We start from the raw sequence: 72,089 nt of genomic DNA on the forward strand, positions 1-72,089 counted from the left end.
GTTTAATTTCATTTTTCTGCATATGGTTAGCCAGTTCTCCCAGCACCATTTATTAAATAGGTCATACTTTCCCTGTTGCTTGCTTCTGTCAGGTTTGTTGAAGATCAGATGGTTGTAGATGTGTGGTTTTATTTCTGAGTGCTCTATTCTGCCCCATTGGTCTATATGTCTTTTTTTGTACCGCTATCATGTTGTTTTGGTTACTGTCGCCTTGTAGTATAGTTTGATGTTGAGTAGTGTGATTGCTCTAACTTTGTTCTTTTTGCTTAGGATTGTCCTGGCTACACAACCTCTTCTTTTGGCTCCTTATGAATTTTAAAATTGTTTTTTCTAATTCTGCAAAGAATTTCATAGTAGTTTATTGGGAATAACATTGAATCTATAAATTGCTTTGGGCAGTATGGTCATTTTTGCAATATTGATTCTTCCTATCCATGAGCATGAAATGTTTTTCTATCTGTTTGTGTCCTCTCTAATTTCCTTGAACAGTAGTTTGTAATTCTCCTTGAAGAGGTCTTTCACTTTCGTTCTTAGTTATCCTAGGTATTTTGTGCTCTTTGTGGCAATTGTGAATGGGAGTTCATTCATGATTTGGCTTTCTATTTGTCTGTTGTTGGTGTATAGGAATGCTTGCCATTTCTGCACATTGTTTTTGTAGCCAGAGACTTTGCTGAAGTTGCTTATAGCTTAAGAAGCTTTTGGGCTGAGTCAAGGGGTTTTCTAGATATAGGATCATGTCATCTGCAAACAAAGACAATTGGACTTTCTCTCTTCTTTCTGAATACCCTTTATTTCTTTCTTTTGCCTGATTGTCCTGGCCAGAACTTCCAATACTATGTTGAATAAGAGTGGTGAGAGAGGGCATCCTTGTCTTGCGTCAGTTTTCAAGGGGAATGCTTCCAGCTTTTGCCCATTTAGTATGATACTAGCTGTGGGTTTGTAATAAATGGCTCTTATTATTTTAAGGTGTAGGTTTTCAATACCTAGGTTATTGAAAGTTTTAACAAGAACGATGTTGAATTTTATCAAAGGCCTTTTATCCATCTATTGAGATATTCATGTGTTTTTTGTCTTTAGTTTTGTTTATGTGATGAATTATGTGTATTGATTTGTGTATGTTGAACCAGGCTTGCATCCCGGGGATAAAGACGATTTGATCGTGGTGGGTAAGTTTTTTTTGAGACAGACTGTCACTCTGTCATCCAGGCTGGAGTGCAATGGCACAGTCTTGGCTCACTGCAACCTCCGCCTCCCGGGTTCAAGTGGTTCTCCTGCCTCAGCCTCCCAACTAGCTGAGACTACAGGCACGTGCCACCACGTCGGGCTAATTTATGTACTTTTAGTGGAAACGGGGTTTCACTATGTTGGCCAGACTGGCCTTGAACTCCTGACTTCGTGATCCACCCACCTCAGCCTCCCAAAGTGCTGGGATTACAGGCGTGAGCCACCGCGCCCAGCCAGATAAGCTTTTTGATGTGCGGCTGGATTCACTTTGCTAGTATTTTATTGAGGATTTTTGCATCATTGTTCATCAGGGATATTGGCCTGAAGTTTTCTTTTTTTGTTGTATCTCTGCCAGGTTTTGGTATCAGGATGATTCTGGGCTCATAAAATAAGTTAGAGAGGAGCCTCTCCTTTTCAATTGTTTGGAATATTTTCAGAAGGAGTGGTACCAGTTCCTCTTTGTACCTCTGGTAGAGTTCAGCTGTGAATCCATCCGGTCCTGGGTTTTTTTTCTGGTTGATAGGCTATTTATTACTGCCTTGACTTCAGAACTTGTTATTGGTCTATTCAGGGATTCAACTTCTTCCTGGTTCAGTCTTGAATGTCCCCATTTTTTAGGTAGGAATGGTTGTGCTGTTATTTGCAAAGAAAGTGTTTGCAATATGTTAGGTATTAACACAATGCTCTTAATGTGTGAAAAAGGAGTTCAAGTATGGGAAAGTGTGTATTGGTGATGTCAAGTCACAAGGGTGGATGGAGATAGAAAAAGACATGAGCCATAAAAGCAATGAATCTGACATGAGCCATAAAAGCAATGAATCTGAAAGAGACTGAATTTACGGATATAATCAACACAGGAAGAGCTGCAAAATAAGGAGTTGGATCTCTGGCAGCTGCCGACAAGGATGCTGTACTTGTGGGACAGTAATGAGAGGAACCGGAGGCTTCCTGAATACGGAGTCTTCACTGCAGCAGGTAACCTGAATATGGAGTCTCAGGCAATAAGGACTCCTCTGCAGCCTAAATCAGCAGTGCAGTTTTCGAGATTGTTCCAGAGGCTTTGCCCAAAGCCTGTTCTTAAGGCTTCCCAACAATTTTTGAGCTATTTAATATCCCATAATAAATCCCTTTATGCTTAGTGCAGTTGACATTTATAACCAATACCAATGACCAGCCCACATTGAGGGCATGATTGCCTCCCTTTTTTTCCTGTTAAATATAATGCTTTCCAGGTGAAACTACTAGAGAAGACCAACATGAATAACCTTCATGTCATCAAAAGTGCATGACAAATAAGCTCAGGGGAGCCACCAGCTTCTCAGTCAGCTGCAGTGTCTCTTGGCACAAAAAGAGGAGGCTGGGAATCTTCCTGTAATCCTTCAGCCAGTCTTTCTGCAGCCTTAAGTAGGGTCTCCACGTGCATGTACTCATCAGTGCTCTGTGAAATACTGCGGGAGGCATCTGGGAATAGCCTGGGTTCCCTCTCTGTGGAACTCCCTCCTCTGTTTCTCTGTCTTTCTGGACCACCAGTTCCTTTTCCTCTATTCAGGGACACTCCCGGGCACCTTATGGATTTCCTTTTCTCGCACAATGTTCTGGAAATGCTCCTAGGGTCTCAGAGGGATCAATCCAAATTTCATCTCCTTTGAAATTTCTGGGATCAATATCCTTAATTTCTTGTGTTCAATTTCTTGAAAATAATTCATTCATGTATTTTGTGCTGTGTTTTAGTTAATCCAGGCAGGAGTGTAAATCTAGACCATGCTAATCTATTTTGGCTGCAAGTTGAATTTCTGGAAGGTCATGTTTGACTTCAGAAATTCTGTGCTCCTCAAAGTTCTTCACCAGCACCTGGTAGTGTGGGGATAGCAGGTCGAGCTTCAGGGTTGCAATTGGGACTTCACTGCCATTTCCTCATCTCTTGCTTTTCCCACACCACACAAGGTCTCCTGAACACATATACAAACAGTTCACACATTCACATGCCATCCCTCCTCCCAGCAGCAGAAACCTGGCCTCACATTGGGCCTGAGCGGGAACGCCTACTGCGTAGCTACTCTCAGGAGAAGGAGCCCAGAGAAAGGGCCAACTCCCTGGAAGTTAGGGTTAGAGCATTTGAATTTGTAATTTCAGGGCCCCAAGTACCAGGGTGTGATGTAGAAGAAAATTGGCTCTATATTACCATAGTCTCTCTGTGGGAAAGACTGGAGGAGAGCCAGGTGAGGGACCTTCACTTCTGGGGCCCAGAGCAAGAAGTTGTTGGGTGTGCATGTAGCTTTGATTGATGCGTTATTACTGAGACACTCGATAGCTCCATTGAAACACAAGATTGGAGACCTCCAACCATGATGCTCTGACAGTGTCCACAGGGCCCCCGTGTGATCCAGCAGGTTGTTGAGATCTCCCTGGCCTTGATGAGTTCGCAGCAGAGCTAGTTTGTCTCCAGCCTCATCCTCCCTTCCTCCACGTCTTCCCTGAAACTCAGCAATTCCCCAGGTGATGTGATCTTGTCTTCCTCCTACTTTGAAGAGAATTGATCCTCAGTGATTCTAGGGTATTCAGGGTTAAACATTTATCCTAATTCAGGCTTCAGTTTCACAGCCATCCTATTTGGTTGATGAAAGAAGCTGTATTTTATTTGATTCTTATATTTTGATAATCAAGTTTGGCATCCTTATTCAGAACTTTCACACTGATGAGCTGAGAGACATAAAGTTACATGGGACTAGGCACAGTGGCTAACACCTATAGCCCCCGCATTTGAAAGGCTAAGACTGATTCCAAGTCTTTGCTATTGTGAATAGTGCTGCAATAAACATACGTGTGCGTGTGTCTTTATAGCAGTATAATTTATAATCCTTTGGGTGGAATCAACCCAAATGTCCATCAGTGACAGATTGGATTAAGAAAATGTGGCACATATACACCATGGAATACTATGCAGCCATAAAAAAGGATGAGTTTGTGTCCTTTGTAGGGACATGGATGCAGCTGGAAACCATCATTCTTAGCAAACTATCACAAGAACAGAAAACCAAACACCGCATGTTCTCACTCATAGGTGGGAACTGAACAATGAGATCACTTGGACTCAGGAAGGGGAACATCACACACCGGGGCCTATCATGCGGAGGGGGGAGAGGGGAGGGATTGCATTGGGAGTTATACCTGATGTAAATGACGAGTTGATGGGTGCAGCACACCAACATGGCACAATTATACATATGTAACAAATCTGCACGTTATGCACATGTACCCTACAACTTAAAGTATAATAATAATAAATAAATTTAAAAAAAAAAGAAAGAAAGGCTAAGACTGGAGGATTACTTGAGCCCAGGAATTTGAGACTAGCTTAGACAACATAGAGAGATCCCATCTCCACAAGAAATGAAAAAATCAGCCAGGCATGGTGGCACACACCTGTGGTTCTAGCTACTGGGGAGGCTGAGACAAGAAGATTGTTTAAGCCCAAGGGGTTGAGGTTGGAGTAAGCTGTGATCTTACCACTGCACTCCAGTGTAGGGGACAGAGAAGGACCCAGTCTCAAACAAAACAAAACAAACAAGTTACACTGCTAGTGAGGGGTAGACCACGTAGGTGCCCAAACCAAGAATAGGATGTCCACTTAGTTGATGGATACTAAAGAGACTTGTGTCTTCAGATAATAATTTATCTGTAAACTACACACCTTTGAGAAAGCACAGTGTTATCTTTGTGCGTCTACAGTAAATTTCCATGTCTTATGATTGTAACAGGTATGGCTCAGTGCCATTACAAAATGCTTTAGAATACCTTGGGCACTGTCTTAAGAGCTGCCACTTTTATTTGTAAAATATTGAAACAATTTCACATTTAAAGAAAATTTGTAAGTATAGTACAAAGTAACACTTTATCCCCCCAGACCATTGAGAGTAACTTGATGACCTCATAGCCCCACCCTTTAAGACTTTGCTATGTATTTCCTTCAGACAAGACATTTTCCTACATAAACCAACACATTTGTGGAATCAGGGTATCATTCTTGGTGCGTCACTCCATCTAATCCTCAGGTTTATTTCAACTTTTGTTAATTGTTTCAATAATGTCTTTTGTAACAAAATGATTTATGGGTTGCCTTTGCTGGCCTGTATCTCTGCAGTTTTCTTCCTGCTAGAAGAGTCCCACAGTCCTTGCATGGACTTTAAGAACACACTGCTTTTGAAGATTACACACCAGTTACCGTGTAGATTGTCGATTTAAATTTGGTTGAATTTTCTACAAGATTCAGCTCTGTTTAGTGTGCCTGTTGCAGAAAGATCCAGAAGCAATACCGTGCTCTCACTGAATCCTATTGGAATGTGCATGATTTCCATCTGCCCCGTGACTGACGAGGTTCAGTTTAACTCCTGCTGAAGTGGGTGTGTGCCAGGCTTCTCCCTGTACCTTCACTCTTGTTCTCTTTGAAAGATACAAGAATTTGTGGATGTGTTCTGCTACTTCATGAATATCCCTCTCCTAATCGAAATATAGACATGGATCCATATTTTCTTCAATGGGTTACACTCTGCTACCATCATCATTTACTTTCATAGTCAACACTCCTCTGATTTGTCCAATGGGAGCCTCATTCACACTGGCTCTGAATACCTGCTGTTTTTACCCCATCATTCTCTGAGTACTTTGTTAGTTTCTGGCACTAGACGATACAGGCTCATCTTCCATTTCCCCTGTTTTAGACCTGACATCAACCATTTCTCCAAAGATTACTGATTCCTTTTAGTAGAAATTGGTATTCAGAAAAGTAAGATCTACACACTAAATGTGCTCAGTGGGGCTGATGTGTCATTGCTTCTAGAGAAAATGAGCTATTATCTGTCTATCATCTATCTATCATCATCATCTATTCATCTATTTTTTACCTATATCTACATAAACCATGAATTGGCACTGATATAGCTACAATCCAGAGTCATAGAGTTGATTCTAGTATGCTCTTATAAATATTTCTAACATTCCTCCCTGGGTATCTTGGCTCTAATTATCCTTACTACACTGACTTATGGGATCAACATATCTGTGCAACATTAATCTCCTGCTGCCATTGCCACCTACACTCTCCTTGCAGACAGCTTCCCTCATCTACCTCACAACCTGCATTAGCCCTGATGTCCTTTGCCAGCTCACTGTTAACTTTGACTCCTGCATGGGTGACCTTCTCAATCTATATGGGCACTGATGCTAGTACCACTGACTTTACCCCTTGTGAAGGACCCTGCTCATCCTGCTTCAGCTGTGACATCTGCGCTAGTGGGAGGATGGTGCCCCACATCCTGCACCTACGTGGGAATACCCTCCTCCCTCCGCTATAGCTTCAACACCTCTGGTAGGCTTCCCTCTCTTCCGCACAAGTGCCCTTTCCATACTTGTGTGGGTTTCACATCCTGTGCAATATTTTGCTGCATGGTTTTCTTTCTGAACCTGCTTTGGTCAAATGCTCTAAACCCAGTCATTAAGAACTGCTTTCTCTTAAAAACTGGAAGAGATTGGTCACATAGAGATATTCAGTTTATGGAACAGAGTAGATTCAAGACTAGACGTGAGCACGGGGTCTAGATAACATCTCAGATTCTGGAAGAAATTAGCTTAAGAATGATGGAAGGCACACATATGAATCCAAGTTGCTCAAGAAACATCTAGCATGGGAATGCATGATGGCACACAGAGCTAGAAAGTAGCTGTGACTTTTCAGAAGTGGATGGAGAAAATTTCTGATGTTGGCCTAGATGAAAGAAGTAGGAAATAAAATGTAGAAACAGAGGAAGGCAATCACATGTCTGAGATCAGAGGTTAACCATGCCATTTACCCAGTGGCTGGACCCTTCCTTGCAAGGCGGTACACTTCTTTCACATATTATGTGTTAACATTTTCCTTTCTCTTGTTTCTAATACATAAATCTGTCCTTCTATCCATCCATCTATGAATCCATCCGTCTTTCTTGTACCTCATTGCATCTCTGGCTGATAGTGCTGATGATTGACAACATCAAGGGCTCTAGAGGATCAGCACAAAGAAGAAGTCTCTCTGGCCTCAGAAATATTCATTAGCACCGAATGCAGGACACTTTTACAATTTATTGCAGATTCTGGAGATGTGCTTCTCCAACGGGCCAGGTCTTGGACGGGAAGCTAGCAAGAAAAGAAGGTCTTCTACTTACAAAGTAGAAGAGTCATCTCTTTGCAAGACAGTAGACAGATTCTGTTCTGTGGCCCCCAGAGAGAAACATGTTCTCTGCTGACAAGTGTATGCAGGCATGATCAATCTGATGACCCCTGGGAGACACTAGGCCTGTGCAATATTATGGAGATAAAGTCATTCTTGCAACTGTTGAAATTTTCATGTTCAAAAAGGGCACAGCCAACTTCCTGAAGACTTATATACAGACTGGTCAACACCCTTTGCAAGAGTCAGTCCCAATCAAGACACAGCATGGACATGAGAGTCCCAGCTCAACTCCTAGGGCTCCTGCTGCTCTGACTCCCAAATAAGTAAGGAAAACACTAGGAACTTACTCAGCTGGTGTGGTCACTACTGCCTGGCTATTCAGGAAAGTCCTCTCATAACATGGTTAATAGTGTTAATAGTTTTGTTTCCCATCTCGGGTGCCAGATGTGACATCAAGATGACCCAGTCTCCATCCTCGCTGTCTTCATCTCTAGGTGAGAGTCACCATCACATGACAGGCAAGTCAGGCAGGGCATTAGCCATGTTTTAGCCTGATACTAAGAGAAGCCAGGAAAAGCTTCTGAGCTCCTGATCTATGACACATCTAATTTGCAAACCTGGGTCTCATTGCAGTTATGTGGCCGTGGATCCAGGACAGATTTTATTCTCACCATCAGCAGCCTGCAGCCTGAAGTTGCTGCAACTTTTAACTATTGGTCAACAGTATAAAGATGACCCTCTCACAGTGTTACAAACCCAATAAGCTCCCCCAAGGAAGCAGATATGTGAGGCTGGGCTGTCCCAACTGCTTCTCCTGCTGCCTCCATCTGCTGAGAGTGTTTCTCAGACACAACCACACTCTGAAGGTCGCTGAATAGTTTTCATAGAAGGGGTAAGGGAGGTGTCTCTACATCCTTAGTTTCTTTTATCCTCCTCAGCCGCAGCAGCAGACATACAATGCCTCTCCTAATTTCACAAAAGACTCATTACCTATGAGGACTCTGGGTTACAGCATTGGTCCAGGTTCACACAACAAAAGAGAAGCCATTGTAGGGTAACCCAAATAGAAAGTTTTTCTAATATGGGAAACTGATGTCTAAATTACAACTTTTCAAAGACCAGAGGATATAATGGTTAGGAAACCAGAAAGGCAAAAGGAGTGTTGGGAAATCTACTTCAAGAAGCAATGGTGGCCAGGCAAGGTGGCTCAAGCCTATAATCCCAGCACGTTGGGAGGCCGAGGCAGGCAGATCACCTGAGATCAGGAGTTCAAGACCAGCCCGGCCAACACAGGGAAGCCCTGTCTCTACTAAAAATACAACAATTAGCTGGGCATAGTGGTGGGTGCCTGTAATCCCAGCTACTCAGAAGGCTGAGGCAGGAGAATCGCTTGAACCAGGGAGGTGGAAGTTGCAGTGAACAGAGATCATGCTATTGTACTCCAGCCTGGGCAACAAAAACAAGGCTCCATCTGAAAAAAAAAAAGAAAAGAAAAGAAAAGGAAAGGAAAGGAAAGGAAAGAAAAGAAGAAAGAAAGAAAAGAAAAGAAAAGAAAAGAAAAGAAAAGAAAAGAAAAGAAGAGAAGCAATGATAATAATGAAGAGTTAACTACAGACAGTCCAGTATGGTCACTCGCTCCCCAGCTCTCAAAATTAGTTCACTTAGAGGACGGCCCCAGGATAGGTTGAGATATGCTTCTAAGTATCATCAGCAAGTTGGGATCATAGGAAGAAAACTTCATTAGGTCACGGAGTCAACAGAAAAACGAAGAGTTTTTTTTGTTTGTTTTATTTCATTTTATTGCATAAAATGTATAACTATCATTTGAGAAACAAAAGAAACAAATGCAAGTAAGTAAATACAATTTAAAAAATAAAAACATGCAAAATTGCGGCACCACCTTAGATGAACACAATGAAAACCTACATTTTAGGAAGCTAACAAGTGACTCATGCAAAGTTCAAGAACTACGCTTTAAGAAATATTTACTTTAGATGAAGAGATTGTTCCACCATATGAGGAGATTTATGGAAATTTCTATTTCCACATATTGAAAAAATACATCCATCTTTACTTCCTAATTAATGAAAAGTTAAAATTGAAAGCATTTGAGAGATTGTGAAGGATAAGAAACATAATTATTTATCAATATCATTATCAAATATTTGCCTGTGCATGTTGCTTTGGGGATTTTGTTCAGTCCTGTCACTTAACATGGTAATGTGTACTGTGTCATCATTGCCCTTCAGGCTTGAGCTCAAATGAAACACAATTCACACACTGGAGATAAGCTCAGTGCAGCTCAGATAAGTGGCAGTAGAAACACCCAGGTGAGCTCTGCTTGGATCAGCTAAAATCACTGACATGAAAATCTATGAACATGAAAATAAACGCTTGATATTATAAGCTACTGAGTTTTGAGTGGTTAGTTACCAACCATTATTGTGCAAATACTCACTATTACAATATTTCCACATCTGCCCATATAGATATATGTATTTTATTAAAATGTATGGACTTTGTCTAAATTTTAGCAGTGTATTCATAAAGATTAAAAAGAATTAAAAGAGTAATATTTGAGTAAAAATAGTAACATCACAAATATCATTTGAGTAAAAATAGTTACATCATTTATAGAAATCTCCACATGTGTTTCTAATATACATGTAGGTATATAGGCAGTGTATTTTTTAGTATATCATTAGCTGCACATATTTATAATTGTATGTATTCATGTGAAAATAAGGTTACAATTACAGGTTAATCAAGGTGTTTCTGTATGTTTCTGAATTATTTCTGCATTTGGAGATACAATTTTGCCTTCATATTTGTGAGATTTGTACTTGACTGATATCATACCACTGCCAGATCAAGGATGTCCTGGCAGAGTGGAAAACACAACACTGGGTAAAATTCAAGAGTTACATGTCATGGTCACTTTGCAAAGAGCGATTGGCAATTCGATGACATTGACTGCTGGTTTTGACAGCTTATCAGATCTTACAAGAAACATAGCTGAAGGATTACAGACAAAATTACTTTACAAAAGCTATGGCTAAACCTTTCAAAATGAACCCAGATTGAAGTCAATGGTTTTCCAAGTTAATACCCATCTAAAGGCCACTACTGAGCAGGAGGCTACCAATAATTAAGATGTTCCAACACATGAACGTTGGCCAGTCACCTTCCCAGCTTTCACACTGAGGTCCACACAAGGGCTCAGCAATATGTATTTCAACTAAGGAGGCTCACATGACTACTGGCACTTGTTAAGTATCCAACTTTCCAAGAACTACAACCTTTCCTGAACACCTAACATTGTAACACACATCAGAGATCAGACTAACCACCGTGGTGAAGATGATTACAATGGGCCAGCAGGACCACACAGTCTCTCCCATAGTGGTAAAACCCTAAGCATAAGCCTTCATCCTAGGCTGATTTTGTAGTGAGGGTTGGTAGTGCCAGCGGCTACACTCTCCTCTGTGGTCTGTTATGTGTGAAGTGCAGTCTATTTCCAGGAAACTTTTGCAGGGCTGGAGTCCTGCATGGGACTTCAGTCCTTTGAAAACTTTTCTTCACGACACAAATCTCTCAATCCTTAAATTCATTCTGAAATGCTATTTCTAGCTCAAGCCTGTAAAGGACTTTATCCAGAGTATAATCTTTGAATCTATTCTCTACAGGAGGTGTTTTTAAAGGTAGAGAACTAAGCAAATAAAAAAGAACCCATATCCAAGGAAATAATAATAACAGTAACAGGGACAACAGAAACATAATCTACAATACCAATTGCCATCTACTGAAGTCTTGAAGACTTCTTGTGTGTTGAATGCTGCACTAAGGGCTGGACCAACGGCATTTTCTAACCTGACCACCTTGGCATGGGCTGCTTAGTGCACGGAGGAGGAGGCTGGTGGTCTCTGCAGTTCCGAAGCCCAGCGCCTTCCGCGGCTGTTATGCATGTCTCTCCCAGGCACCCTGCTGTCCAGAGTTCATATCACTGCGTGGGGTAGGTCTGTGAAAGAGCAGCTCAGTTAGGACCCAGAGGGAACCATGGAAGCTGCAGCTCAGCTGCTCTGATTCTTGTTACTCTGGTTCCCAGGTGCAGGAAACACTGGATGGTTCTGCATGTCAGTGAAACTCTGTCAACCTTGTTGAGTCCTGTTACCTGGCACCACCTGCTGGGAAGGCACAATGATTAAAGCCCAATGTAGATCAATGGTCCTGGATGCACTGGGAAGACAATAGGTATGATCTAGTGTTCGTGTGTGACATGTCTGTTTTATTCCAATTTCAGATACCACCAGGGAAATAGTGATAACGCAGTCTCCAGCCTCCTTGTGTTTATCCCTAGGGCAAAAAGCCACCATCACCTGCAGAGCCAATTAGAGTATTAACAGCTCCTTAGCAGGGTATCAGTGGAAACCTGGGCAGGCTCTCAGGTTCCTCATCCACGGTGCATCCACCAGGACCACCAATGTCCCAGCCTGGTGGAGAGGCAGTGGGTTTGGGGCAAACTTTAGTCTCATTATGAGCAGGCTGGTGCATGCAGATTTTGCACTTTAACACTGTTATCAGCATAGTAGTGGGTATTCCACAGTGATTCCACAGGAAACCAAACGTCCACAAGACTGCTGGTGTTTTTTTCTCAAGCCTTCTGTTTACTGAGAGAAAACAATGGAGACTTCAATAAATAGAAGTTTATACCACATTCATGCATTATAAAACTTAATATTGTGAGTAACATAATTCTCCCTTAATTAATTCAATACAGTGACAAAATTAAAATCCCAGAGGACTTTTGTGAAATTGAAATTACATTTCACATGTATATATAATATATACACACACATATGCACAGACTATATATATACATACTGTATACATACACACTATATATATGTGTATATATATAGTGATGTGTGTGTATATATATAGTGTGTATATATCTATATATATAGATACATATATATCACACATGCATTTAAAAAGGCCAAAAATGGCCATTGGAGTCTTGCATAAGAATAACAGGCCGGTCTGGGTGCCTTGGCTCACTCCTGTAATCCCAGCAATTTGGGAGTCCGAAGAGGGCAGATCACCTGAGGTCAGGAGTTTGAGACTAGCCTGACTGACATGGAGAAACCCTGTCTCTACTACAATACAAAATTAGTCAGGCGTGGTGGCCCATCCCTGTAATCCTAGCTCCTCAGGAGGCTGAGGCAGGAGAATTGTTTGAACCCAGGTGGTGGAGGTTGCAGTGAGTCGAGATCGCATCATTGCACTCCAGCCTGGGGAACAGAGCCAGACTCTATCTCAAAAAAAAAAAAAAAAAAAAAAAAAAAAGAGAGAGAAAAACAGGGCAGGCGTGATGGTTCATGGCTGTAATGCCAGCACTTTGGGAGGCCGAGGCAAACATATCGCTTGAGGTCAGGAGTTAGACCACCATGGCCAACATGGTGAAACCATGACTCTACTAAAAAAATACAAAAAATTAGCCAGATTCCTGTAGTCCCAGCTGCTCAGGAGGCTGAGGCAGGAGAATCACTTGAACCCAGGGGGCGGAGTTTTCAATGAGCCAAGATCATAGCCCTGAACTCCAGCCTGGGAAACATAATAAGACTGTCTCAAAACAAAACAAAACAAAACAAAAAAACAAAAAAGGAACAAAATTGAAGGAATAACACCAGGCAATAACAAACCCTGCTACAAATAACACTAATTAAAATATTTTGATTTGGTGAAGGGTGAGGACTTTAACCCTGTGCAATGGGTTAGATAATCCAAATACAGATCTGCGTATATGTAGTTACCCAATTTACAGTAAAAGTGTTACCACGGGCCAGGCACAGTGGCTCATACCTGTAATCCCAGCACTTTGGGAGGCCGAGGTGGGCAGATCACGAGATCAGGAGTTCGAGACCAGCCTGACAAACATGGTGAAACCACATCTCTACTAAAAGTACAAAAATTAGCAAGGCATGGGGGCACATGCCTGTAATCCCAGCTACTGAGGAGGCTGAGGCAGGGGAATCACTTGAACCTGGGAGGTACAGGTTGCAGTGAGCCAAGATTGCACCACTGCATTCCAGCCTGGGTGACAGAGACTCTGTCTCAATAAAAAAGTGTTACCATAGACCATTCCTACTGAAAGAGAAAAATATCTTGGTCAGGTAATTTAAAACAAGAGACATGTACTTTCTCACAATTCTGAAGGCTGGGAAGTCCAAGGTAAAGGCATTGGCAATCTTTTCATCCCATGAGGGCTGCTCCAGCTTCCAAGATAGTGGCTTGTGGTTGTGTCCTCACATGGTGGAGGTGGAAGGGCAAAAGAGACAAACTCTGTGTGAAGCTACTTTTATTGCGTGTTCATCCCATTTACAGGAGTGGAACCATCATGAATAATCAGCTCCAAAAAGCCCCACTTTCTAATATTGTGGCATAGGGTAAACAGGAATCTTGGATGAGATGCAGATATTCAGACCAGAGCAGTAATCAGTAGAGAAATATATAATAAGTAATGGTATTGGATCAATAATATATCTATATTACATAAAAATGAATCTTGACCTTTACATTTCACCTCTATATTATATAAATATCAACTCTAAATGAATCATAAACTATAATATAAGGGCAAAATCATAAAGTTTGTAGTAAAGAGCATAAAAACATACATCAAAAACAGGTGCAGAAAGAAATTTCTTAAAGAGGACACAAAGCACCAGGCACAAAGACAAAGATTCATAAATTAGGTTTTATTTGTATGAATTGCCTTTTACAGGGTTTTAAGCAAATAAATTAACAATATTATTTGATGAATACATATAGAAGAAATTAACTACAGAGAGGAAAATCCAATTATAAAGAATATGAGATTCAGAATTCTGATTAACTGGAGGGAGATAGGCATATGGCATCATGGAAACCTCATTGAGAGATACCCTTTTAGAGGAACCTGTAGGATGGTAGGTGTTGTGACAGTCATCTTGAAGGCCATAACTGGCATCAGTCATCCTTGTCGCCCAAACAACTCATATCCCACTTACATGTTAAATGCTCTAATTCTCACCCCATCAAGCCTAAGTATTATTCCATGATAGTGTCAGGGTAAAGTTCAAAATATCATCATCAAAATGATGTCCTGGGGAACTGATGTCAGCAAGATACCAGAGTAAGGGTTACCAGGCTTCACCCCTCACAAAACTCAGCAATTTGACAGTTATCCAAGAAGGCTAATATCCTGGGAGGGGCGAAGAGTTCAATTCCAAACATGCAGCAACAGGATAGAGTAAAAAGCTAAGAATAAGCACATGCAAAGGATGGCTGGAAGCTGATGGCACACCTGGGAGCCCTCCTACCTCTAGGAACAAAGAAAGGGGAAGCAATTGCTATCAGCCAGCGGTGGTGCCACTGTGGGCCCCATAGCCTGTGCTGTGGGAGGACCCTGCAGCCTTTGCTGCTGATAACCTCAGCAGCCACCCGGGCAATCCCCCACCATTCAACTTTCCAAGTGGAGGCCCTTGAATGTTTCTTGTCCAGGATCACAGCAGCCTGCTCCACAGGGGCCACTGGTGCTTTTGCCTGGGTGGTAACCTGCAGCCATAGTCGCGCACACCCCAGAGAGGGAGATGTTGCTATACGCACTCTCCAGTAAGGAGCCATTGTTGTGTCTCCTGTGACAGGGCTACTTCCCAGCCCCTTGGCAACAACCTTACCCTCTGCGCTGCCCCAGACCCAGGCCTCAGGGTCTCACCCCGCACTGGCAACTCCAACACTATGTCACCTCTATATGGACTATCCCATGTCCAGCTCCAGACCCACTGTCACTGCAAGGGTACCCTCGCTCCAGACCTCGTCACTGTGGCTGCTCTGGAAATTGCCAAAGACATCAAATAAATTGAGATGTGGTTATGGGCACACCTCAGAGATGTTGCTGGTCTAGTTTCCAATCACTTCAATAAAATGAATATCATCATAAAGGGAGTGACACGCATTTATGGTTTTCCAGTGCCTGTAAAAGTTACGTTGACACTATCCTGTAGTCAATGAAATATATAGTAGTAGTATGCCTAAAAAGTGCACATACCTTAATATTTTTAAAACATTGTTGAATAATACTGTCATAGAGACAGGAAGTAAGCACCTACCACTGGAAAAATGGCACCAAAAGACTTGCCAGAGGCAGAGTTGCCACAAACCTTCAATTAGTAAAAATCACAGTATCTATAAAGCACAATAAAGCAAAACACAATGAAAGGAGATATGGCTGTATCTTGAAAAAGGATGAGAGCTTTGGGTAAAGACAGTGTTAGGTTTTGAAGGGAAGGAATGGGTTAAAGAAAGACAGAGAGAGAGTTGGCGGCTCTACAGCAAAGCAGGTTTTATGTCCAGCACAAGACTGTGGAGGTGGGGGACTAGCTTAATACCCACTGCCGCTTAGGGGCTGGGGTACTTACAGGTATGGGTGTGAGGGTTCTGGGCAGTACGACTTGCTGCCCCACAGGACGTTAATAAGATATTCCTGTGATCAGGCAGTTATGCCAAGGATGTTCTTTGGACCCTTTGCCGAGCAGGGTGTGACAAGAATGTTTCTTGGGCAAACTGTCCAGCAGAAGACGAGAGGGATGTCCCTGTAGTCAGGTGGTTAGGCAGGATGCCTCTCACAGTCCCAACCCCCGTGGAATGTCTCACTTTGACCAAGGTCTACAAAATGGCGAGTGGCTTACAAAATGGTGCACTTCAGGCTAACAGATAGGAAAAGTCTATGGCCTTTTGCCTGGAACAGCTTTTTTTCACCCTAGCTTCATCCACAGGAATTTTAGAAGTCTAGCTTTACTAACTGAAATGGCAGCAACAACTGGAAGCTTGTTGCCCAAGGGGATTGACTTGAGCTGGGATGGAGAGTAGAACAAAAGCCTTCAGTGTTTTCAGCTAATGGTGCTGAACTCTGCAGGAAATGCCCAGAAAAAGCCCGGAGTTTAGCAAGTCCAAGGTGATGTCCCTGGTTGGGGAGAGTGGTACACCAGTTAAAACTTGATAATGGATTACTGGAAACCATGCAGTCATAGAATTGTGGAGATCATCCCTGCACGCATTCTTAGAATGAGCAGATGTGACTGAGCAATTGCATATTTGAGTGAAGAGACCCAAGTGGGCCCAGTGAATAAAAAGGAAGGAAGTGTCTTTTATGTTCACGCTTCAAGCCGCACACATACACATTGGTAGAAAGTAGATGATTGAGCTCAAGGAGTTTGAGCAACACAAATGCCCAAGTTACTGGTGAGTACTAAACTATGCAGACACAGGTACGGCTAAAACTTCAAAGGAAGAAAAGTAGAAATATCAATGGTCAAACAACTAGTAAGGTATAGATTCTGCAGCATAAGTCTAGGCAAGCTATTGAAAGGAAATTCAACACTCTTAGAAAAATAAAACAGAATCCAGAATTATGTATTAGTTGAGACATGTACAAAAATATATTATCTACAATGCTCATTTTTCCATAAAAATTCCTGAAAAGAAAGAGAAAGTCATAAACCATATTGAGATAAATCAGTCAGTGGAAGCTGACTCTGACTGTTCCTAAATACTGGATTTTGCTAAGAGTTTCAAGTGGTTGCCACATAAATGCTTCAAAGAACATTTAAAACCCTGATCAAGGACTGAAAAAGGAAAATATAAAGACAATGACTCAAAGAATGGGGTCTCTCAATAGAGAAAGGGAAACTATGGAAAAGGACCAAATAAGAATTCTAGTTGAAAAATATAAAAACAGTATGGAAAATTCACTGGATAGGGCAACAGGAGTTTAAGTTGGCAGAAGCATCAATGAAACTGAAGATAATTTAGTAGAAATTATCTAATCTGAAAAAAAAGAAAATAAAGAAAAATAATCATGACTTTAGAGGTTTATCAGTCAATGTGAAGAACACCAGCAAATGTGCAATGAGTCAGAAAGGAGAAGACAGAGAGAAAGTGGCCAAAAATATTTGGAGGGGTGACAAAAGCTTGCAAGAATCAATGAAACACATTCATCTATAGAGAAAAAAAAAATCGAAAGAACTTATTCCGGACAAACACAATGATACACATAACTATACATATTATAATGAAAATGCTGAACCAATGACAAGGAGAAAATCTCAAATGTATCAAACATAAAACGACTCTCTGTATACAGAAATACAGTGATAAAATCATCAGCTAACTTTTCATCATGCCCAAAGGAGGCTAGAAAACAGTGGAATGATATGTTTAAATGCTGGAAAACAAAAAACAAAACACACAAAAAAAAACCCAAGGATTCAATATCCACTGAAAGTATGCATTCAAAATAAAGGTAAAGGAAAAATATTTCGTGATAAACAAAAATGAAGAGAAATGATTACTTAAAGACGTGTTCTTTAGAAATTCTCTAGGAAATTCTTCAGATTCACAAAAAATAACAGCAGACAGTAACTTGAATCCATAGGGAGGAAGGAAGGTCTCAAAAGTACTAGGGGAACAAAAACAAAAAAAGAGCTAGACCAAAGAAACATGTTTACTTCCATTCATATGAGGTTTCACGTAGAGAAATCCAATCTATCTGGATAGACGTCAGAATGCCAGTTTCCTTCACTGGGATTGGGAAACGGCTGTTCCCTGAAAGGTAGGTACATGAGGGAAGAATCTGGAGATTCTAAAGTATTCTACAGTTTAATCTGGGTGGAGAATATATGTAAAACTTTATTCAGTTGCATTATTTAACATTTCTGTCCTTTACTTTGTGTGTGTTTTATTTCAATTTTTAAAAAATTGAAAGGCCAAATCTGAACTCTTTTAAACAAAAATGAACGAAAGCATAAGAATTAGTAAATTTTTGTGGAAACTCAGCCTTATTAACAAGAAGTATAAAATGTACCTGGGAAAGTGCTATGAAACAAGAAATCTGTTAGAGAAGACAGAAGGAAATGCTTCAATTTCTCCCACATGGGCAGCATAGATTTTACGCCTATTGGTTTCCCTCTGAAGAGAGAGATATTTTGAACAGAGAAGTCATTTTGTTCACAAGAGAGGCTCCCACCCTCCCCTTGGCTCTTTCCACCCCACTGCACCCACCAGGTGATTTGCATATTGTGCCCTAGGGAGGACCTTCCCTTGGGAGTCTGAGATAAAAGCCCAGCTCTAAGCTTGTCTTGACTGATCAGGACTCCTCAGTTCACCATGAGGCTCCCTGCTCAGCTCCTGGGGCTGCTATTGCTCTGCGTCCCCGGTAAGCGCAGAAGGGAGATGAGGGAGGAGAATGGGGTGTAAAGGTGAGCTCTGGGGTTCCCACTGCCTCCTATGAGCAGTGAGCTGTGGGGGCCTCACTACACTCCTATGTGTGTTCCTTTCATGTATTGCACGTGCACATCTTGTCCTCCAGGATGGGGCTTGTGATGTTCAGATCTGTGAGAATGAGGAAGATACAAGAAGAAGCAAGGATCTGTGCTCTGGGGAAGACTGACACAGAAAGAGGGGATGGTGTGGGGTCTTCTGGAGACCACTTTGCGCCATGGATTCCTAGAGTTTCATTTTGAAATGTTATATTCTTGAAATATGAACAAATAAATATATGGCCTGCAACAAACAACAAATCAAAATTTATGAAAATGATGCATAAAGTATCTACATAAGCTTGCTCTCTTTGTATTTATTTCAGGATCCAGTGGGGATGTTGTGATGACTCAGTCTCCACTCTCCCTGCCCATCACCCCTGGACAGCCGGCCTCCATCTCCTGCAGGTCTAGTCAAAGCCTTGTACACAGTAATGGAAACACCTACTTGAGTTGGTATCAGCAGAAGCCAGGCCAACCTCCAAGGCTCCTGATTTATCAGGTTTCTAACCGGTACTCTGGGGTCCCAGACAGATTCAGCGGCAGTGGGGCAGGGACAGATTTCACACTGAAAATCAGCAGAGTGGAGGCTGAGGATGTTGGGGTTTATTACTGCGGGCAAGGTGCACACCTTCCTCCCACAGTGGTACAGCCCTAAACAAAAACCTCCCTATGGGGTGGCCCAGCTGCCCACATGTGGTACTTGACTGGGGTGCAGCTCAGCAGGGTCTCAGAATCTGCGTAAGAGGAAGATGCTGGAGAAGCAGGGGACAATTCACAGCTGAGGACTCTGGACTTTGAGAGCCCAGCCACACCGCAAGCACCACTCCTTTATGCCCTGGCAGTTGCCACAACCTTGACTGTCATAAGCAGCAGGAGAATGAGGGGTCCAGGTGCCCTGGGAGTAAGCAAGCAAGATGGAAGGGAGAGAAGAATGAAAGCTCACCCTAACGCTCCCTGCCTTGTGTACATTTGCCAATTAAATGTAATCAGCAGAGCAGACAGACCATTGACACAGATTGTGACTATCCATGTTGGATACATCTTCGGGTTTAGCAGTTGAGGACATTTGATAATATTTAATATTGGTATTTTGCCAGTTTTCTAACTTTCTGCTTCCCCTATTGTCCCACTCCCAAAAGGCAGTAGAGACAACAATCTATACTAGTTACCGTAAGGGGAAGCTGGCTGAGGATAGTCAGTGAAAACCTTGATTTTGGAGTATCAAATAGATTTTTGTAAATTCATGGAAGATACAAGATCCTAATGCTAAAACTGTTTAATTAGCCTTAGTTACCTTTTAATGATAGAAAAAATGCAGGGATGAAAGCTTGAAGGAAACATAGGAGAGGTCAGCTTCAGTTAAACTGCCCTTGGCCTTTGGTAGGTAGGGATATGGATGGTGGTGGAGTTGGCAGTTCATGATGTGGACCCAGGAGGCCTGATATGTTTTTTGTGAAGAATCACAGAGTTGAAGGCACCACTACCTGGCTTCCTGGGTGGAGCCTGCATCACTGTGAATTTCCTGGGAAAATAGTGCTTTAGGAAGCGTTTTAGATCTGCAACCACCAAAGGGTTACTGAAATCCCTGTGGAAAGACACCTGAGGTCATGTTGCTCATATCTTGTCAACCCAACACAGCCAAACAGAGCATCTGAAACTCATTCTGGCCCTAGAGACTGCTGGTTGGGTCTGGAGATGTCACAAGCACTGACATGCTGAGCAGAAGGCCTAGCAGGGTCTACACCAGCAGGGGGCGGGCAGTGGGGGTGGAGACCGGTGTCCGTGACTCAGACATGTATTCGGGATGCTCTGTGCAGCCTTGGGGATTGGGGGAGCACATTGTATCTGTGGGAGTTTTATGTCTTCCTCACCCAGCACCTTCATCCCTGGCTGCTGACTCAGACCTCAACACGTGTCCCATAGAAAGCACGGGGCACATGTAGAGGCTGCCCTGTGCAACCCCCAAGGCTCAGCTGGATTCTCCTTTCCCAGGAGAGCTCCTCTGCCTGTGCCAAGTCAGAGCTTGTGTCCATAGGCAAACTTGGCGGCTGTGGCATCCACTCCTCATTCCTTCCACTACTTTCTAACGTCATTAAAGTCTAACTTTGGTATTCCGTTATTTTAAATGGTTTGTACTTTTTGCAGTGGTTGTTTTGGCCTTTCCACTTTTATCTACTTCACTGTACCTGAGAATGAAGATTCCTTCCATTGTTTTAACACAAGTAAATTTTAGAAGTCACTACGTTGGTACTATTTGGTCAAAAAAAAAAGGAAAATATTTTCAAACAATAAATGGAATGTATTATTTTCACTGTATCTGGTCAGTACTTGGACATAACCCTGATTCCCACATTCTTGTAATAGTGATATAAAAAATATACGCTTTACAGAGAGTCAGTTTAAAATAGTGCTCTATGAATATCTGTGAATTAATAATGAGCCTGTCATTTGCCTGCTGTGGCATGGTATGACTAAAGTAAAACGATGTTACAATCAACGGGATAAAGTAATCCAGATTTAAAGAAGTGTGTTATATTAGAGACGATTTTCTATTAAAGATAATGGATTCCATGAAAAGTATAATTAAATCTGTAGCTTTAACCGGACAGACCAAACAGACAGTAAAAATTATGTTTATCGCAAGTGGTGTATAAGACCAAATTTGTGACAAGTCTCCAGAGCATATTTTTACACATACCAACAAGTAAGGACACGCATACAATCAAAATTTTATTCATTTCTTCATCACAGGCACCAGTTTGCAGCCTGGAGATGCTGCATGTTCTCCTGTGAGCGGAACAATCACCAGCACCCTGCACAGCCTGAGGACCTCAAACATAGCCTCCCTAGGATGCTCAGCCTCTCAGTGCAGCACCAGTAACTGCAGTGCCCCGAGATGGAGCCCACAGCTTCGCCTGAAGAGTCTTTGAAAAAGAGGCCATGAGTCCTCACTTACAGGCATGGGCTCCTCTTCTGTGCGAACAGGGTCAGGGCCCTCCGGGAAGCCTCCCAGAGCCTCTTCTTTCCTCCAAATATTGGGTGCTCAGGCCCCACAGATTCTCCAGGGAGTGGCTGCCATGTCCTCTCTGGAGCCGCCATGAAGTTCCCTGCTGTCCTCATGGCTTCAGGGATGCTCGTTCACGTCACTGGGAGGGGATCCTAGTGGGTCGTCATCTCACCTGCTGCCTCTGATGACCTTCAGGGTACTTCCTCCTCCTTTTGCCAAATGACCCCACTCTCACCAACCCTCTGGAGGAAGGAAAGCTGTCCGCACTGCACGATTTTTGCTTTTGAGCAAGTCAAGGCTCACAGGGGTCTCACACTTGCACAGCCCATATTAATATTACATGATTCCTATTTTCACTTTTCCTATCTTCCAGTTTTCTCTGCACACTTACTCGCCCTGCCCGTCCACTTTCTCTTGTGAAGCTGCTAATGTGGGTTTTTATTTCCAGGCTGATGTGACTTCTTTGCTGCAATACTAGACATGTGCTCATCACATGCCCACATTTTTAAGAATAAAATATTTTGAGCACAATTTGCTCTTGTTGTACTCGTATGTCAGGGTGGCAACTCAGGGGATTGGTCTGAAAATGTATTTGCTAAAATGCATGAACATTTCTAGAAATTCAAGGTTATAAATTCAATGCCTTCTTGCATTCCACAAATTTTGATATGTGTTTTCTTTCACTTCAAATTTTTTGCAATGTCCATGGGATCTCAGGCAGTAAGCGCTGCTCCACAGACTGAATCGGCAGTGCAGTTTTTGTGACTGTTCCAGACGCTCTGCCTGGGGCCTGTTCTTAAGGCTTCCCAACAATTTTTGAGCTATTTAATATCCCATAATGAATCCCTTTATGCTTAGTGCAGTTGACATTTGTAACCAATACTAATGACCACTCTACACCGAGGGCATTGTTGCCTCCTTTTTTCCAGCTCTATATAATGCTTTCCAGGTGAACCTACTAGAGGAGGCCAACATGAATAACCTTCATGTCATCAAAAGTGTGTGACAAATTAGCTCAGAGGAGCCACCAGGTTTTCAGTCAGCTGCAGTATCTCATGACGCGAAAAGAGGAGACTGAGGAATCCACCTGTAATCCTTTAGTCAGTCTTTCTGCACCCTTAGGTAGGGTCTCCACATGCATGTACTCATCAGTGCTCTGAGGAATACTGAGGGAAGCATCCGGGGATAGCTTGGGCTTTCTCTGAACTCCCTCCTCTGTTTCTCTGTCTTTCTGGACCACCAATTCCTTTTCCTCTATTCAGGGACACTCCCAGGTACCTCATGGATTTCCTTTTCCTGCACAATGCTCTAGAAACTCTCCTCAGGGTCTCAGAGGGATCAATCCAAATTTCATCCCCTTTCATTTAAAACCTTCTGGGCTCAATATCCTTAATTTCTAATATCCAATTTCTTGAAAAGAATAGTTTCATGTATTTTGTGCTGTGTTTTAGTTAATCCAGGGAAGAGTGTAAATCTAGACCATTCTAATCTATTTTGGCTACAGGTTGAATATCTGGAAGCCCAAGTCTGAAGTTAGAAATTTGTTGCTCCTCAAGGTTCTTCACCAGCACCTGGCAGTGTGGGGATAGCAGGTCATGCTTTAGGGTTGCAATTGGGACTTTACTGCCATTCCCTTATCTCTTGCTTTTCCCACACCACACAAGGTCTCCTGAACACATATACAGACAGTTCCCACACATTCACATGCCATCCTGCTTTCCAGCAGCAGTAACCTGGCCTCACTTTGTGCCTGTGGGGGAATGGCTACTGCACAGCTACTCTCAGGAGAATGAGCCCAGAGAAAGGGCCAACTCCCTGGAAGTTAGGGTTAGAGCATTTGAATTTGTAATTTCAGGGCCCCAAGTACCAGGGTGTGATGTAGAAGAAAATTGGCTCTATATTAGCACAATCTTTCTGTGGGAAAGACTGGAGGAGAGCCAGGTGAGGGGCCTTCACTTCTGGGGCCCAGAGCAAGAGACCCCTCTTGTTGGGTGTGCATGTAGCTTTGAATGATGCGTTATTACTAAGACACTCGATAGCTCCATTGAAATCCAAGATTGGAGACCTCCAACCACCATGCTCTGTCAGTGTCCACAGGGCCCCTGTGTGATCCAGCAGGTTGTTGAGGACTCCCCGGCCTTGATGAGTTGGCAGCAGAGCTAGTTTGTCTCCAGCCTCATCCTCCCTTCCTCCACTTCTTCCCTGAAACTCAGCAATTCCCTAGGCGAATTGATCTTGTCTTCCTCCTACTTTGAAGAGAATTGATCCTTAGTGATTCTGGGGTATTCAGGGTTAAACATTTATCGTAATTCAGGGTTCAGTTTCATGACCATCCTATTTGGTTGATGAAAGAAACTATTTGATTTGATTTTTATTTTTTGATAATCAAGTTTGGCATCCTTAGTCAGAACTTTCATGCTGATGAGCTGAGAGAAATAAAGTTACTAGGCACTAGGCAAAGTGGCTAACACCTATAATCCCAGCATTTGAAAGGCTAAGACTGTAGAATTACTTGAGCCCAGCACTTTGAGCCTAGCTTAGACAACACAGCGAGACCCCATCTCCACAACAAATGAAAAAATTAGCCAGGAGTGGTGACATACACCTGTGCTTCTGGCTACTGGGGAGGCTGAGACAAGAGGTTTGTTTAAGCCCAAGAGGTTGAGGTTGGAGTAAGCTGTGATATTGCCACTGCACTCCAGTATAGGGGACAGAGCAGGACCCAGTCTCAAACAAACCAAAGCCAACAAGTTACATTGGTAGCAAGGGGGTAGACCATTGAGGTCCCCAAACCAAGAATAGGATGGCCGCTTAGTTGATGGATACTAAAGAGACCTGTATCTTCAGATAATAATTTGTCTGTGAACTACGCACTTTTGAGAAAGCATAGAGTTATCTTTGTGCATCTAGAGTAAATTTCCATGTCTTATCACTGTAACAGGTATGGCTCAGTGCCATTACAAAATACTTTAGAATAGTTTGGGTATGCTCTTAACAGCTGCCATTTTTATTTTTAAAATATTGAAACAATTTCACATATACAGAAAGTTTGTAAGTATAGTACAAAGTAACACTTTTTTCCCCAAAACCATTGAGAGTAACTTGATGACCTCATAGCCCCACCCTTTAAGACTTTGCTATGTATTTCCTTTAGACAAGACATTTTCCTACATAAACCAACACATTTGTGGAATCGGGGTATCATTATCTGTGCGTCACTCCATCTAATCCTCAGGTTTATTTCAACTTTTCTTAAGTGTTCTGATAATGTCTTTTGTAACAAAATGATTCATGGGCTGCCTTTGGTGGCTTGTACCTCTCTAGTTGTCTTCCATCTAGAACAGTTTCACAGTCCTTGTTTGGACTTTATAAATTTACTGCTTTTGAAGAGTACACACCAGTTACCATGTAGATTGTCAATTAAATTTGGTTGAATTTTCTACAAGATTCAACTCTGTTTAGCGTGCCTGTTGCAGGAAGATCCAGAAGCGATACTGTGCTCTCACTGCATCCTACTGGGTGTGTGTGATTTCCATCTGCCCCGTGACTGACGAGGTTCAGTTTGACTCCTGCTGAAGGGAGTGTGTGCCAGGCTTCTCCCTGCACCTTCACTCTTGTTTTCCTTGAAAGAGATAAGAATTTGTGGATATGTTCTTGATGCTTCATGAATATCCCCCTCCTAATTGAAATATAGACATGGATCTGTGTTTTCTTAGATGGGTTATAATCTGCTACCATCATCATTTACTTTCATAGTCAACACTCTTCTGATTTGTCCAACGGGAGCCTCATTCACACTGGCTCTGACTACCTGCTGCTTTTACCCCATCATTCTCTGAGCACTTTTTTAGTTTCTGGCAGTACATGGTACAGGCTTATCTTCCACTTCCCCTATTTTAGACCTGACATCACCCATTTCTCCAAAGATTACTGATTCCTTTTAGTAGAAATTGGTATTCAGAAAAATAAGATCTACACACTAAATGTATTCTGTGGAACTGATGTGTCATTGCTTCTAGAGAAGATGATCTATCAATTGTCTATCTATCATCTATCTATCATCATCATCTATTCATCTATGTTTTTACCTATATCTACATAAACCATGAATTGTCACTGATACAGCTACAGTCAAGAATCATAGAGTTGATTCTAGTATGCTCTTTTAAAATATTTCTAACATTTCTCCCTGGGTATCTTGGCTCTAATTATCCTTACTACACTGACTTATGGGATCAACGTCTCTGTGCAACACTAATCTCCTGCTGCCATTGCCACCTACACTCTCCTGGCAGACAACTTCCCTCTTCTGCCTCACAACCTGCATTAGCTCTGATATCCTTTGCCAGTTCACTGTTAATTTTGACTCCTGCATGGGTGACCTTCTCAATCTACATGGGCACTGATGCTAGTACCAATGGCTTTACCCCTTTTGAAGGGCCCTGCTCATCCTGCTTCAGCTGTGACATCTGCGCTAGTGGGAGGATGATGCCCCACATCCTGCACCTACGTGAGGATATCCTCTTCCCTCTGCTAGAGCTTCAACACGTCTGGTGGGATTCCCTCTCCACTGTACAACATGTGTCCTTTCCATACTGTGTGGGTTTCACACCCTGTGCAATATTTTGGTTTCCCCTTCATTTTGGTGCACGGTTTTCTTTCTGAACCTGCTTTGGTTAAATGCCTAAATCCAGACATTAAGAACTGCTTTCTCTTAAAAACTGGAAAAGATTGGTAATACAGAGATATACAGTTTACTGAACAGAGTAGATTCAAGAGTAGATGTGAGCACTGGGTCTAGATAACATCTCAGCTTCCAGAAGAAATTAGCTTAAGAATGGTGGAAGGCACACATATTAATCCAAGGTGCTCAGGAAATGGAAATGCATGATGGCACACAGAGCTAGAAAGTAGCTGAGACTTTTCAGAAGTGGAGGTAGAAAATTTCTGATGTTGGCCTAGATGAAAGAAGAAAGAAAGAAAATGTAGAAATAGAGGAAGACAATCACATGTTTGAGATAAGAGGTTAGCCATGCCATTTACCCAGTGGCTGGACCTTTCCTTGCAAAGCATTACACTATTTTCACATATTATATGTTAACATTTTCCTTTTTCTTACTTTTTAATAAATAAATCTTTCCCTCTATCCGTCCATCTGTGAATCCATCCGTCTTTCTTGTACCTCATTGCATCTCTGGCTGATAGTGCTGATGATTTACAGCATCAAGGGCTCTAGAGGATCAGAGAAAAGAAGTCCCTCTGGCCTCAATAATATTCATCAATGCCAAATGCAGGACACTTCCAAAATTTATTGCAGATTCTGGAGATGTGCTTCTCCAACAAGCCAGGTCGTCTTAGACGGGAAGCTAGTGAGAAAAGTAGGTCATGAACTATGAATAGAGAAGAGTAATCTCTTTACAAGACAGTAGACAGATTCTGTTCTGTGGCCCCCAGAGAGAAACATGTTCTCTGCTGACAAGTGTATGCAGGCCTGATCAATCTTATGATGCCTGGGAGACACTAGGCCTGTGCAATATTATGGAGATAAAGTCATTCTTGCAGCTGTGCAAATTTTTATCTTCAAAAAAGCACAGCCAACTTCCTGAAGACTTGTACACAGGCTGGTCACACCCTTTGCCAGAGTCAGCACCAGTCAAGACACAGCATGGACATGAGAGTCCCTGCTCAGCTCCTAGGGCTCCTGCTGCTCTGGCTCCCAAATAAGTAGGGAGAACACTAGGAATTTACTCAGCTGGTGTGGTCACTACTGCCTGGCTATTCAGAAAAGTCCTCTCATAACATGGTTAATAGTGTTAATAGTTTTATATTTTCCATCACAGGTGCCATATGTGACATCCAGATGACCCAGTCTCCATCCTCGCTGTCTTCATCTCTAGGTGAGAGTCACCATCACATGACAGGCAAGTCAGGCAGGGCATTAGCCATGTTTTAACCTGATACTAAGAGAAGCCAGAAAAAACACCCAATTTGCAAACCTGGGTCCCATTGCAGTTACGTGGCAGTGGATCCAGGACAGATTTTATTCTCATCTTCAGCAGCCTGCAGCCTGAAGTTGCTGCAACTTCTTATTATTGATCAGTACAAAAGTTACCCTCTTAGAGTGTTACAAACCCTATAAGCTCCCCAAGGAAGCAGATATGTGAGGCTGGGCTGCCCCAACTGCTTTTCCTGGTGCCTCCATCTGCTGAGAGTGTTTCTCAGACACAGCCACACTCTGAAGGTCGCTGAGCAGTTTTCATAGAAGGGGTAAGGGAGGTGTCTCTACACCTTAGTTTCTTTTATCCTCCTCAGCCGCAGCAGCAGACATGGCAATGCCTCTCCTAATTTCATAAAAGAGTCATTACATATGAGGACTCTGGGTTACAGCATTGGTCCAGGTTCATGCAACAAAAGAGAAGCTATTGTAGGTAACCCAAATAGAAAGTTTTTCCTAATATGGGAAATCCATGTCTAAATTACATCTTTTCAAAGACCAGAAGATATAATGGTTTAGGAAACCAGAAAGGCAAAAGAAGTGCTATGAAATCTACTTCAAGAAGCAATGGTGGCCAGGCATGGTGGCTCAGACCAGTAATCCCAGCACTATAAAATACATATATACATACACACACACTATATATATACACACACACACACATATACACACACACACTATATATACATACACTATATGTATATTGTATATATATAGTGGTATATATATGTATTTTTTATATATACACACACTATATATTTATATATTATATACAAATTATATATTAATTATATATAATTAATATATATAAATTACATATATTTATAGTGTGTGTGTGTTTGTATACATATAGATATATACATATCACACATGCATTTAAAAAGGCCAAAAATAGCCATTGGAATCTTGCATAAGAATAACAAGCCGGGCTGGGCACAGTGGCTCACTCCTGTAATCCTAGAAATTTGGGAGGCCGAGGTGGGCAGATCACCTGAGGTCAGGAGTTTGAGACTAGCCTGACCAACATGGAGAAACCCCTTCTCTACTAAAAATACAGAATTAATCAGGCATGGCGGTGCATGCCTGTAATCCCAGCTACTCAGGAAGCTGAGGCAGGAGAATTGTTTGAACCCAGGTGGTGGATGTTGCATTGAGCCAAGATTGCACCATTGCACTACAGCCTGGGGAACAGCACCAGACTCTACCTCAAAAAAAAAAAAAAAAAAAAAGGAATAACAGATCAGGCATGGTGACTCATGCCTGTAATCCCAGCACTTTGGGAGGCAAGCATATCGCTTCAGGTCAGGAGTTAGACCACCCTGGGCAACATGGTGAAACCTTGATTCTACTAAAAAAATACAAAAAATTAGCCAGGCAGGCATGATGGCACATTCCCGTAGTCCCAGCTGCTCAGGAGGCTGAGGCAAGAGAATCACTTGAACCCAGGGGGTGTAGGTTGCAATGAGCCAAGATCATAGCACTGAACTCCAGACTGGGCAACCTAAGACTATCTCAAAACAAAACAAAACAAAACAAAACAAAACAAAACAAAAAAGGAACAAAATGGAAGGAATAACACCAGGCAATATCAAACCCTGCTACAAATAACACTAATTAAAGTATTTTGATTTGGTGAAGGGTGTGGACTTTAACCCTGTGCAATGGGTTAGATAATCCAAATACAGATCTGCACATATGCAGTCACCCAATTTACAATAAAAGTGTTACCACGGGCCAGGCACAGTGGCTCATACCTGTAATCCCAGCACTTTGGGAGGCTGAGGTGGGCAGATCACGAGATCAGGAGTTAGAGACCAGCCTGACAAACATGGCGAAACCCCATCTCTACTAAAAGTACAAAAATTAGCAAGGCATGGTGGCACATGCCCGTAATCCCAGCTACTGAGGAGGTTGAGGCAGGGGAATCACTTGATTACACAACTTGCAGTGAGCCAAGATCGTACCACTGCACTCCAGCCTGGGTGACAGAGACTCTGTCTCAAAAAAAAAAAAAGGAGTTACCATAGACCATTCCTACTGAAAGAGAAAAATATCTTGGTCAGGTAATTTAAAACAAGAGACATGTACTTTCTCACAGTTCTGAAGGCTGGGAAGTCCAAGGTAAAGGCATTGGCAATCTTTTCATCCCATGAGGTTCCAAGATGGTGGCTTGTGGCTGCGTCCTCACATGGTGGAGGTGGAAGGGCAAAAGAGACAAACTCTGTGTGAAGCTACTTTTATTGCGTGTTCATCCCATTCACAGGGGTGGAACCATCATGAATAATCAGCTCCCAAAAGCCCCACTTTCTAATATTGTGGCATGGGGTAAACAGGAATCTTGGATGAGACACAGACGTTCAGACCAAAGCAGTAATCAGTAGAGAAATATATAATAAGTAACGGTATTGGATCAATAAGATATCTATATTACATAAAAATGAATCTTGACCTTTACATTTCACCTCTATATTATATAAATATCAACTCTAAATGAATCATAAACTAGAATATAAAGGCAAAGTCATAAAGCTTTTAGTAAAGAGCATAAAAACATATATAAAAAACAGGTGCAGAAAGAAATTTATTAAAGAGGACACACAAAGCACCAGGCACAAAGACAAAGATTCATAAATTAGGTTTTATTTGTATGAATTACCTTTTATAGGGTTTTAAGCAAATAAATTAAAAATATTATTTGAGGAATACATATAGAAGAAATTAACTACAGAGAGGAAAATCAAATTATAAAGAATATGAGATTCAGAATTCTGATTAACTGGGGGGAGATAGGCATATGGCATCATGGAAACCTCATTCAGAGATACCCTTTTAGAGGAACCTGTTGGATGGTAGGTGTTGTGACAGTCATCTTGAAGGATATAACTGGCATCAGTCACCCTTGTGGCCCAAACAACTCATATCCCTCTTACAGGTTAAATGCTCTAATTCTCACCCCATCAAGCCTAAGTATTATTCCATAATAGTGTCAGGGCAAAGTTCAAAATATCATCATCAAAATGATGTCCTGGGGAACTGATGTCAGCAAGATAGGAGAGTAAGTGTTGCCAGGCTTCACCCCTCACAAAACCCAGCAATTCGACAGTTATCCAAGAAGGCCAATATCCTGGGAGGGCTGAACAGTTCAATTCCAAACATGCAGCAACAGGATAGAGTAAAAAGCTAAGAATAAGCACATGCAAAGGATGGCTGGAAGCTGATGGCACACCTGGGAGCCCTGATACCTCTAGGAACAAAGAAAGGGGAAGCAATTGCTATCAGCCAGTGGTGGTGCCACTGTGGGCCCCATAGCCTGTGCTGTGGGAGGATCCCGCAGCCTTTGCCGCTGATCACCTCAGCAGCCACCCGGGCAATCCCCCACCATTCAATTTTCCAAGTGGAGGCCTTTGAAGGTTTCTTGTCCAGGATCATAGCAGCCTGCTCCACAGGGGCCACTGGTGCTTTTGCCTGGGTAGTAACCTGCAGCCATAGTCGCGCACACCCCAGAGAGGGAGATGCTCCTAACTGGGAGCCCCAGTTAGGAGCCATTGTTTTGTCTCCTGTGACAGGGCTACCTCCCAGCCCCTTGGCACCAACCTTACCCTCTGCGCTGCCCCAGACCCAGGCCTCAGGGTCTCACCCCGCACTGGCAACTCAGACACTAAGCCACTTCTATGTGCACTAGCCCATGCCTAGCCCCAGACCCACTGTCACTGCAAGGGTACCCTCCAGACCTCGTCACTGTGGCTGCTCTGGAAATTGCCAAAGACATCAAATAAATTGAGACGTGGTTATGGGCACACCTCAGAGATATTGCTGGTCTCGTTTCCAATCACTACAATAACATGAATATCATCATAAAGGGAGTGACAGGCATTTATGGTTTTCCAGTGTGTATAAAAGTTATGTTGACACTATCTTGTAGTCCACGAAAAGTACAATATTATTATGCCTAAAAAATGCACATACCTTAGTTTTTTTAAAACGCTGCTGAACAATACTGACATAGAGACAGGAAGTAACCACTACCGCTTGAAAAATGGCACCAAGAGACTTGCCTGGGGTAGAGTTGCCACAAACCTTCAATTAGTAAAAATCACAGTATCTATACAGCACAATAAAGCAAAACACAATGAAAGGAGATATGGCTGTATCTGGAAAAAGGATGAGAGCTTTGGGTAAGGACAGTGTTAGGTTTTGAAGGGAAGGAATGGGTTAAAGAAAGACAGCGAGAGAGTTGGCGGCTCTACAGCAAAGCAGGTTTTATGTCCAGCACAAGACTGTGGAGGTGGGGGACTAGCTTAATACCCACTGCCGCTTACAGGCTGGGGTACTTACAGGTATGGGTGGGAGGGGTCTGGGCAGTACGAGTTGTTACCCGACAGGACGTTAATAAGATAATCCTGTGGTCAGGCGGTTATGCCAAGGATGTTCTTTGGCCCTTTGCCCAGCGGGGTGTGACAAGAATGTTTCTTGGGCAAACTGTCCAGCAGAAGATGAGAGGGATGTCCCTGTAGTCAGGTGGTTAGGCAGGATGCCTCTCACAGTCCCAACCCCCGTGGAATGTCTCACTTTGACCGAGGTCTACAAAATGGCGGGTGGCTAACAAAATTGTGCACTTTGGACTAACAGATAGGAAAAGTCTATGGCCTTTTGCCTGGGACTGCTTTTTTTCACCCTAGCTTCATCAACAGGAATTTTAGAAGTCTAATTTTACCAACTGAAATGGCATCAACAACTGGAAGCTTGTTGCCCAAGGGGATTGACTTGAGCTGGGATGGAGAGTAGGACAAGATCCTTCAGTGTTTTCAGCTAATGGTGCTGAACTCTGCAGGAAATGCCCAGAAAAAGCCCAGAGTTTTGCAAGTCCGAGGTGATGACCCTGGTTCGGGGGAGTGGTACACCAGTTAAAACTTGATAATGGATTACTGGAAACCATGCAGTCATAGAATTATAGAGATCAACCCTGCACGCATTCTTAGAATGAGCAGATGTGACTTAGCAATTGCATATTTGAGTGAAGAGACTCAAGTGGACCCATTGAATAAAAATGAAGGAGGTGTCTTTTATGTTCCCGCTTCAAGCCACACACATACACATTGGCAGAAAGTAGATGATTGAGCTCAAGGAGTTTGAGCAACACAAATGCCCAAGTTACTGGTGATTACTAAACTATGCAGACACAGGTACGGCTAAAACTTAAAAGGAAACAAAGTAGAAATATCAATGGCCAAACAGCTAGTAAGGTATAGATTCTGCAGCATAAGTCCAGGCAAGCTGTTAGAAGGAAATTCAACACTCTTAGAAAAATAAAACAGAATCCAGAATTATGTATTAGTTGAGACATGTATAAAATATATATTATCTACAATGCTCATTTTTCCACAAAAATTCCTGAAAAGAAAGAGAAAGTCATAAACCATATTGAGATAAATCAGTCAGTGGAAGCTGACTCTGACTGTTCCTAAATACTGGATTTTCCTAAGAGTTTCAAGTGGTTGTCACATAAATGCCTCAAAGAATATTTAGAAGTATGATCAAGGACTGAAAAAAGAAAACATAAAGACAATGACTGAAAGAATGGGGTCTCTCAATAGAGAAAGGGAAAGTATGGAAAAGGACCAAATAAGAATTCTAGTTGAAAAATATAAAACAGTAGGGAAAATTCACTGGAAAGGGCAATAGGAGTTTAAGTTGGCAGAAGCATCAATGAAACTGAAGATAGTTTAGTAGAAATTATCAAATCTGAAAAAGAAAGAAAATAATTAAAGAAAAATAATCATGACCTTAGAAGTTTATCAGTCAATGTGAAGAACACCAGCAAATGTGCAGTGAGTCAGAAAGGAGAAGACAGAGAGAAAGTGGTCAAAAATATTTGGAGGGATGACAAAAGCTTTCAAGAAGCAATGAAACACATTCATCTATAGAGGAAAAAATTGAAAGAACTTATTTCGGACAAACACAATGATACACATAACTATACATATTATAATTAAAATGCTGAACCAATGACAAGGAGAAAATCTCAAGTGTATCAAACATAAAACGACTCTCTACATACAGAAATACAGTGATAAAGCCATCAGATAACTTTTCATCATGCCCAAAGGAGGCTAGAAAACAGTGGAATGACATATTTAAATGCTGGAATAAAAAAAAACACAAAACAAAAAAACCCCCAAAAAACCAAGGATTCAGTATCCACTGAAAGTATGCATTCAAAATAAAGGTAAAGGAAAAGCATTTCTTGATAAACAAAAATGAAGAGAAATGATTACTTAAAGACATGCTCTTTAAAATTCTCCAGGAGATTCTTCAGATTCACAAAAAATGACAGCAGACAGTAACTTGAATCCATAGGGAGGAAGGAAGGTCTCAAAAGTACTAAGGGAACCACAACAAGAAAAAAAGAGCTTGACCAAAAAATTGTGTTTACTTCCATTCATATGAGATTTCATGTAGAGAAATCCAATCTATCTGGATAGACTTCAGAATGTCAGTTTCCTTCATTGGAATCGGGGAACGGCTGTTTCCTGAAAGGCAGGTACATGAGGGAAGAATCTGGAGATTCTGAAGTATTCTACAGTTTAATCTGGGTGGAGAATATATGTAAAACTTTATTCAATTGTATTATTTACCATTTCTGTCCTTTACTTTGTGTGTGTTTTATTTCAATTTTTAAAAATTGAAAGGGCCAAATGTGAACTCTTTTAAACAAAAATGAAAAAAACATAAGAATTAGTAAATATTTGTGAAAACTCGGCCTTATTAACAAGAAGTATAAAATGTGCCTGGGAAAGTGCTATGAAACATGAAATATGTTAGAGAAAACAAGGAAATACTTCAATTTCTCCCACATGGGCAGCATAGATTTTACGCCTGTTGGTTTCCCTCTGAACAGAGAAGATATTGTGAACAGAGAAGTCATTTTGTTCACAAGAGAGGCTCCCACCCTCCCCTTGGCTCTTTCCACCCCACTGCACCCACCAGGTGATTTGCATATTGTGCCCTAGGGAGGATCTTCCCTTGGGAGTCTGAGATAAAAGCTCAGCTCTAAGCTTGTCTTGACTGATCAGGACTCCTCAGTTCACCATGAGGCTCCCTGCTCAGCTCCTGGGGCTGCTAATGCTCTGCGTCCCCGGTAAGGGCAAAAGGGAGATGGGGGAGGAGAATGGGGTGCAATGGTGAGCTCTGGGGGTCCCACTGCCTCCTATGAGCAGTGAGCTGTGGGGGCCTCACTATACTCCTGTGTGTGTTCCTTTCATGTATTGCACGTGCACATCTTGTCCTCCAGGATGGGGCTTGTGATGTTCAGATCTGTGAGAGTGAGGAATATTCAAGAAGAAACAAGGATCTGTGCACTGGGGAAGACTGACACAGAAAGAGGGGGTGGTGTGGGGTCTTCTGAAGACCACTTTGAGCCATGGATTCCTAGAGTTTCATTTTGAAATTTTATATTCTTGAAATATGAACAAATAAATATAAGGCCTGCAACAAACAACAAATCGAAATTTATGAAAATGATGCATAAAGTATCTACATAACCTTGCTCTCTTTGTATTTATTTCAGGATCCAGTGGGGATGTTGTGATGACTCAGTCTCCACTCTCCCTGCCCATCACCCCTGGACAGCCGGCCTCCATCTCCTGCAGGTCTAGTCAAAGCCTTGTACACAGTAATGGAAACACCTACTTGAGTTGGTATCAGCAGAAGCCAGGCCAACCTCCAAGGCGCCTAATTTATCAGGTTTCTAACCGGGACTCTGGGGTCCCAGACAGATTCAGCGGCAGTGGGGCAGGGACAGATTTCACACTGAAAATCAGCAGAGTGGAGGCTGAGGATGTTGGGGTTTATTACTGCGGGCAAGGTACAAACGTTCCTCCCACAGTGGTACAGCCCTGAACAAAAACCTCCCTATGGGGTGGCCCAGCTGCCCACATGTGGTGCTTGACTGGGGAGCAGCTCAGCAGAGTCTCGGAATCTGTGTAAGACGAAGATGCTGGAGAAGCAGGGGACAATTCACAGCTGAGGACTCTGGACTTTCAGAGCCCAGCCACACCGCAGGCACCACTCCTTTATGCCCTGGCAGTTGCCACAACCTTTACTGTCATAAGAAGCAGGAGAATGAGGGGTCCAGGTGCCCTGAGAGTAAACAAGCAAGATGGAAGGGAGAGGAGAATGAAAGCTCACCCTAATGCTCCCTGCCTTGTGTACATTTGCCAATTAAATGTAATCAGCGGAGCAGACAGACCATTGACACAGATTGTGACTATCCATGTTGGATACATCTTCAGGTTTAGCAGTTGAGGACATTTGATAATATTTAATATTGGTATTTTGCCAGTTTTCTAACTTTCTGCTTCCCCTGTTCTCCCACTCCCAAAAGACAGTAGAGAGAACAATCTACACTAGTTACCCTAAGGGGAAGCTGGCTGAGGACAGTCAGTGAAAACCTTGATTTTGGAGTATCAAATAGATTTTTGTAAATTCATGGAAGATACAAGATCCTAATGCTAAAACTGTTTAATTAGCCTTAGTTACCTTTTAATGATAGAAAAAATGAGTCCCTGAATTTCCAAAAGTTGTTTTCAAAAATAAACAGCACATACTGGAAAATGTAGAGTATGTAATTTTTCCCATAGAAAACTGGAAAAGTACAGAATAATGTGAACATTTTTACCTCAAAATGTTAAGAATTTCAGACTGGGCAGACTGCAGGGATGAAAGCATGAAGGAAACATAGGAGAGGTCAGCTTCAGTTAAACTGCCCTTGGCCTTTGATAGGTAGGGATGTGGATGGTGGTGGAGTTGGCAGTTCATGATGTGGACTCAGGAGGCCTGATATGTTTCTTGTGAAGAATCGCAGAGTTGAAGGCACCACTACCTGGCTTCCTGGGTGGAGCCTGCATCACTGCGAATTTCCTGGGAAAATAGTGCTTTGGGAAGAGTTTTAGATCTGTAACCACCAAAGGCTTAGTGAAATCGCTGTGGAAAGAGACCTGAGTTCATGTTGCTCATATCTTGTCAACCCAACACAGCCAAACAGAGCATCTGAAACTCATTCTGCCCCTAGAGACTGCTGGTTGGGTCTGGAGATGTCACAAGCACTGACATGCTGAGCAGAAGGCCCAGCAGGGTCTACACCAGCAGGGGGCGGGCAGTGCGGGTGGAGACCAGTGTCCATGACTCAGACATGTGTTCGTGATGCTCTGTGCAGCCTTGGGGATTGGGGGAGCACATTGTATCTGTGGGAGTTTTATGTCCTTCTAACCCAGCACCTCCATCCCTGGCTGCTGACTCAGACCTCAACACGTGTCCCATGGAAAGCATGGGGCACATATAGAGGCTGCCCTGTGCAACCCCCAAGGCTCAGCTGGATTATCCTTTCCCAGGAGAGTTCCTCTGCCTGTGCCAAGTCAGAGCTTGTGTCTGTAGGCAAACTTGGTGGCTATGGCAGGAGGACAAAAAGTCAGGTGTGTCAACTCAACAATGAAAGGTTCTTTTTAGTATGGAATTTCAGAACATCCATTCCTCATTCCTTCCACTACTTTCTTACGTCATTAAAGTCTAACTTTGTTATTGCGTTATTTTAAATGGTTTGTACTTTTTGCAGTGGTTATTTTGACCTTTCCACTTTAATCTACTTCACTGTACCTGAGAATGAAGATTCTTTCCATTGTTTTAACACAAGTAAATTTTAGAAGTGACTACATTGGTACTATTTGGTCAAAAAAAGGAAAATATTTTCAAACAATAAATGGAATGTATTATTTTCACTGTATCTGGTCAGTACTTGGACATAAAGCTGATTCCCACATTCTTATAATAGTGATATTAAAAAACACACTTTCCACAGAGTCAGTTTAAAATAGTGCTCTATGGATATCTGTGAATTAGTAATGAGCCTGTCATTTGCCTGCTGTGGCATGGTATGACTAAAGTAAAACAATGTTACAATCAACCGGATAAAGTAATCCAGATTTAAAGAAGTGTGTTATATTAGACATGATTTTCTATTAAAGATAATGGATTCCATGACAAGTATAATTAAATCTGCAGCTTTAACCGGACAGACCATACAGACAGTAAAAATTAGGTTTATGGCAAGTGGTGTATAAGACCAAATTTGTGACAAGTCTCCAGAGTATATTTTCACACATACCAACAAGTAAGGACACACATACAATCAAAATTTTATTCATTTCTTCATCACAGGCACCAGTTTGCAGCCTGGAGATGCTACCTGTTCTCCTGTGAGTGGAACAATCACCAGCACCCTGCACAGACTGAGGACCTCAAACACAGCCTCCCTAGGATGCTCAGCCTCTCAGTGCAGCACCAGTAACTGCAGCGCCCAGAGATGGAGCCCACAGCAGTTGGGCTGGAGAAGATGGTGAAGACGGCTGGAGAACCTTTGAGGAGGAGGCCATGAGTCCTCACTTACAGGCATGGGCTCCACTTCTGTGTGAACAGGGCCAGGGCCCCCAGGAAGCCTCCCAGAGCCTCTCCCTTCCTCCCAACTTAGGGTGCTCTCCCCACATATTCTCCAGGGAGTGGCTGCCATGTCCTCTCTGGAGCAGCCATGAAGTTCCCTGCTGTCCTCATGGCTTCAGGGATGCTACTTCACGTCACTGGGAGGGGGGATCCTAGTGGGTCGTGATCTCACCTGCTGCCTCTGATGACCTTCGGGGCACTTTCTCCTCCCTTTGTCAAATGACCCCACTCTCACCAACCCTCTGTAGGATGGAAAGTTATCTGCACTGCATGATTTTTGCTTTTGAGCAAGTCAAACCTCACAGGGGTCTCAAACATATACAGCCCATATTAATATTACATATGATTTTTATTTCCACTATTCCTATCTTCCAATTTTCTCTGCACACTTACACACCCTGCCCATCCACTTTCTCTTGTGAAGCGGCTAATGTGGGTTTTCATTTCCAGGCTAACGTGATTTCTTTGCTGCAATACTATACATGTGCTCATCACATGCCCACATTTTTAAGAATAAAATATTTTGAGCATAATTTGCTCTTCTTGTACTTGTATGTCAGGGTGGCAACTCAGTGGATTGGTCTGAAAATTTATTTGCTAAAATGCATGAATATTTCTAGAAATTCAGGGTTATAAATTCGATGTCTTCTTGCATCCCAGAAATTTTGATACGTGTTTTCTTTCACCTCAAATTGCTTTGAAATGTCCATCTCTTGGTTTCATCTTTGTCCCTGCCTTTATTTAATAGTATGTTACATAGTTTAAAAATATTTAGATTTTTTTCTGATAGCTTTCTGTCATTGATTCCTAGTAAATTTCCCTTGCCTTCTGAAACTTTATTTTGTGTGATTTAAATCGATTTAATGTCTTTGAAATATCCTGTGACCCTAAGCATGATCTGTCTAATGTTTTAAAATAGCTATGGAGTCTGCTATAGTGGTGGAGTGTTCTCTCCGTGTCAATCCTGCCCACATGGTTGAGAGCTTTGGCAAGTCATCTGCATCTGCATTGGCACAAGAGACAGTGTTCGCTACATTGCAGGCTGGACCTGCTGGTAAAAGTCTTATCCATAAACCTGAGCTAATGTTCTCTTCTGCTGAATCCAAATTTTTAAACAAAGCTTTTCTTCCTTAACCAATTGCAAATTTAGAAATCTTGTAATCTACCCTTCATCTGTAAGCCCCTGCTTCAAGATGTCCTGCCCTTTTAGGCCAAAACCAATATGTGACCTCCATGTATTAATTTTCAGTTTTACCTGTAATTTCTACTTTCCTGAAATTTACTCCTACCTTATAAAACCCTTACTTGCAAGCCGTCAGTGAGGCCAGGATTTGAGTCTTAGCTGCCAGATTCTCTTTACCTGATGTCCTACAAACAAACAAACACTTCCTTTCTCCTGCTGCAAACTCGGTGTGAATATCTGATCTCACTGAACTGAGTGAGTGGACTGCAGTTCTATTCCATAGCACAAGCCCTGTTTAGAGTGGCATTTATCCATTCATGAGGGCAGTGACCTCATGACTTAAACCCTTCCCATTAGGTCCCACCTCCCAATTCCATTGCATTGAGATGAACTTAACAACAGATGGGTTTTGAGGGACACAGGAAAATCATAACACTCTCCAAAGAGAGGCTCATTTGAGCCCCTGTGGTCTGCTATGCATGCAGGCAGAGCTGCCTTCTCCAGCTTCAGAAAGAGCAGTGAGGGGTGTAGATGGCCACTGGAAGTCAGCAGCAGTACAATGAAAGGGAAAGGATAGCGTGTAGACAGGGATTGCAATCTAGATACATTTCTATTTAATTTCCATTCCAAAAAGAGAATACTTTCATGCTAACAGAAGTGTTGTAAGTACATCACAAAGTGCTTTCTTCCATTTAAGTGCATACTGTATTTTTTAAAAATAATCTCCATGCACGAATAAACTATATTTCTCCCTCTAGTCCTCAGGAATATTTCAAATTTTGACAATTAACTCAGAAAAGTCTTTTGTAACAAAACAGCCCCCAGGAAGAAACACTTATTTCCAGACAAATCTGTGCTTCCCTGGTCTGACCTGGGACTCTGGGGATACTGCCCCTGTGCTGAGTAACTGAGTTCTGCCAGCCCTGCAGCAGTGCCCAGCCTGCCCCATCCCCTGCTGATTTGCATGTTCCCAGAGCACAGCCCCCTGCCCTGAAGACTTCTTAATAGGCTGGTCACACCCTGTGCAGGAGTCAGTCCCAGTCAGGACACAGCATGGACATGAGGGTCCCCACTCAGCTCCTGGGGCTCCTGCTGCTCTGGCTCCCAGGTAAGGAAGGAGAACAGCAGGAATTTATTCAGCCAGTGTGTTCGGTACAGACTGGCTCATCATGGAAACCTCCTTATAATATGATTAATAGTATGAATATTTGTTTTTATGTTTCCAACCTCAGGTGCCAGATGTGACATCCAGATGACGCAGTCTCCATCCTCCCTCTCTGCATCTGTAGGAGACAGAGTCACCATCACTTGCCGGGCGAGTCAGGGCATTAACCATTATTTAAGTTGGTATCAGCAGAAACCAGGGAAAGCCCCTAAGCCCCTGATCTATTATGCATCCAGTTTGGAAACAGGGGTCCCATCAAGGTTCAGTGGAAGTGGATCTGGGACAGATTATACTCTCACCATCAGCAGTCTGCAGCCTGAAGATATTGCAACATATTACTGTCAACAGTATAATAATTCCCCTCCCACAGTGTTACAAGTCATAACATAAATCACCCAGCGGAGCAGATGTGTGAGGCTCAGTGGTCCCAGATGCCCCTTCTGGTGCCTCCACCTGCTGAGAGTGTTTCTCAAATCGCAGTCACACTTTGAAGGTCACTGGAGAGTTTTTGTAAAAGAGCCATGAAGGCCCACTTACTCATAGCTGTCTTTCCTTGTCCTAATCCCCAGTAGCACAGACAGGGCAATGCTTCTGATTTCATTGAGAAGAAAGGATTACACCTGAGGAGTCTGAGTTGTGGCATCAGTTGGAATTCATACAGCAAAAATGAGCCACTCTAGGTATTCCAAGTAGGATTTTTTTTTAACACAAGGTGTGAGAATCTAAACTATAGCCTTTTAAAGGCTTACGGGTATAGTAGTCAAAGATGTAAATACTAGAAAAGAGGAATTCTCTTCCAGAATCCAGAATGCATCTGACAGAGAAGGTATAATTGCCAATCGTGTGGTCTTTAGACGTTTCTGAGAAGCCTATGGGTGGGAGTGCAGATGCTCTCAGCTGCCTGGAGGACTTCACCAGGTGCTTCTGCAGTCCTCACCTCTGTCCAAATGTCTTGCTGCAGGTGCTGATGGATAATATTGAATCTTCCCCTTCTTACTTCTCAATCTCAGGGTGGGCCCCTCACTGGGCAACTCTACCAAAAACCAGAGAAGGAAAACGGTTTCTGGCAAATGTGTTTCCAGAATGATAGTGATGATGGGGAAGTGACAGCTGACATCCTAGTGTAGTCACGTATCCCGACTCTCAGAATTTTGTCAGTGAAGTAATGGCCGCAGAATACACTTGGATGTACTTCCATATACTATGAGTAAGTTTCAATTCGTAGCAAGAAAATGATATTTAGTCATATGATAAATAGAACTACGTGGCTACATTAATCAAAACAGCATAGTGCTGGTACAAAAAGAGACACAGAAAAATGGAACAGAATAGGGCACTCAGAAATAATGCTGGAGACCTACAACCATCTGATCTTCAACAACCCTGACGAATACAAGCAATGGGGAAAGTACTCCCTATTTAATAGATAATGCTGGGAGAACTGGCTAGCCGTATGCAGAAAATGGAAACCGAACCCCTTCCTTACACCTTATACAAAAATGAACTCAAGATGGATTACAGACTTAAATGTAAAACCCCAAACTATAAAAACCCTAGAAGAAAATCTAGGCAATACCATTTAGGATATAGACATGGGTAGAGATTTCATGACGAGAATGCCCAAAGCATTTGCAACAAAAAAAATTGACAAATGTGATCTAATTAAACTAAAACCTAATATTGACAAATGACAAGAGACAAAATTAAATTAAAAGCAAAAATTGACAAAAGCAAAAATTGACAAATTAAACTAAAGCAAAAATTGACAAATGCAATCTAATTAAACCAAAGAGTCTCTGCACAGCAGAAGAAACTATCTCAGCATGAACAGACAACATTAAGAATGAGAGAAAATTTTTGCAATTTATTCTTCTGACAAGGGTCTAATATCCAGAGTCTCTAAGGAACTTAAACAAATTTAGAGCAAAAAATAAACAACCCCATTAAAAGGCTGGCAAAGGACATGAATAGACACTTCTTTAAAAAAGACATACATGATGCCAATAATCATACGAAAAAAAGCTCACCATTACTAATCATTGGAGAAATGCAAACCAAAAACACAATGAGATACCATCTCACACCAGTGAGAATGGCGATTTTTAAAAAGTCAGAAAACAATAAGCTAGGCATGGTGACTCACACCTGTAATCCCAGCACTTTGGGAAGCCAAGATAAGTGGATCACTTGAGATCAAGAGTTCAAGACTAGCCTGTCCAATATGGTGAAACCTCATCTCTACTCAAAATGCAAAAATTAGCCAGAGGTGGTGGTGGATGCCTGAAATCCCAGTTCCTTGAGGGACTGAGGCACAAGAATCGCTTGAACCTGGAAGGCAGAGGCTGCAGTGAGCCGAGATCGTGCCACTGCACTCCAGCCTGGGTGACGGAACAATATCCCTTCTCATATTTAAAAAAAAAAAAATCAAAAAACAACAGATGCTGGCAAGGTTGTGGAGAAATAAGAAAACTTCTACACTGTTAGTGGGAATGTAAATTAGTTCAACCATTCTACAGCAAAGCAGGTTTTATGTCCAGCACAAGACTGTGGAGGTGGGGGACTAGCTTAATACCCACTGCCGCTTACAGGCTGGGGTACTTACAGGTATGGGCGGGAGGGTTCTGGGCAGTACGAGTTGCTGCCTGACAGGACGTTAATAAGATATTCCTGTGGTCAGGCAGTTATGCCAAGGATGTTCTTTGGACCGTTTGCCCAGCAGGGTGTGACAAGAATATTTCTTGGGCAAACTGTCCAGCAGAAGATGAGAGGGATGTCCCTGTAGTCAGGTGGTTAGGCAGGATGTCTCGCACAGTCCCAACCCCCGTGGAATGTCTCACTTTGACCAAGGTCTACAAAATGGCGAGTGGCTTACAAAATGGTGCACTTCGGACTAACAGATAAGAAAAGTCTATGGCCTTTTGCCTGGAACAGCTTTTTTTCACCCTAGCTTCATCAACAGGAATTTTAGAAGTCTAGTTTTACCAACTGAAATGGCAGCAACAACTGGAAGCTTGTTGCCCAAGGGGATTGACTTGAGCCGGGATGGAGAGTAGGACAAGATCCTTCAGTGTTTTCAGCTAATGGTGCTGAACTCTGCAGGAAATGTCCAGAAAAAGCCTGGAGTTTTGCAAGTCCGAGGTGATGACCCTGGTTAGGGAGAGTGGTACAACAGTTAAAACTCGGTATAGATTCTGCAGCCTAAGTCCAGGCAAGCTATTAAAAGGAAATTCAACACTCTTAGAAAAATAAAACAGAATCCAGAATTATGTATTAGTTGAGACATGTACAAAAATATATTATCTACAATGCTCGTTTTTCCATAAAAATTCCTGAAAACAAAGAGAATGTCATAAACCATATTGAGATAAATCAGTCAGTGGAAGCTGACTCTGACTGTTCCTAAATACTGGATTTTGCTACGAGTTTCAAGTGGTTGTCACATAAAGGCTTCAAAGAATATTTACAACTGTGATCAAGGACTGAAAAAGAAAAATATAAAGACAATGACTCAAAGAATGGGGTCTCTCAATAGAGAAAAGGAAACTATGGAAAAGGACCAAATAAGAATTCTAGTTGAAAAATATAAAAACAGTATGGAAAACTCACTAGATAGGGCAACAGGAGTTTAAGTTGGCAGAAGCATCAATGAAACTGAAGATAGTTTAGTAGAAATTATCTAATCTGAAAAAGAAAGAAAATAATTAAAGAAAAATAATCATGACCTTAGAAGTTTATTAGTAAATGTAAAGAACACCAGCAAATGTGCAATGAGTCAGAAAGGAGAGGACAGAAAGTGGCCAAAAATATTTGGAGGGGTGACAAAAGCTTGCAAGAAGCCATGAAACACATTCATCTATAGAGGAAAAAATTGAAAGAACTTATTTCGGACAAACACAATGATACACATAACTATACATATTATAATTAAAATGCTGAACCAATGACAAGGAGAAAATCTCAAATGCATCAAACATAAAATGACTCTCTACATACAGAAATACAGTGATAAAGCCATCAGCTAACTTTTCATCATACCCATAGGAGGCTAGAAAACAGTGGAATGACATATTTAAATGCTGGAAAACAAAACAAAACAAAACAAAAACAAGGATTTAATATCCACTGAAAGTATGCATTCGAAATAAAGGTAAAGGAAATACATTTCTTGATAAACAAAAATGAAGAGAAATGATTACTTAAAGACATGCTCTTTAGAAATTCTCTAGGAAATTCTTCAGATTCACAAAAAATGACAGCAGATAGTAACTTGAATCCATAAGGAGGAAGGAAGGCCTCGAAAGTACTAAGGGAACAAAAAAAAGAGCTAAACCAAACAAACGTGTTTACTTGCATTCATGTAAGGTTTCATGTAGAGAAATCCAATCTATCTGGACAGACTTCAGAATGCCCGTTTCCTTCATTGGAATTGGGGAACGGCTGTTTCCTGAAAGGTAGGTACATGAGGGAAGAATCTGGAGATTCTGAAGTATTCTGCAGTTTAATCTGGGTGGAGAATATATGTAAAAATTTATTCAGTTGCATTATTTAACATTTCTGTCCTTTACTTTGTGTTTTATTTCAATTTAAAAAAGAATCAAAAGGGCCACATCAGAACTCTTTTAAACAAAAATGAACAAAAACATAAGAATGAGTAAATATTTGTGGAAACTCGGTCTTATTAACAAGAAGTATAAAATGTACTTGGGAAAGTGCTATGAAACAAGAAATCTGTTAGAGAAGACAAGGAAAAAGTTCAATTTCTCCCACATGGGCAGCATAGATTTTATGTCTATTGGTTTCCCTCTGAACAGAGAAGATATTTTGAACAGAGAAGTCATTTTGCTCACAAGAGAGGCTCTCACACTCCCCTTGGCTCTTTCCACCCCACTGCACCCACCAGGTGATTTGCATATTGTGCCCTAGGGAGGACCTTCCCTTGGGAGTCTGAGATAAAAGTTCAACTCTAACCTTGCCTTGACTGATCAGGACTCCTCAGTTCACCTTCTCACGATGAGGCTCCCTGCTCAGCTCCTGGGGCTGCTAATGCTCTGCATCCCTGGTAAGGGCAGAAGGGAGATGGGAGAGGAGAATAGGATGGAATGGTGAGCTCTGGGGGTCCCACTACCTCCTGTGAGCAGTGAGCTGTGCGGGCCTCACTACACTCCTATGTGTGTTCCTTTCATGTATTGGACGTGCACATCTTGTCCTCCAGAATGGGGCTTATGATGTTCAGATCTGTGAGAGTGAGGAAGATTCAAGAAGAACCAAGGATCTGTGCTCTGGGGAAGACTGACAAGAAAGAGGGGATGGTGTGGTGACTTCTGGAGACGAGTTTGTGCCTTGGATTCCTTGAGTTCCATTTTGAAACTGTATATTCTTGAAACATGAACGAATAAATATATCGCCTGAAATAAACAACAACTCAAAACATCGTGAAAATGTTGCATAAAGTTTTTACATAACCTTGATCTTCTTTGTGTTTATTTCAGGATTCAGTGCGGATGTTGTGATGACTCAGTCTCCACTCTCCCTGCCCGTCACCCCTGGACAGCCGGCCTCGATCTCCTGCAGGTCTAGTCAGAGCCTCCTGCATAGTAATGGAAACACTTACTTGAGTTGGTTTCTGCAGAAGCCAGGCCAACCTCCAAGGCGCCTAATTTATAAGGTTTCTAACCGGGACTCTGGGGTCCCAGACAGATTCAGCGGCAGTGGGGCAGGGACAGATTTCACACTGAAAATCAGCAGAGTGGAGGCTGAGGATGTCGGGGTTTATTACTGCATGCAAGGTACACACTGGCCTCCCACAGTGGTACAGCCCTGAACAAAAACCTCCCTATGGGGTGGCCCAGCTGCCCACATGTGGTGCTTGACTGGGGAGCAGCTCGGCAGGGTCTCAGAATCTGTAAGAGGAAGATGGTGGAGAACCAGGGGACAATTCACAGCTGAGGACTCTGGACTTTGAGAGCCCAGCCACACCGCAGGCACCACTCCTTTATGCCCTGCCAGTTGCCACAACCTTGACTGTCATAAGCAGCAGGAGAATGAGGGGTCCAGGTGCCCTATGAGTAAACAAGCAAGACGGAAGGGAGAGGAGAAATGACGGCTCACCCTAATGCTCCCTGCCTTGTGCACATTTGTTAATTAAATGTAATCAGCAGAGCAGACAGACCATTGACACAGATTAGGACCATCCATGTTGGATACATCTTCGGGTTTGGCAGTTTGGGACATATTGTTTAGAGGACATTTGATAATATTTAATACTGATATTTTGCCAGTTTTCTAACTTCCTGATCCCCCTGTCCTCGCACTCTCAAAAGACAGTAGAGAGAACAATCTACACTAGCTATCCTAAGAGGAAGCTGGCTGAGGAAAGTCAGTAAAAATCTTGGTTTTGGAGTATCAAATAGATTTTTTGTAAATTCATAGAAGATACAACATCCTAATGCTAAAATTGTTTAATTAGTCTTAGTTACCTCTTAATGATAGAAAAAAAAAATAAGTCCCTGAAATTCCAAAGGTTGTTTTCAAAAATAAAAAGCATATACTGGAAAATGTAGAGTATGTAATTTTTCCCATAGAAAACTGCAAAAGTACAGAATGATGTGAACATTCTTACTTCAAAATGTTAAGAATTTAAGACTGGGCAAACAGCAGGGATGAAAGCATGATGGAAACACAGGAGAGGTCAATTTCAGTTAAACTGCCCTTGGCCTTTGATAGGTAGGGATGTGGATGGTGGTGGAGTTGGCAGTTCATGATGTGGACCCAGGAGACCTGATATGTTTCTTGTGAAGAATCACAGAGTTGAAGGCACCACTACCTGGCTTCCTGGGTGGAGCCTGCATCACTGCGAATTTCCTGGGAAAATAGTGCTTTGGAAAGAGTTTTATGTCTGTAACCACCAAAGGCTTAGTGAATCCCTGTGCGAGGAGACCTGAAGTCATGTCGCTCATATCTTGTCAACCCAAGACAGCCAAACAGAGCATCTGATGCTCATTCTGCCCTTAGAGACTGCTGGTTGGGTCTGAAGATGTCACAAGCACTGACACACTAAGCAGAAGGCCCAGCAGGGTCTACACCAGCAGTGGGGGCAGTGGGGATGGAGACCGGTGTCCATGATTCAGACATGCATTCGGGATGCTCTCTGCAGTCTTGGGGATTGGGGGAGCACACTGTATCCGTGGGAGTTTTATATCCTTCTAGCCCAGCACCTCCATCCCTGCCTGCTGACTCAGACTTCAACACGTGTCCCATGGAAAGCATGGGGCAGGTATAGAGGCTGCCCTGTGCAACCCCCAAGGCTCAGCTGGATTCTCCTTTCCCAGGAGAACTCCTCTGCCTGTGCCAAGTCAGAGCTTGTGTCTGTAGGCAAACTTGGCGGCTATGGCAGGAAGACAAAAAGTCAGGTGTGTCTCAGCTCAATAATGAAAAGTTCTTTTTAGTATGGAATTTTAGGTCATCTATTCCTCATTCCTTCCACTGCTTTCTAACGTCATTAAAATCTAACTAACTTTGGTATTCCGTTATTTTAAATGGTTTGTACTTTTTTCAGTGGTTGTTTTGGACTTTCTACTTCCATCTACTTTGCTGTACCTGGAAATGAAGATTCCTTTTATTGTTTTAACACAAAGTTTCTAGTGTGGTCATCCTACTGTGGTCACATATGTCAACTCTCAGGATTTTGTCAGTGAAGTAATGGCCTCAGAATACACTTGAATGTACTCTCAAATACTATGAGTACGTTTGACCTCAGAGCACGAAAATGTTATCAAATCATATAATAAATAGAACTATGTGGCTACATTAACCGAAACAGATAGTAGTGGTACAAAATGAGACGCAGACAAATGGAACAGAATAGAGAACTCAGAAATAAGGTTGCTCACCTTATAAGTGGACTTCACCAGGTGCTTCTGCAGTCCTCACTCTGCAGTCCTTACAAGCGAGGACACAAGATACTTGGTTTTCCATTCCTGAGTTACTTCATCTAGAATAACGGCCTCCAGCTCCATCCAAGTTGCTGCAAAGGATATTATTTAATTCTTTTTTATGGCGGAGTCATATACCGATATATATATATATGTATTTTTTTCCCTCAACTTTTATTTTAAGGTCCAAGGTAAATGTGCAGGTTTGTTATATAGGTAAACGTGTGCCGTGGTGGTTTGCTGCACAGGTCATCCCATCACCTAAGTATCAAGCCCAGCATCCATTAGCTATTCTTCCTGATACACTCCCTCCCTTCTTCCTTCTCCCCCCACCACAGACCAGTGTGTCGTTTCCTCCCATGTGTGCATGTGTTTTCATTGTTCAGCTCCTGCTTATATGTTAGAACATGCAGTGTTTGGTTTTCTATTCTTTCATTAGTTTGCTGAGGATATTGGTTTCCAGCTCCATCCATGCTCCTGCAAAGGACATGATCTCATTTTTTTATGGCTGCATAGTATTCCGTGGTGTATATGTACCACATTTTCTTTATCTATGCTACCATTGATGGGCATTTGAGTTGATTCCATGTCTTTGTTATTGTGAATAGTGTTGCAATGAACATACGTGTGCATGTATCTTTATAAGAGAATGATTTTTATTCCTTTGGTTATATACCCAGTAATGGGATTGCTGGGTCAAATGGTATTTCTGGTTCTAAATCTTTGAGGAATCGCCACACTGTCTTCCAGAATGGTTGAACTAATTTACATTCCCATGAACAGTGTAGAAGTTTTCCTGTTTCTGCACAACCTTGCCAGCATCTGGTGTTTTTTAAATTTTTTTTATTAGACTTTAAGTTCTAGGGTACATGTGCACAACGTGCAGGTTTGTTACATATGTATACATGTGCCATGTTGGTGTGCTGCACCCATTAACTCATCATTTACATTAAGTATATCTCCTAATGCTATCTCTCCCCTGCCGGCTCCCCACAATAGGACCCGGTGTGTGATGTTCCCCTTCCTGTGTCCAAGCGATCTCATTGTTCAATTCCCACCTATGAGTGAGAACATGCAGTATTTGGTTATTTATTGATTTTTCTGAGAAGGAATATCTTTCTGTCACCCAGACTGGAATGCAGGCAGTGATGGGATCTCAGTTCACTACAACCTCTGCCTTACAGATTCAAGCCATTCTTGTGCCTCAGCCCCTCAAGGAACTGGGATTTAAGGCATACACCACCTCGCCCTACTAATTTTTGTATCTTTAGTAGAGATGAGATTTCACAGTATTGGCCAGGCTAGTCTTGAACTCCTGACCTCAAGTAATACACTTACCTCAGCCTCCCAAAGTCCTGGGATTACAAGTGTGAGTCACCATGCCTGGCTTATTGTTTTTTGACTTTTTAATAATTACCATTCTGACTGGTGTGATATAATATCTCATTGTGGTTTTGATTTGCATTTCTCCAATGATTAATTATGTTGAGCTTTTTTTCATATGATTATTGTCTGCACGTATGTCTTCTCTTAAGAACTGTCTGTTCATGTTCTTTGCCCACCTTTTAATGGGGTTGGTTTTTTCTTGTAAATTTGTTTAAGTTTCTTATAGACTCTGGATACTAGACCTTTGCCAGATGAATAAATTGAAAAAATTTTCTCCCATTCTGTAGGTTGTCTGTTCCTCTGATGATAGTTTCTTTTGCTGTGCAGAAGCTCTTTAGTTTAATTGGATCTCATTTGTCAATTTTTGCTTTTGTTGCAATTGCTTTGGGCATTTTCATCATGAAATCTCTGCCCGTGTCTATGTCCTAAATGGTATTGCCTAGATTTTCTTCTAGGGTTTTTATAGTTTTAACTTTTACACTTAAGTCTTTAATACATCTTGAGTTCATTTTTGTATAAGGTGTAAGGAAGGGGTTTAATTTCATTTTTCTGCATATGGTTAGCCAGTTCTCCCAGCACCATTTATTAAATAGGTCATACTTTCCCTGTTGCTTGCTTCTGTCAGGTTTGTTGAAGATCAGATGGTTGTAGATGTGTGGTTTTATTTCTGAGTGCTCTATTCTGCCCCATTGGTCTATATGTCTTTTTTTGTACCGCTATCATGTTGTTTTGGTTACTGTCGCCTTGTAGTATAGTTTGATGTTGAGTAGTGTGATTGCTCTAACTTTGTTCTTTTTGCTTAGGATTGTCCTGGCTACACAACCTCTTCTTTTGGCTCCTTATGAATTTTAAAATTGTTTTTTCTAATTCTGCAAAGAATTTCATAGTAGTTTATTGGGAATAACATTGAATCTATAAATTGCTTTGGGCAGTATGGTCATTTTTGCAATATTGATTCTTCCTATCCATGAGCATGAAATGTTTTTCTATCTGTTTGTGTCCTCTCTAATTTCCTTGAACAGTAGTTTGTAATTCTCCTTGAAGAGGTCTTTCACTTTCGTTCTTAGTTATCCTAGGTATTTTGTGCTCTTTGTGGCAATTGTGAATGGGAGTTCATTCATGATTTGGCTTTCTATTTGTCTGTTGTTGGTGTATAGGAATGCTTGCCATTTCTGCACATTGTTTTTGTAGCCAGAGACTTTGCTGAAGTTGCTTATAGCTTAAGAAGCTTTTGGGCTGAGTCAAGGGGTTTTCTAGATATAGGATCATGTCATCTGCAAACAAAGACAATTGGACTTTCTCTCTTCTTTCTGAATACCCTTTATTTCTTTCTTTTGCCTGATTGCCCTGGCCAGAACTTCCAATACTATGTTGAATAAGAGTGGTGAGAGAGGGCATCCTTGTCTTGCGTCAGTTTTCAAGGGGAATGCTTCCAGCTTTTGCCCATTTAGTATGATACTAGCTGTGGGTTTGTAATAAATGGCTCTTATTATTTTAAGGTGTAGGTTTTCAATACCTAGGTTATTGAAAGTTTTAACAAGAACGATGTTGAATTTTATCAAAGGCCTTTTATCCATCTATTGAGATATTCATGTGTTTTTTGTCTTTAGTTTTGTTTATGTGATGAATTATGTGTATTGATTTGTGTATGTTGAACCAGGCTTGCATCCCGGGGATAAAGACGATTTGATCGTGGTGGGTAAGTTTTTTTTGAGACAGACTGTCACTCTGTCATCCAGGCTGGAGTGCAATGGCACAGTCTTGGCTCACTGCAACCTCCGCCTCCCGGGTTCAAGTGGTTCTCCTGCCTCAGCCTCCCAACTAGCTGAGACTACAGGCACGTGCCACCACGTCGGGCTAATTTATGTACTTTTAGTGGAAACGGGGTTTCACTATGTTGGCCAGACTGGCCTTGAACTCCTGACTTCGTGATCCACCCACCTCAGCCTCCCAAAGTGCTGGGATTACAGGCGTGAGCCACCGCGCCCAGCCAGATAAGCTTTTTGATGTGCGGCTGGATTCACTTTGCTAGTATTTTATTGAGGATTTTTGCATCATTGTTCATCAGGGATATTGGCCTGAAGTTTTCTTTTTTTGTTGTATCTCTGCCAGGTTTTGGTATCAGGATGATTCTGGGCTCATAAAATAAGTTAGAGAGGAGCCTCTCCTTTTCAATTGTTTGGAATATTTTCAGAAGGAGTGGTACCAGTTCCTCTTTGTACCTCTGGTAGAGTTCAGCTGTGAATCCATCCGGTCCTGGGTTTTTTTTCTGGTTGATAGGCTATTTATTACTGCCTTGACTTCAGAACTTGTTATTGGTCTATTCAGGGATTCAACTTCTTCCTGGTTCAGTCTTGAATGTCCCCATTTTTTAGGTAGGAATGGTTGTGCTGTTATTTGCAAAGAAAGTGTTTGCAATATGTTAGGTATTAACACAATGCTCTTAATGTGTGAAAAAGGAGTTCAAGTATGGGAAAGTGTGTATTGGTGATGTCAAGTCACAAGGGTGGATGGAGATAGAAAAAGACATGAGCCATAAAAGCAATGAATCTGAAAGAGACTGAATTTACGGATATAATCAACACAGGAAGAGCTGCAAAATAAGGAGTCGGATCTCTGGCAGCTGCCGACAAGGATGCTGTACTTGTGGGACAGTAATGAGAGGAACCGGAGGCTTCCTGAATACGGAGTCTTCACTGCAGCAGGTAACCTGAATATGGAGTCTCAGGCAATAAGGACTCCTCTGCAGCCTAAATCAGCAGTGCAGTTTTCGAGATTGTTCCAGAGGCTTTGCCCAGAGCCTGTTCTTAAGGCTTCCCAACAATTTTTGAGCTATTTAATATCCCATAATAAATCCCTTTATGCTTAGTGCAGTTGACATTTATAACCAATACCAATGACCAGCCCACATTGAGGGCATGATTGCCTCCCTTTTTTTCCTGTTAAATATAATGCTTTCCAGGTGAAACTACTAGAGAAGACCAACATGAATAACCTTCATGTCATCAAAAGTGCATGACAAATAAGCTCAGGGGAGCCACCAGCTTCTCAGTCAGCTGCAGTGTCTCTTGGCACAAAAAGAGGAGGCTGGGAATCTTCCTGTAATCCTTCAGCCAGTCTTTCTGCAGCCTTAAGTAGGGTCTCCACGTGCATGTACTCATCAGTGCTCTGTGAAATACTGCGGGAGGCATCTGGGAATAGCCTGGGTTCCCTCTCTGTGGAACTCCCTCCTCTGTTTCTCTGTCTTTCTGGACCACCAGTTCCTTTTCCTCTATTCAGGGACACTCCCGGGCACCTTATGGATTTCCTTTTCTCGCACAATGTTCTGGAAATGCTCCTAGGGTCTCAGAGGGATCAATCCAAATTTCATCTCCTTTGAAATTTCTGGGATCAATATCCTTAATTTCTTGTGTTCAATTTCTTGAAAATAATTCATTCATGTATTTTGTGCTGTGTTTTAGTTAATCCAGGCAGGAGTGTAAATCTAGACCATGCTAATCTATTTTGGCTGCAAGTTGAATTTCTGGAAGGTCATGTTTGACTTCAGAAATTCTGTGCTCCTCAAAGTTCTTCACCAGCACCTGGTAGTGTGGGGATAGCAGGTCGAGCTTCAGGGTTGCAATTGGGACTTCACTGCCATTTCCTCATCTCTTGCTTTTCCCACACCACACAAGGTCTCCTGAACACATATACAAACAGTTCACACATTCACATGCCATCCCTCCTCCCAGCAGCAGAAACCTGGCCTCACATTGGGCCTGAGCGGGAACGCCTACTGCGTAGCTACTCTCAGGAGAAGGAGCCCAGAGAAAGGGCCAACTCCCTGGAAGTTAGGGTTAGAGCATTTGAATTTGTAATTTCAGGGCCCCAAGTACCAGGGTGTGATGTAGAAGAAAATTGGCTCTATATTACCATAGCATCTCTGTGGGAAAGACTGGAGGAGAGCCAGGTGAGGGGCCTTCACTTCTGGGGCCCAGAGCAAGAAGTTGTTGGGTGTGCATGTAGCTTTGATTGATGCGTTATTACTGAGACACTCGATAGCTCCATTGAAACACAAGATTGGAGACCTCCAACCATGATGCTCTGACAGTGTCCACAGGGCCCCCGTGTGATCCAGCAGGTTGTTGAGATCTCCCTGGCCTTGATGAGTTCGCAGCAGAGCTAGTTTGTCTCCAGCCTCATCCTCCCTTCCTCCACGTCTTCCCTGAAACTCAGCAATTCCCCAGGTGATGTGATCTTGTCTTCCTCCTACTTTGAAGAGAATTGATCCTCAGTGATTCTAGGGTATTCAGGGTTAAACATTTATCCTAATTCAGGCTTCAGTTTCACAGCCATCCTATTTGGTTGATGAAAGAAGCTGTATTTTATTTGATTCTTATATTTTGATAATCAAGTTTGGCATCCTTATTCAGAACTTTCACACTGATGAGCTGAGAGACATAAAGTTACATGGGACTAGGCACAGTGGCTAACACCTATAGCCCCCGCATTTGAAAGGCTAAGACTGATTCCAAGTCTTTGCTATTGTGAATAGTGCTGCAATAAACATACGTGTGCGTGTGTCTTTATAGCAGTATAATTTATAATCCTTTGGGTGGAATCAACCCAAATGTCCATCAGTGACAGATTGGATTAAGAAAATGTGGCACATATACACCATGGAATACTATGCAGCCATAAAAAAGGATGAGTTTGTGTCCTTTGTAGGGACATGGATGCAGCTGGAAACCATCATTCTTAGCAAACTATCACAAGAACAGAAAACCAAACACCGCATGTTCTCACTCATAGGTGGGAACTGAACAATGAGATCACTTGGACTCAGGAAGGGGAACATCACACACCGGGGCCTATCATGCGGAGGGGGGAGAGGGGAGGGATTGCATTGGGAGTTATACCTGATGTAAATGACGAGTTGATGGGTGCAGCACACCAACATGGCACAATTATACATATGTAACAAATCTGCACGTTATGCACATGTACCCTACAACTTAAAGTATAATAATAATAAATAAATTTAAAAAAAAAAGAAAGAAAGGCTAAGACTGGAGGATTACTTGAGCCCAGGAATTTGAGACTAGCTTAGACAACATAGAGAGATCCCATCTCCACAAGAAATGAAAAAATCAGCCAGGCATGGTGGCACACACCTGTGGTTCTAGCTACTGGGGAGGCTGAGACAAGATGATTGTTTAAGCCCAAGGGGTTGAGGTTGGAGTAAGCTGTGATCTTACCACTGCACTCCAGTGTAGGGGACAGAGAAGGACCCAGTCTCAAACAAAACAAAACAAACAAGTTACACTGCTAGTGAGGGGTAGACCACGTAGGTGCCCAAACCAAGAATAGGATGTCCACTTAGTTGATGGATACTAAAGAGACTTGTGTCTTCAGATAATAATTTATCTGTAAACTACACACCTTTGAGAAAGCACAGTGTTATCTTTGTGCGTCTACAGTAAATTTCCATGTCTTATGATTGTAACAGGTATGGCTCAGTGCCATTACAAAATGCTTTAGAATACCTTGGGCACTGTCTTAAGAGCTGCCACTTTTATTTGTAAAATATTGAAACAATTTCACATTTAAAGAAAATTTGTAAGTATAGTACAAAGTAACACTTTATCCCCCCAGACCATTGAGAATAACTTGATGACCTCATAGCCCCACCCTTTAAGACTTTGCTATGTATTTCCTTCAGACAAGACATTTTCCTACATAAACCAACACATTTGTGGAATCAGGGTATCATTCTTGGTGCGTCACTCCATCTAATCCTCAGGTTTATTTCAACTTTTGTTAATTGTTTCAATAATGTCTTTTGTAACAAAATGATTTATGGGTTGCCTTTGCTGGCCTGTATCTCTGCAGTTTTCTTCCTGCTAGAAGAGTCCCACAGTCCTTGCATGGACTTTAAGAACACACTGCTTTTGAAGATTACACACCAGTTACCGTGTAGATTGTCGATTTAAATTTGGTTGAATTTTCTACAAGATTCAGCTCTGTTTAGTGTGCCTGTTGCAGAAAGATCCAGAAGCAATACCGTGCTCTCACTGAATCCTATTGGAATGTGCATGATTTCCATCTGCCCCGTGACTGACGAGGTTCAGTTTAACTCCTGCTGAAGTGGGTGTGTGCCAGGCTTCTCCCTGTACCTTCACTCTTGTTCTCTTTGAAAGATACAAGAATTTGTGGATGTGTTCTGCTACTTCATGAATATCCCTCTCCTAATCGAAATATAGACATGGATCCATATTTTCTTCAATGGGTTACACTCTGCTACCATCATCATTTACTTTCATAGTCAACACTCCTCTGATTTGTCCAATGGGAGCCTCATTCACACTGGCTCTGAATACCTGCTGTTTTTACCCCATCATTCTCTGAGTACTTTGTTAGTTTCTGGCACTAGACGATACAGGCTCATCTTCCATTTCCCCTGTTTTAGACCTGACATCAACCATTTCTCCAAAGATTACTGATTCCTTTTAGTAGAAATTGGTATTCAGAAAAGTAAGATCTACACACTAAATGTGCTCAGTGGGGCTGATGTGTCATTGCTTCTAGAGAAAATGAGCTATTATCTGTCTATCATCTATCTATCATCATCATCTATTCATCTATTTTTTACCTATATCTACATAAACCATGAATTGGCACTGATATAGCTACAATCCAGAGTCATAGAGTTGATTCTAGTATGCTCTTATAAATATTTCTAACATTCCTCCCTGGGTATCTTGGCTCTAATTATCCTTACTACACTGACTTATGGGATCAACATATCTGTGCAACATTAATCTCCTGCTGCCATTGCCACCTACACTCTCCTTGCAGACAGCTTCCCTCATCTACCTCACAACCTGCATTAGCCCTGATGTCCTTTGCCAGCTCACTGTTAACTTTGACTCCTGCATGGGTGACCTTCTCAATCTATATGGGCACTGATGCTAGTACCACTGACTTTACCCCTTGTGAAGGACCCTGCTCATCCTGCTTCAGCTGTGACATCTGCGCTAGTGGGAGGATGGTGCCCCACATCCTGCACCTACGTGGGAATACCCTCCTCCCTCCGCTATAGCTTCAACACCTCTGGTAGGCTTCCCTCTCTTCCGCACAAGTGCCCTTTCCATACTTGTGTGGGTTTCACATCCTGTGCAATATTTTGCTGCATGGTTTTCTTTCTGAACCTGCTTTGGTCAAATGCTCTAAACCCAGTCATTAAGAACTGCTTTCTCTTAAAAACTGGAAGAGATTGGTCACATAGAGATATTCAGTTTATGGAACAGAGTAGATTCAAGACTAGACGTGAGCACGGGGTCTAGATAACATCTCAGATTCTGGAAGAAATTAGCTTAAGAATGATGGAAGGCACACATATGAATCCAAGTTGCTCAAGAAACATCTAGCATGGGAATGCATGATGGCACACAGAGCTAGAAAGTAGCTGTGACTTTTCAGAAGTGGATGGAGAAAATTTCTGATGTTGGCCTAGATGAAAGAAGTAGGAAATAAAATGTAGAAACAGAGGAAGGCAATCACATGTCTGAGATCAGAGGTTAACCATGCCATTTACCCAGTGGCTGGACCCTTCCTTGCAAGGCGGTACACTTCTTTCACATATTATGTGTTAACATTTTCCTTTCTCTTGTTTCTAATACATAAATCTGTCCTTCTATCCATCCATCTATGAATCCATCCGTCTTTCTTGTACCTCATTGCATCTCTGGCTGATAGTGCTGATGATTGACAACATCAAGGGCTCTAGAGGATCAGCACAAAGAAGAAGTCTCTCTGGCCTCAGAAATATTCATTAGCACCGAATGCAGGACACTTTTACAATTTATTGCAGATTCTGGAGATGTGCTTCTCCAACAGGCCAGGTCTTGGACGGGAAGCTAGCAAGAAAAGAAGGTCTTCTACTTACAAAGTAGAAGAGTCATCTCTTTGCAAGACAGTAGACAGATTCTGTTCTGTGGCCCCCAGAGAGAAACATGTTCTCTGCTGACAAGTGTATGCAGGCATGATCAATCTGATGACCCCTGGGAGACACTAGGCCTGTGCAATATTATGGAGATAAAGTCATTCTTGCAACTGTTGAAATTTTCATGTTCAAAAAGGGCACAGCCAACTTCCTGAAGACTTATATACAGACTGGTCAACACCCTTTGCAAGAGTCAGTCCCAATCAAGACACAGCATGGACATGAGAGTCCCAGCTCAACTCCTAGGGCTCCTGCTGCTCTGACTCCCAAATAAGTAAGGAAAACACTAGGAACTTACTCAGCTGGTGTGGTCACTACTGCCTGGCTATTCAGGAAAGTCCTCTCATAACATGGTTAATAGTGTTAATAGTTTTGTTTCCCATCTCGGGTGCCAGATGTGACATCAAGATGACCCAGTCTCCATCCTCGCTGTCTTCATCTCTAGGTGAGAGTCACCATCACATGACAGGCAAGTCAGGCAGGGCATTAGCCATGTTTTAGCCTGATACTAAGAGAAGCCAGGAAAAGCTTCTGAGCTCCTGATCTATGACACATCTAATTTGCAAACCTGGGTCTCATTGCAGTTATGTGGCCGTGGATCCAGGACAGATTTTATTCTCACCATCAGCAGCCTGCAGCCTGAAGTTGCTGCAACTTTTAACTATTGGTCAACAGTATAAAGATGACCCTCTCACAGTGTTACAAACCCAATAAGCTCCCCCAAGGAAGCAGATATGTGAGGCTGGGCTGTCCCAACTGCTTCTCCTGCTGCCTCCATCTGCTGAGAGTGTTTCTCAGACACAACCACACTCTGAAGGTCGCTGAATAGTTTTCATAGAAGGGGTAAGGGAGGTGTCTCTACATCCTTAGTTTCTTTTATCCTCCTCAGCCGCAGCAGCAGACATACAATGCCTCTCCTAATTTCACAAAAGACTCATTACCTATGAGGACTCTGGGTTACAGCATTGGTCCAGGTTCACACAACAAAAGAGAAGCCATTGTAGGGTAACCCAAATAGAAAGTTTTTCTAATATGGGAAACTGATGTCTAAATTACAACTTTTCAAAGACCAGAGGATATAATGGTTAGGAAACCAGAAAGGCAAAAGGAGTGTTGGGAAATCTACTTCAAGAAGCAATGGTGGCCAGGCAAGGTGGCTCAAGCCTATAATCCCAGCACGTTGGGAGGCCGAGGCAGGCAGATCACCTGAGATCAGGAGTTCAAGACCAGCCCGGCCAACACAGGGAAGCCCTGTCTCTACTAAAAATACAACAATTAGCTGGGCATAGTGGTGGGTGCCTGTAATCCCAGCTACTCAGAAGGCTGAGGCAGGAGAATCGCTTGAACCAGGGAGGTGGAAGTTGCAGTGAACAGAGATCATGCTATTGTACTCCAGCCTGGGCAACAAAAACAAGGCTCCATCTGAAAAAAAAAAAGAAAAGAAAAGAAAAGGAAAGGAAAGGAAAGGAAAGAAAAGAAGAAAGAAAGAAAAGAAAAGAAAAGAAAAGAAAAGAAAAGAAAAGAAAAGAAGAGAAGCAATGATAATAATGAAGAGTTAACTACAGACAGTCCAGTATGGTCACTCGCTCCCCAGCTCTCAAAATTAGTTCACTTAGAGGACGGCCCCAGGATAGGTTGAGATATGCTTCTAAGTATCATCAGCAAGTTGGGATCATAGGAAGAAAACTTCATTAGGTCACGGAGTCAACAGAAAAACGAAGAGTTTTTTTTGTTTGTTTTATTTCATTTTATTGCATAAAATGTATAACTATCATTTGAGAAACAAAAGAAACAAATGCAAGTAAGTAAATACAATTTAAAAAATAAAAACATGCAAAATTGCGGCACCACCTTAGATGAACACAATGAAAACCTACATTTTAGGAAGCTAACAAGTGACTCATGCAAAGTTCAAGAACTACGCTTTAAGAAATATTTACTTTAGATGAAGAGATTGTTCCACCATATGAGGAGATTTATGGAAATTTCTATTTCCACATATTGAAAAAATACATCCATCTTTACTTCCTAATTAATGAAAAGTTAAAATTGAAAGCATTTGAGAGATTGTGAAGGATAAGAAACATAATTATTTATCAATATCATTATCAAATATTTGCCTGTGCATGTTGCTTTGGGGATTTTGTTCAGTCCTGTCACTTAACATGGTAATGTGTACTGTGTCATCATTGCCCTTCAGGCTTGAGCTCAAATGAAACACAATTCACACACTGGAGATAAGCTCAGTGCAGCTCAGATAAGTGGCAGTAGAAACACCCAGGTGAGCTCTGCTTGGATCAGCTAAAATCACTGACATGAAAATCTATGAACATGAAAATAAACGCTTGATATTATAAGCTACTGAGTTTTGAGTGGTTAGTTACCAACCATTATTGTGCAAATACTCACTATTACAATATTTCCACATCTGCCCATATAGATATATGTATTTTATTAAAATGTATGGACTTTGTCTAAATTTTAGCAGTGTATTCATAAAGATTAAAAAGAATTAAAAGAGTAATATTTGAGTAAAAATAGTAACATCACAAATATCATTTGAGTAAAAATAGTTACATCATTTATAGAAATCTCCACATGTGTTTCTAATATACATGTAGGTATATAGGCAGTGTATTTTTTAGTATATCATTAGCTGCACATATTTATAATTGTATGTATTCATGTGAAAATAAGGTTACAATTACAGGTTAATCAAGGTGTTTCTGTATGTTTCTGAATTATTTCTGCATTTGGAGATACAATTTTGCCTTCATATTTGTGAGATTTGTACTTGACTGATATCATACCACTGCCAGATCAAGGATGTCCTGGCAGAGTGGAAAACACAACACTGGGTAAAATTCAAGAGTTACATGTCATGGTCACTTTGCAAAGAGCGATTGGCAATTCGATGACATTGACTGCTGGTTTTGACAGCTTATCAGATCTTACAAGAAACATAGCTGAAGGATTACAGACAAAATTACTTTACAAAAGCTATGGCTAAACCTTTCAAAATGAACCCAGATTGAAGTCAATGGTTTTCCAAGTTAATACCCATCTAAAGGCCACTACTGAGCAGGAGGCTACCAATAATTAAGATGTTCCAACACATGAACGTTGGCCAGTCACCTTCCCAGCTTTCACACTGAGGTCCACACAAGGGCTCAGCAATATGTATTTCAACTAAGGAGGCTCACATGACTACTGGCACTTGTTAAGTATCCAACTTTCCAAGAACTACAACCTTTCCTGAACACCTAACATTGTAACACACATCAGAGATCAGACTAACCACCGTGGTGAAGATGATTACAATGGGCCGGCAGGACCACACAGTCTCTCCCATAGTGGTAAAACCCTAAGCATAAGCCTTCATCCTAGGCTGATTTTGTAGTGAGGGTTGGTAGTGCCAGCGGCTACACTCTCCTCTGTGGTCTGTTATGTGTGAAGTGCAGTCTATTTCCAGGAAACTTTTGCAGGGCTGGAGTCCTGCATGGGACTTCAGTCCTTTGAAAACTTTTCTTCACGACACAAATCTCTCAATCCTTAAATTCATTCTGAAATGCTATTTCTAGCTCAAGCCTGTAAAGGACTTTATCCAGAGTATAATCTTTGAATCTATTCTCTACAGGAGGTGTTTTTAAAGGTAGAGAACTAAGCAAATAAAAAAGAACCCATATCCAAGGAAATAATAATAACAGTAACAGGGACAACAGAAACATAATCTACAATACCAATTGCCATCTACTGAAGTCTTGAAGACTTCTTGTGTGTTGAATGCTGCACTAAGGGCTGGACCAACGGCATTTTCTAACCTGACCACCTTGGCATGGGCTGCTTAGTGCACGGAGGAGGAGGCTGGTGGTCTCTGCAGTTCCGAAGCCCAGCGCCTTCCGCGGCTGTTATGCATGTCTCTCCCAGGCACCCTGCTGTCCAGAGTTCATATCACTGCGTGGGGTAGGTCTGTGAAAGAGCAGCTCAGTTAGGACCCAGAGGGAACCATGGAAGCTGCAGCTCAGCTGCTCTGATTCTTGTTACTCTGGTTCCCAGGTGCAGGAAACACTGGATGGTTCTGCATGTCAGTGAAACTCTGTCAACCTTGTTGAGTCCTGTTACCTGGCACCACCTGCTGGGAAGGCACAATGATTAAAGCCCAATGTAGATCAATGGTCCTGGATGCACTGGGAAGACAATAGGTATGATCTAGTGTTCGTGTGTGACATGTCTGTTTTATTCCAATTTCAGATACCACCAGGGAAATAGTGATAACGCAGTCTCCAGCCTCCTTGTGTTTATCCCTAGGGCAAAAAGCCACCATCACCTGCAGAGCCAATTAGAGTATTAACAGCTCCTTAGCAGGGTATCAGTGGAAACCTGGGCAGGCTCTCAGGTTCCTCATCCACGGTGCATCCACCAGGACCACCAATGTCCCAGCCTGGTGGAGAGGCAGTGGGTTTGGGGCAAACTTTAGTCTCATTATGAGCAGGCTGGTGCATGCAGATTTTGCACTTTAACACTGTTATCAGCATAGTAGTGGGTATTCCACAGTGATTCCACAGGAAACCAAACGTCCACAAGACTGCTGGTGTTTTTTTCTCAAGCCTTCTGTTTACTGAGAGAAAACAATGGAGACTTCAATAAATAGAAGTTTATACCACATTCATGCATTATAAAACTTAATATTGTGAGTAACATAATTCTCCCTTAATTAATTCAATACAGTGACAAAATTAAAATCCCAGAGGACTTTTGTGAAATTGAAATTACATTTCACATGTATATATAATATATACACACACATATGCACAGACTATATATATACATACTGTATACATACACACTATATATATGTGTATATATATAGTGATGTGTGTGTATATATATAGTGTGTATATATCTATATATATAGATACATATATATCACACATGCATTTAAAAAGGCCAAAAATGGCCATTGGAGTCTTGCATAAGAATAACAGGCCGGTCTGGGTGCCTTGGCTCACTCCTGTAATCCCAGCAATTTGGGAGTCCGAAGAGGGCAGATCACCTGAGGTCAGGAGTTTGAGACTAGCCTGACTGACATGGAGAAACCCTGTCTCTACTACAATACAAAATTAGTCAGGCGTGGTGGCCCATCCCTGTAATCCTAGCTCCTCAGGAGGCTGAGGCAGGAGAATTGTTTGAACCCAGGTGGTGGAGGTTGCAGTGAGTCGAGATCGCATCATTGCACTCCAGCCTGGGGAACAGAGCCAGACTCTATCTCAAAAAAAAAAAAAAAAAAAAAAAGAGAGAGAAAAACAGGGCAGGCGTGATGGTTCATGGCTGTAATGCCAGCACTTTGGGAGGCCGAGGCAAACATATCGCTTGAGGTCAGGAGTTAGACCACCATGGCCAACATGGTGAAACCATGACTCTACTAAAAAAATACAAAAAATTAGCCAGATTCCTGTAGTCCCAGCTGCTCAGGAGGCTGAGGCAGGAGAATCACTTGAACCCAGGGGGCGGAGTTTTCAATGAGCCAAGATCATAGCCCTGAACTCCAGCCTGGGAAACATAATAAGACTGTCTCAAAACAAAACAAAACAAAACAAAAAAACAAAAAAGGAACAAAATTGAAGGAATAACACCAGGCAATAACAAACCCTGCTACAAATAACACTAATTAAAATATTTTGATTTGGTGAAGGGTGAGGACTTTAACCCTGTGCAATGGGTTAGATAATCCAAATACAGATCTGCGTATATGTAGTTACCCAATTTACAGTAAAAGTGTTACCACGGGCCAGGCACAGTGGCTCATACCTGTAATCCCAGCACTTTGGGAGGCCGAGGTGGGCAGATCACGAGATCAGGAGTTCGAGACCAGCCTGACAAACATGGTGAAACCACATCTCTACTAAAAGTACAAAAATTAGCAAGGCATGGGGGCACATGCCTGTAATCCCAGCTACTGAGGAGGCTGAGGCAGGGGAATCACTTGAACCTGGGAGGTACAGGTTGCAGTGAGCCAAGATTGCACCACTGCATTCCAGCCTGGGTGACAGAGACTCTGTCTCAATAAAAAAGTGTTACCATAGACCATTCCTACTGAAAGAGAAAAATATCTTGGTCAGGTAATTTAAAACAAGAGACATGTACTTTCTCACAATTCTGAAGGCTGGGAAGTCCAAGGTAAAGGCATTGGCAATCTTTTCATCCCATGAGGGCTGCTCCAGCTTCCAAGATAGTGGCTTGTGGTTGTGTCCTCACATGGTGGAGGTGGAAGGGCAAAAGAGACAAACTCTGTGTGAAGCTACTTTTATTGCGTGTTCATCCCATTTACAGGAGTGGAACCATCATGAATAATCAGCTCCAAAAAGCCCCACTTTCTAATATTGTGGCATAGGGTAAACAGGAATCTTGGATGAGATGCAGATATTCAGACCAGAGCAGTAATCAGTAGAGAAATATATAATAAGTAATGGTATTGGATCAATAATATATCTATATTACATAAAAATGAATCTTGACCTTTACATTTCACCTCTATATTATATAAATATCAACTCTAAATGAATCATAAACTATAATATAAGGGCAAAATCATAAAGTTTGTAGTAAAGAGCATAAAAACATACATCAAAAACAGGTGCAGAAAGAAATTTCTTAAAGAGGACACAAAGCACCAGGCACAAAGACAAAGATTCATAAATTAGGTTTTATTTGTATGAATTGCCTTTTACAGGGTTTTAAGCAAATAAATTAACAATATTATTTGATGAATACATATAGAAGAAATTAACTACAGAGAGGAAAATCCAATTATAAAGAATATGAGATTCAGAATTCTGATTAACTGGAGGGAGATAGGCATATGGCATCATGGAAACCTCATTGAGAGATACCCTTTTAGAGGAACCTGTAGGATGGTAGGTGTTGTGACAGTCATCTTGAAGGCCATAACTGGCATCAGTCATCCTTGTCGCCCAAACAACTCATATCCCACTTACATGTTAAATGCTCTAATTCTCACCCCATCAAGCCTAAGTATTATTCCATGATAGTGTCAGGGTAAAGTTCAAAATATCATCATCAAAATGATGTCCTGGGGAACTGATGTCAGCAAGATACCAGAGTAAGGGTTACCAGGCTTCACCCCTCACAAAACTCAGCAATTTGACAGTTATCCAAGAAGGCTAATATCCTGGGAGGGGCGAAGAGTTCAATTCCAAACATGCAGCAACAGGATAGAGTAAAAAGCTAAGAATAAGCACATGCAAAGGATGGCTGGAAGCTGATGGCACACCTGGGAGCCCTCCTACCTCTAGGAACAAAGAAAGGGGAAGCAATTGCTATCAGCCAGCGGTGGTGCCACTGTGGGCCCCATAGCCTGTGCTGTGGGAGGACCCTGCAGCCTTTGCTGCTGATAACCTCAGCAGCCACCCGGGCAATCCCCCACCATTCAACTTTCCAAGTGGAGGCCCTTGAATGTTTCTTGTCCAGGATCACAGCAGCCTGCTCCACAGGGGCCACTGGTGCTTTTGCCTGGGTGGTAACCTGCAGCCATAGTCGCGCACACCCCAGAGAGGGAGATGTTGCTATACGCACTCTCCAGTAAGGAGCCATTGTTGTGTCTCCTGTGACAGGGCTACTTCCCAGCCCCTTGGCAACAACCTTACCCTCTGCGCTGCCCCAGACCCAGGCCTCAGGGTCTCACCCCGCACTGGCAACTCCAACACTATGTCACCTCTATATGGACTATCCCATGTCCAGCTCCAGACCCACTGTCACTGCAAGGGTACCCTCGCTCCAGACCTCGTCACTGTGGCTGCTCTGGAAATTGCCAAAGACATCAAATAAATTGAGATGTGGTTATGGGCACACCTCAGAGATGTTGCTGGTCTAGTTTCCAATCACTTCAATAAAATGAATATCATCATAAAGGGAGTGACACGCATTTATGGTTTTCCAGTGCCTGTAAAAGTTACGTTGACACTATCCTGTAGTCAATGAAATATATAGTAGTAGTATGCCTAAAAAGTGCACATACCTTAATATTTTTAAAACATTGTTGAATAATACTGTCATAGAGACAGGAAGTAAGCACCTACCACTGGAAAAATGGCACCAAAAGACTTGCCAGAGGCAGAGTTGCCACAAACCTTCAATTAGTAAAAATCACAGTATCTATAAAGCACAATAAAGCAAAACACAATGAAAGGAGATATGGCTGTATCTTGAAAAAGGATGAGAGCTTTGGGTAAAGACAGTGTTAGGTTTTGAAGGGAAGGAATGGGTTAAAGAAAGACAGAGAGAGAGTTGGCGGCTCTACAGCAAAGCAGGTTTTATGTCCAGCACAAGACTGTGGAGGTGGGGGACTAGCTTAATACCCACTGCCGCTTAGGGGCTGGGGTACTTACAGGTATGGGTGTGAGGGTTCTGGGCAGTACGACTTGCTGCCCCACAGGACGTTAATAAGATATTCCTGTGATCAGGCAGTTATGCCAAGGATGTTCTTTGGACCCTTTGCCGAGCAGGGTGTGACAAGAATGTTTCTTGGGCAAACTGTCCAGCAGAAGACGAGAGGGATGTCCCTGTAGTCAGGTGGTTAGGCAGGATGCCTCTCACAGTCCCAACCCCCGTGGAATGTCTCACTTTGACCAAGGTCTACAAAATGGCGAGTGGCTTACAAAATGGTGCACTTCAGGCTAACAGATAGGAAAAGTCTATGGCCTTTTGCCTGGAACAGCTTTTTTTCACCCTAGCTTCATCCACAGGAATTTTAGAAGTCTAGCTTTACTAACTGAAATGGCAGCAACAACTGGAAGCTTGTTGCCCAAGGGGATTGACTTGAGCTGGGATGGAGAGTAGAACAAAAGCCTTCAGTGTTTTCAGCTAATGGTGCTGAACTCTGCAGGAAATGCCCAGAAAAAGCCCGGAGTTTAGCAAGTCCAAGGTGATGTCCCTGGTTGGGGAGAGTGGTACACCAGTTAAAACTTGATAATGGATTACTGGAAACCATGCAGTCATAGAATTGTGGAGATCATCCCTGCACGCATTCTTAGAATGAGCAGATGTGACTGAGCAATTGCATATTTGAGTGAAGAGACCCAAGTGGGCCCAGTGAATAAAAAGGAAGGAAGTGTCTTTTATGTTCACGCTTCAAGCCGCACACATACACATTGGTAGAAAGTAGATGATTGAGCTCAAGGAGTTTGAGCAACACAAATGCCCAAGTTACTGGTGAGTACTAAACTATGCAGACACAGGTACGGCTAAAACTTCAAAGGAAGAAAAGTAGAAATATCAATGGTCAAACAACTAGTAAGGTATAGATTCTGCAGCATAAGTCTAGGCAAGCTATTGAAAGGAAATTCAACACTCTTAGAAAAATAAAACAGAATCCAGAATTATGTATTAGTTGAGACATGTACAAAAATATATTATCTACAATGCTCATTTTTCCATAAAAATTCCTGAAAAGAAAGAGAAAGTCATAAACCATATTGAGATAAATCAGTCAGTGGAAGCTGACTCTGACTGTTCCTAAATACTGGATTTTGCTAAGAGTTTCAAGTGGTTGCCACATAAATGCTTCAAAGAACATTTAAAACCCTGATCAAGGACTGAAAAAGGAAAATATAAAGACAATGACTCAAAGAATGGGGTCTCTCAATAGAGAAAGGGAAACTATGGAAAAGGACCAAATAAGAATTCTAGTTGAAAAATATAAAAACAGTATGGAAAATTCACTGGATAGGGCAACAGGAGTTTAAGTTGGCAGAAGCATCAATGAAACTGAAGATAATTTAGTAGAAATTATCTAATCTGAAAAAAAAGAAAATAAAGAAAAATAATCATGACTTTAGAGGTTTATCAGTCAATGTGAAGAACACCAGCAAATGTGCAATGAGTCAGAAAGGAGAAGACAGAGAGAAAGTGGCCAAAAATATTTGGAGGGGTGACAAAAGCTTGCAAGAATCAATGAAACACATTCATCTATAGAGAAAAAAAAAATCGAAAGAACTTATTCCGGACAAACACAATGATACACATAACTATACATATTATAATGAAAATGCTGAACCAATGACAAGGAGAAAATCTCAAATGTATCAAACATAAAACGACTCTCTGTATACAGAAATACAGTGATAAAATCATCAGCTAACTTTTCATCATGCCCAAAGGAGGCTAGAAAACAGTGGAATGATATGTTTAAATGCTGGAAAACAAAAAACAAAACACACAAAAAAAAACCCAAGGATTCAATATCCACTGAAAGTATGCATTCAAAATAAAGGTAAAGGAAAAATATTTCGTGATAAACAAAAATGAAGAGAAATGATTACTTAAAGACGTGTTCTTTAGAAATTCTCTAGGAAATTCTTCAGATTCACAAAAAATAACAGCAGACAGTAACTTGAATCCATAGGGAGGAAGGAAGGTCTCAAAAGTACTAGGGGAACAAAAACAAAAAAAGAGCTAGACCAAAGAAACATGTTTACTTCCATTCATATGAGGTTTCACGTAGAGAAATCCAATCTATCTGGATAGACGTCAGAATGCCAGTTTCCTTCACTGGGATTGGGAAACGGCTGTTCCCTGAAAGGTAGGTACATGAGGGAAGAATCTGGAGATTCTAAAGTATTCTACAGTTTAATCTGGGTGGAGAATATATGTAAAACTTTATTCAGTTGCATTATTTAACATTTCTGTCCTTTACTTTGTGTGTGTTTTATTTCAATTTTTAAAAAATTGAAAGGCCAAATCTGAACTCTTTTAAACAAAAATGAACGAAAGCATAAGAATTAGTAAATTTTTGTGGAAACTCAGCCTTATTAACAAGAAGTATAAAATGTACCTGGGAAAGTGCTATGAAACAAGAAATCTGTTAGAGAAGACAGAAGGAAATGCTTCAATTTCTCCCACATGGGCAGCATAGATTTTACGCCTATTGGTTTCCCTCTGAAGAGAGAGATATTTTGAACAGAGAAGTCATTTTGTTCACAAGAGAGGCTCCCACCCTCCCCTTGGCTCTTTCCACCCCACTGCACCCACCAGGTGATTTGCATATTGTGCCCTAGGGAGGACCTTCCCTTGGGAGTCTGAGATAAAAGCCCAGCTCTAAGCTTGTCTTGACTGATCAGGACTCCTCAGTTCACCATGAGGCTCCCTGCTCAGCTCCTGGGGCTGCTATTGCTCTGCGTCCCCGGTAAGCGCAGAAGGGAGATGAGGGAGGAGAATGGGGTGTAAAGGTGAGCTCTGGGGTTCCCACTGCCTCCTATGAGCAGTGAGCTGTGGGGGCCTCACTACACTCCTATGTGTGTTCCTTTCATGTATTGCACGTGCACATCTTGTCCTCCAGGATGGGGCTTGTGATGTTCAGATCTGTGAGAATGAGGAAGATACAAGAAGAAGCAAGGATCTGTGCTCTGGGGAAGACTGACACAGAAAGAGGGGATGGTGTGGGGTCTTCTGGAGACCACTTTGCGCCATGGATTCCTAGAGTTTCATTTTGAAATGTTATATTCTTGAAATATGAACAAATAAATATATGGCCTGCAACAAACAACAAATCAAAATTTATGAAAATGATGCATAAAGTATCTACATAAGCTTGCTCTCTTTGTATTTATTTCAGGATCCAGTGGGGATGTTGTGATGACTCAGTCTCCACTCTCCCTGCCCATCACCCCTGGACAGCCGGCCTCCATCTCCTGCAGGTCTAGTCAAAGCCTTGTACACAGTAATGGAAACACCTACTTGAGTTGGTATCAGCAGAAGCCAGGCCAACCTCCAAGGCTCCTGATTTATCAGGTTTCTAACCGGTACTCTGGGGTCCCAGACAGATTCAGCGGCAGTGGGGCAGGGACAGATTTCACACTGAAAATCAGCAGAGTGGAGGCTGAGGATGTTGGGGTTTATTACTGCGGGCAAGGTGCACACCTTCCTCCCACAGTGGTACAGCCCTAAACAAAAACCTCCCTATGGGGTGGCCCAGCTGCCCACATGTGGTACTTGACTGGGGTGCAGCTCAGCAGGGTCTCAGAATCTGCGTAAGAGGAAGATGCTGGAGAAGCAGGGGACAATTCACAGCTGAGGACTCTGGACTTTGAGAGCCCAGCCACACCGCAAGCACCACTCCTTTATGCCCTGGCAGTTGCCACAACCTTGACTGTCATAAGCAGCAGGAGAATGAGGGGTCCAGGTGCCCTGGGAGTAAGCAAGCAAGATGGAAGGGAGAGAAGAATGAAAGCTCACCCTAACGCTCCCTGCCTTGTGTACATTTGCCAATTAAATGTAATCAGCAGAGCAGACAGACCATTGACACAGATTGTGACTATCCATGTTGGATACATCTTCGGGTTTAGCAGTTGAGGACATTTGATAATATTTAATATTGGTATTTTGCCAGTTTTCTAACTTTCTGCTTCCCCTATTGTCCCACTCCCAAAAGGCAGTAGAGACAACAATCTATACTAGTTACCGTAAGGGGAAGCTGGCTGAGGATAGTCAGTGAAAACCTTGATTTTGGAGTATCAAATAGATTTTTGTAAATTCATGGAAGATACAAGATCCTAATGCTAAAACTGTTTAATTAGCCTTAGTTACCTTTTAATGATAGAAAAAATGCAGGGATGAAAGCTTGAAGGAAACATAGGAGAGGTCAGCTTCAGTTAAACTGCCCTTGGCCTTTGGTAGGTAGGGATGTTCATGGTGGTGGAGTTGGCAGTTCATGATGTGGACCCAGGAGGCCTGATATGTTTTTTGTGAAGAATCACAGAGTTGAAGGCACCACTACCTGGCTTCCTGGGTGGAGCCTGCATCACTGTGAATTTCCTGGGAAAATAGTGCTTTAGGAAGCGTTTTAGATCTGCAACCACCAAAGGGTTACTGAAATCCCTGTGGAAAGACACCTGAGGTCATGTTGCTCATATCTTGTCAACCCAACACAGCCAAACAGAGCATCTGAAACTCATTCTGGCCCTAGAGACTGCTGGTTGGGTCTGGAGATGTCACAAGCACTGACATGCTGAGCAGAAGGCCTAGCAGGGTCTACACCAGCAGGGGGCGGGCAGTGGGGGTGGAGACCGGTGTCCGTGACTCAGACATGTATTCGGGATGCTCTGTGCAGCCTTGGGGATTGGGGGAGCACATTGTATCTGTGGGAGTTTTATGTCTTCCTCACCCAGCACCTCCATCCCTGGCTGCTGACTCAGACCTCAACACGTGTCCCATAGAAAGCACGGGGCACATGTAGAGGCTGCCCTGTGCAACCCCCAAGGCTCAGCTGGATTCTCCTTTCCCAGGAGAGCTCCTCTGCCTGTGCCAAGTCAGAGCTTGTGTCCATAGGCAAACTTGGCGGCTGTGGCATCCACTCCTCATTCCTTCCACTACTTTCTAACGTCATTAAAGTCTAACTTTGGTATTCCGTTATTTTAAATGGTTTGTACTTTTTGCAGTGGTTGTTTTGGCCTTTCCACTTTTATCTACTTCACTGTACCTGAGAATGAAGATTCCTTCCATTGTTTTAACACAAGTAAATTTTAGAAGTCACTACGTTGGTACTATTTGGTCAAAAAAAAAGGAAAATATTTTCAAACAATAAATGGAATGTATTATTTTCACTGTATCTGGTCAGTACTTGGACATAACCCTGATTCCCACATTCTTGTAATAGTGATATAAAAAATATACGCTTTACAGAGAGTCAGTTTAAAATAGTGCTCTATGAATATCTGTGAATTAATAATGAGCCTGTCATTTGCCTGCTGTGGCATGGTATGACTAAAGTAAAACGATGTTACAATCAACGGGATAAAGTAATCCAGATTTAAAGAAGTGTGTTATATTAGAGACGATTTTCTATTAAAGATAATGGATTCCATGAAAAGTATAATTAAATCTGTAGCTTTAACCGGACAGACCAAACAGACAGTAAAAATTATGTTTATCGCAAGTGGTGTATAAGACCAAATTTGTGACAAGTCTCCAGAGCATATTTTTACACATACCAACAAGTAAGGACACGCATACAATCAAAATTTTATTCATTTCTTCATCACAGGCACCAGTTTGCAGCCTGGAGATGCTGCATGTTCTCCTGTGAGCGGAACAATCACCAGCACCCTGCACAGCCTGAGGACCTCAAACATAGCCTCCCTAGGAT

General features: G+C 42.1%; 4 gene segments (V, D, J or C); all 4 read left to right on the forward strand.

Annotated features, from left to right (window-relative positions):
- The first annotated feature begins 18,561 nt into the window (after positions 1 to 18,561).
- On the forward strand, positions 18,562 to 21,100 carry LOC106993055 (immunoglobulin kappa variable 2-24-like). The segment is given in 2 exon segments: positions 18,562 to 18,683; positions 19,113 to 21,100. Coding segments are annotated over 2 exon segments (381 nt in total).
- Positions 21,101 to 34,827: 13,727 nt separating this feature from the next.
- On the forward strand, positions 34,828 to 35,705 carry LOC144333713 (immunoglobulin kappa variable 2-30-like). The segment is given in 2 exon segments: positions 34,828 to 34,929; positions 35,359 to 35,705. Coding segments are annotated over 2 exon segments (381 nt in total).
- Positions 35,706 to 45,586: 9,881 nt separating this feature from the next.
- Positions 45,587 to 47,185, forward strand: LOC144333711 (immunoglobulin kappa variable 2-30-like). The segment is given in 2 exon segments: positions 45,587 to 45,689; positions 46,120 to 47,185. Coding segments are annotated over 2 exon segments (381 nt in total).
- Positions 47,186 to 69,009: 21,824 nt separating this feature from the next.
- On the forward strand, positions 69,010 to 71,547 carry LOC144329414 (immunoglobulin kappa variable 2-24-like). The segment is given in 2 exon segments: positions 69,010 to 69,131; positions 69,561 to 71,547. Coding segments are annotated over 2 exon segments (381 nt in total).
- Positions 71,548 to 72,089: the final 542 nt, after the last annotated feature.

This window comes from Macaca mulatta, chromosome 13 (genome assembly GCF_049350105.2).
Source record: "Macaca mulatta isolate MMU2019108-1 chromosome 13, T2T-MMU8v2.0, whole genome shotgun sequence".
Taxonomy (NCBI): Eukaryota; Metazoa; Chordata; class Mammalia; order Primates; family Cercopithecidae; genus Macaca; species Macaca mulatta.